General features: G+C 43.6%; 1 protein-coding gene across 1 annotated transcript; it reads left to right on the forward strand.

Annotated features, from left to right (window-relative positions):
* Window positions 1-28274: 28274 nt before the first annotated feature.
* LOC127338041 (putative B3 domain-containing protein Os03g0621600) lies at window positions 28275-30288 on the forward strand. The gene is made up of 4 exons (XM_051364322.2): window positions 28275-28458; window positions 28969-29344; window positions 29426-29616; window positions 29883-30288. Exons 1-4 carry the CDS (start codon window positions 28339-28341, stop codon window positions 30141-30143), a joined length of 948 nt encoding a protein of 315 aa, XP_051220282.1. The 5' UTR covers window positions 28275-28338; the 3' UTR covers window positions 30144-30288.
* Window positions 30289-72089: the final 41801 nt, after the last annotated feature.

Here is a 72089-nt window from a genome sequence, read left to right on the forward strand (position 1 = left end):
TGAAGTTTGAATTTCATGCACATCTTAGCCATTTAGGATTTGATGGAGTATATCCTACATAATGGATCAAAAGAAGGCAAGCATACTACAAGTATAAACAAATTACATATAAGCATGCACCAAAACCTTTAACAATCCAAGAAGGATATACTTTGGACAAAACACCAAAAGAATTAGATAAGGCATAGAGGTGCCACAAAACAAATTTGTTGTCCAAGTTATATCTAAGAAGCAAATCACAAAAGATTTGTTCAACAAAGTTCAACAAGTGAACTAAGAAGAAACCATTGAGCATAGAGGATGAAATAAAGCAAACATGCTCAAAGATTTATCTCATTCAAGCTAATAAAATATGCAAGAAGGAATGAGATAGCAAACTCCCCAAAAGAGCAAGGTTCGAACAAATAAACCAAACCCTCACTTTTCACAATGGCACAATGTACCGTAAGGAAAAGGTATGTATTCCAAAATAAACACTTGATATGAATCAAGAGGATTTATCAAAAGATTTTTCAAAGGGACAAGGAAGACATAAGGGAACAATAAAGATTTCTTGGAAATAAAATAAGGAAGTAAGAAGCAATCCAAGGTGAAGATGATCCATGAATTCAACCACATACAAGGTTATCAATTGTCAAAGACAATGAGTATATTGGAAATAATTTCCGGTGGTGAAATTATAATGATAGTAAGGATCAACTTCACAATAAAAGGCATAGGATAAGTATATCGAATTAAGCACTATGCACGGATTAAGATTCTTGATAGCTTCAACTAGTCAAACAATCACGCACGGCAATGATTAGAATAACTTGAAGCAAACGGTGTCCCAAATAAGATATAGAGATATGTATTTGAGGAAAAACCGTACCAAGAATTTCTTAATCAAACAAGAGTCCATAAGATGAGCCAATAAAAGCTTTTTAATAGAAGTGGAGCTTGTTTGAGCAAACATGCCACCTAGGAACAAGAATAATTAAGAGCATCAACTCTAAGTGGCATAACCTCATATGTTCACATTTTCTAGGCTTGTGATATGTACAAAACATATTACTCCCCCATAATGTGATAAAACATTTCTTCTAAATAAGAGGCAACTAAAATTCAACTAGAGATGATTAATGGATATTTAGAATTTGAATTTCTCATGAGTATGGAACACCACATAGTGACTAGATAATCTTGCAATATCAATACTAAGTGGTGGTACCCATGTACACACATTTTAAAGAAAGAGAGATGCACAAAGCATATCACTCCCCCAAAATGGGATGTTCCATTAATCACTTCAAGAGAGCCAAATAAGATATCATCAAGATGCATTAGGCTCAAGGCAATACACAAGTATATGGTGAGTCAAACAAACATACTTGAATACACAAATAAGCAAGTAAGACACAACACATACATACACATATTTGGTACAAAACCAAACATGCAAAGGGGCAAGTAACTTACAATAAATATGATGAGTTGAAGTATAAGTTACCGCAAAGAGGAACATTGGATATAAGATATAGATGATAATCCATATGACTTGGCTTGGTCAAAATATAATATATGAAGATCCCTTAATTCTTCATGAAGTAGCCAAGTCTCCAATGACCTCCACTTGTACCTATTGATCAAGTTTGAGATTGTTGGTCCCCAACCAAGTTGGGTCCTAAGAGGTTAGTCACAATAGGCTTGGCAACCCAAATGGTTCTTTTCTTGAAACCACTTTGAGTTCCAACAAACTTGGCAAACACATTGCCATCCTTATCCTTCCCTAGAGAATAATCATCATCAACAATTATAGGGTTAGATAAGGTACCACCTAAGCAAGAAGAAGCAAAGTGCCCCTTCTCACGGCATAAGTAGCAAGTGTTCCCCTTTCTCTTCATTATTGATTTCTTCTCTTGGGGAACAATATCTTGATTCTTCTTGGGAAGTGGCCTATCTTCAACTTGAGGTCGAGCATGAGCTTGACCTTTACCTTGTGGCCGTTTCCCTTGTTGTTTCTCACTCAAGTGCTTCTTCTTTTTCTTCAATGGGCATGATCTAACATGATGCCCTTCAACCTTGCACTTGAAGCAAACCAACTTGGCCGGATCCTTGACTTTGTCTTGGCCCTTCTTCTTGTTGCTCTTGCTCTTGGACTTGTTCTTGTTATTGGAGTTGAATCCAAGCCCACTCTTGTCATTGGGGGATTGTTGCACACTTAGCATCTTGTCAAGTGCGGATTTCCCTTCATGACGTTTTTCCAAGTCTTTCTTCAAAGAAAGGACTTGAGCCTCGAGCTCTTTTATTTCCTCTACATGGTTAGTAGAAATACAAGTACTAGAGGAAGTAGAAGCTTTATTGTTAGAGCAACAAGGCAAAGTAAGTAATCCAACACAAGGTGTATCACTAGTTTGACTAGATGGATTACAAGGACTAGCACATGGCAATATAACATTTTGGGTAGAGGTTGTGCTAATGTCCACATGAGGCTCACAAGATGTTACCTTAGTGATACTAGCCTCATGAGCTAACTTTAGCTCATCGTAGGAAGTTAGAAGATCCTCAAAAGAGTGTGAGAGCGTTTTATTGCTTTCTTCCAATTCCCTACAATTGCTAGTTAGCAACTCAAGTTGAGCCCTTAGCTCAACATTCTCCTTCAAGGTAGAAGCTTCACAAGAATTAGAGTTAGTAGCACAAGCATCATCAATAGATTTTTCATTTTCAAGCTCATAGGATTCAATTTTTTGTGTGAGCATAAAATTAGTATGCTTCTCATCTTTTAGCTCTTGCTTGAGGAGATTGAATCTCATTTCCCCATTTTCAACATGGGACTCCAACTCCACTATGGTTTCCCTATATTTACTCAAGGTATCCATAGAGTGTTCGAGATTAGCACGAGCTTCTTTATTACCATGAAGAGAAGCATATATCATTGCCATATTATGCACCAAGGTATTATAATCTTCATCATTATCATCATCATCACTCTCATCATTAGAGGAAGTGTTAGGAGTCAAAGTAGGAGATACCTTTGATCCATTTGCCATAAGGCACATGTGCATACCGGAGAATGAAGATATTCTTGAATCCTCATTTGAAATCATGTCTTGATCCATAGAGTGTTCGGTTTCCTCTACAATGTTAGTCAACAAGCAACTAGAGGAAATAGGAACATTTTGATTATGGGAGCAAGACAAGTCAAGCATATCCTCATGAGATCTATGTAAGCAATTTACACATGATATGCAAGGACTATCAACACAAGCATGTAGATTATTTTCAATGCAAGAAGTGTTTAAGTCCAAAGAGGAAACATTGCAATGAGATAGAGATGAAGAGTCATCACTATTGAGCACAATATCAACATTGCAATTTCCCTCACCACTCACCATATCATTACCTTGTGTCTTGCAACACGTTGGTGAAGTGGAAGAGGATGATACATCATCACGACCGGAGGTGGAAGCAACTTGGAGCTCTTCATGATGTGAAGGGGAAGAGAGCTCCTTGGAGACACCACCGACCAATTGAGAAGTGGATCCACCAAACATTTCCTTAAGCTTGATCCACATCTCATGAGACGATTTTCGCTTTATATATATCAAGAACCTACGAAAATCGGGTCTCAAAGAGAATAAAATCTCATTAGATACTTGAGCTTCAAGATGTAAGTTTTTCTCATCCTCTAAAGATAGATTTTGAGAATCCATCGGAGGAGAAAAACCGACATCTAGAAATTGCTCTATATGTGGACACAAGGTCCGAAGCTTACAAAGCAAGCAATTTCTCCACAAAAGATAATTTGTGCCATTAAAGACAATTGTGTCATTGTGCACTACACTAGCCGACATCTTTACTCTCAAGGCGGTGAAGCCTAAAACAAGGAGAGACCTTGCTCTGATACCAATTGAAAGATCGAGATGTCGCCTAGAGGGGGGGGGGTGAATAGGCAATTACAAACTCTCGCGGATTTGCCTTGTAAGAATGCGGAATTAAACTATTGTTTAGTTTACAAGCACAAACCCTAAATATGCTAAGCTCAACTAAGTGTAACAATAGCAACTAGAGCTAAGCAAGATAGGCACAAGATATATGTAGCACAAGTGATAGCAAGGTATATGTACTTCAAGCACGATGGCTATCACAAGGAAAGAGAGCTCGGGTATAGAAATAACCGAGGCACGCGGAGACGAGGATGTATTCCCGTGTTCCCTTGCTTTGCAACAAGGTACGTCACGTTTGGAGGAGTGGAGGTCCCACGAAGGATTCCCCGCGCCACGAAGGCTCACCCTATTCTCCGAACCACACCCACAAAGGATAATGGCCCTTTCCTTATGGTTAGCTTTTCCTCCGCTCCGGAGATGGCAAGCTCCACAACCACTTCACAAGCTCCACGAAGGAGAAGCCCGGGCCTCTTCACAATCTTCTTGAAGAGATCACCGGAGCACCAATCACCAAGCCAACTAGGAGGTCACCCTCCAAGAGTAACAAGCTCACGGTCTCTCACTCGAACAAATCGTGGTGGAGAGCTCAACACTATGCAATGATGCAAAGCAAGAACACCGGAGGTGTTCAAGTCCTTCACACTCAAATCCCACCAAAGCAACGAATGCTAGGATGAGATTAGAGAGGAAGAACAAGGGGGAAAGTCAACTAAAGACTCCAAGATCTAGATCCCAAGAGATTCCCTCACTTAGAGAAGAAATAGTTTGGTGGAAGTGTAGATCTAGATCTCCTCTCTCAAATCCTCAAATATGAGCAAGAATCATGGGGGGGAACAAGAGAGAGAGCAACTTCTTCAAATGCAACAATGGAGGTGAGAGAAAGGGGAAGAAGTTATTGTCTAAAGGTGGAAGAAGACCTATTTATAGTCCAAGAAGAGAAATAACCGTTGGGGGAAAAACCAAGAGAAAAACGCATTAAAAAGGAAGAAAAACGGGCAGAAACGGAGCCCCACCGGTCAAGGGCGGCAGACCGGATCTGGGCCGGAGAGGCCGGTGGCCTGTCCGGTCGGACCGGCCCACCGACCGGGAGTGGTGCACAGCGCGCTGGGCGGCCGATTTGCCACAGGCGCGCGGGGGGAGCAGCAGGCCGCGTGGGCCAAGGCGCGTGGAGGCGGCCCGGTCCGGATTCCGGTCGGACCGGAGGAGCAGCTGGCTGGGCCGGTCGCGGACCTGGCCCAAGACCGGTCACGGGCTGCGCGGGGGAGAGGCCGGCGCGTGGGCCGGTTGAAGTCCGGTCTGACCGGAGGGGGAGCTGGGCCAGGCTGGCGCGTGGGCCGGTGGCCGCCTGGTCGACCGGGTGGGCCGGCATGCGGTCCGGCAGGCCGGGCGGCAACCGGCCGCCTCCCCCCTTTTCTTCTTTTCTTTTTCTTTTTCTCTTTTACCTCTTCTTTAATAACTATTGCTCCCGAACTCCGATTAACATGAAACCAATTTTGTTGGAAAGATAACGACGAATAGAACCCCAACAAAAACTGGAAATATGGAGACTCCTCTCAGAACATTTTAGATGATTTTAGAGAGGGAGTCTCCCACCGTCAAGAAACGGTGAAGACGTCCAAACTCGAAAACGCAATTGAAGATGCATGCGGATTCCGTTTTCGATGAACTTGGGCTTGTTGTAAAGCTAGCAACAAGCTCAAGAACCTCACATAGAGAAACACCAAGAAGCAATAAGGATATGCAAAGTATGCAAAGGGTTGAGCTCCCTAAGACGATGTGATCAAGTTACTCAACCGAAAGCCCCTCTTAATAGTGCGGCTATCTATCCTATAATCCGGTCTCCCAACATCCACCTTGAGACCGGTAAAAGGAAAACCTAGCAAGGCCATACCTTTGCCTTGCGCATCCCGCTTGATCTTGATGATAACTCTTCAAGCTTCACTCAAGCCGGAATGCCACACTTGACCAATGTTGCTTCGTGAAGACTCACAAATGCTCCCCCATACACTATGATGGGAAAGCCCCATTGATGCACATCTTCACATGTCCATTATCACCAAATGGACAACAAGCTTCAAGCATGTGATCCACTCAAGATACTCATCTTGAACTTGTCCAACTTAACCTTGTATCTTCTCATACGATGTTCTTGATCCAATACACAAGGTATACATTTATCTTCATGGCATCCATACTTGAATCTAACACATGGAGAACAAGTAGTACCTATGGAATATTCCTTCATATAAACTCAATGAAAACATTAGTCCATAGGGGTTGTCATTAATTACCAAAACCACACATAGGGGCAATATACCCTTACAAGTATACTATGCATGAAGCTTGCAACTTGTAAGATATAATTTACATAACTCATATGCTTTATTACTACCGTTGACAAAATTGTTTCATGTTTTCAAAATAAAAGCTCTAGCACAAATATAGCAATCGATGCTTTCCTCTTTGAAGGATCATTCTTTTTACTTTTATGTTGAGTCAGTTCACCTATTTCTCTCCACCTCAAGAAGCAAACACTTGTGTGAACTGTGCATTGATTCCTACATACTTGCATATTGCACTTATTATATTACTCTATGTTGACGATTATCCATGAGATATACATGTTATAAGTTGAAAGCAACCGCTGAAACTTAATCTTCCTTTGTGTTGCTTCAATACCTTTACTTTGATTTATTGCTTTATGAGTTAACTCTTATGCAAGACTTATTGATGCTTGTCTTGAAGTACTATTCATGAAAAGTCTTTGCTTTATGATTCACTTGTTTACTCATGTCATTACCATTGTTTTGATCGCTGCATTCATTACATATGTTTACAAATAGTATGATCAAGGTTATGATGGCATGTCACTCCAGAAATTATCTTTGTTATCGTTTTACCTGCTCGGGACGAGCAGAACTAAGCTTGGGGATGCTGATACGTCTTCGACATATCGATAATTTCTTGTGTTCCATGCCACATTATTGATGATATCTACATGTTTTATGCACACTTTATGTCATATTCGTGCATTTTCTGGAACTAACCTATTAACAAGATGCCGAAGAGCCGATTCTTTGTTTCTGCTGTTTTTGGTTTCAGAAATCCTAGTAAAGAAATATTCTCGGAATTGGACGAAATCAACGCCCAGGGTCCTATTTTGCCACGAAGCTTCCAGAAGACCGAAGAGGAGACGAAGTGGCGCCACGAGGTGGCCACACCCTAGGGCGGCGCGGCCCAGGCCCTGGCCGCGCCGACCTATGGTGTGGGCCCCTCGTGTCGCCTCTTTACCTACCCTTCCGCCTACAAATAGCCTCCATCGCGAAACCCCCAGTACCGAGAGCCACGATACGGAAAACCTTACTGAAGCGCCGCCGCCGCCAATCCCATCTCGGGGGATTCTGGAGATCTCCTCCGGCACCCTGCCGGAGAGGGGATTCATCTCCCGGAGGACTCTACGCCGCCATGGTCGCCTCCGGAGTGATGAGTGAGTAGTTCACCCCTGGACTATGGGTCCATAGCAGTAGCTAGATGGTTGTCTTCTCCTCATTGTGCTTAATTGTCGGGTCTTGTGAGCTGCCGAACATGATCAAGATCATCTATCTGTAATACTATATGTTGTGTTTGTCGGGATCCGATGGATAGAGAATACTATGTTATGTTAATTATCAAGTTATTACCTATGTGTTGTTTATGATCTTGCATGCTCTCCGTTATTAGTAGAGGCTCTGGCCAAGTTTTTGCTCTTAACTCCAAGAGGGAGTATTTATGCTCGATAGTGGGTTCATGTCTCTGTGAATCTGGGGGAGTGAGAGAAACCTCTAAGATTATGGATGTGCTGTTGCCACTAGGGATAAAACATTGGTGCTATGTTCGAGGATGTAGTCACTGATTACATTACGCGCAATACTTAATGCAATTGTCTGTTGTTAGCAACTTAATACTGGAAGGGGTTCGGATGATAACCTGAAGGTGGACTTTTTAGGCATAGATGCATGCTGGATAGCGGTCTATGTACTTTGTCGTAATGCCCAATTAAATCTCACTATATTTATCATGACATGTATGTGCATTGTTATGCTCTCTCTATTTGTCAATTGCCCAACTGTAATTTGTTCACCCAACATGCTTTTATCTTATGGGAGAGACACCTCTAGTGAACTGTGGACCCCGGTCCTATTCTTTACATCGCATACAATCTACTGCAATACTTGTTTTACTGTTTTCTGCAAACAATCATCTTCCACACAATACGGTTAATCCTTTGTTACAGCAAGCCGGTGAGATTGACAACCTCACTGTTTCGTTGGGGCAAAGTACTTTGGTTGTGTTGTGCAGGTTCCACGTTGGCGCCGGAATCTCTGGTGTTGCGCCGCACTACATCCCGCCGCCATCAACCTTCAACGTGCTTCTTGACTCCTACTAGTTCGATTAAACCTTGGTTTCTTACTGAGGGAAACTTGCCGCTGTGCGCATCACACCTTCCTCTTGGGGTTCCCAACGGACGTGTCAACTACACGCATCAAACATCCAGAGCTATTCAACCTATCCCAAAACCACCAAATAATCCCGAACAGTTCCATCAGGAACTGTGCTGTTGAGCAAGCCACAAGGAAGATCATCACAAGCCAGCAGGAGGAGCAGGGCAAGTTTTGATCATCCACCAGAAGCAAATCCTCTACATCAGCAAACTAATCTAGGAGTTGGAGTGAGGTATACACAAATGATCATGAGCAAACACATGTTTTGCTCATACATAAGCATACACATGCATCACAGAAGCAAAGGGGGGTAGAAAACCAAGTTTGTATCATCACTTGGCTGTTAAGCCATTTGGTGCAGGCAAACTAGAGTATAGCCAGAAGGAAATCACCAAGGGAACATTGGTGTGTCAACATAGTGACACCACCAAAGAAATCCATCATGGATTGGTCCTATCTAGCCAACCAATGTCACCAAGCACCTACAGCTAGCTACACCATCAGAAATGTAGACAAATCTTTGTCTATATCTTTCATCATCAAAAGCCACTGGAAATCCAATCATGAATCAACCAGATAGCATGAGAGAGCCACAACAAAGCCATAGAAGGGGGAGCCACCCTTGGACAGCACCAATGAGCTGTCAGCGCTACCTCAAACCCACAGGATCACCCACCAAGCCACTACATCATCACCCAACAGGGTTTAGCATGAGCTAGGGTACCCAACCAGTGGTTGGCATCCCTCTAGCTCCATTAAATCAATCTATATGATCATCACTGCTAAGCAGTTCACATCATTTATCCATTTAATAAATCAGGACTACACAGATAAATGAAACAGTTAAGCAAACCTTGCATCAGGACTTGTATATGATCCAATGGATCACTGCAAGCAATACCAAAGGCTTGAGCAAGCACAAGCATGCACCAGCACAAGCTTGAGCACCACACAGATAAAAGGAGGAGACCAGTGAGGTATCAATCCTAGACTAGTAGCCAATTATCAAGCAACTGGTGATCATATGATCACCAGGGTTTGACAGAGCATGCAAGGGCATGATAGAGCCAAGCCTGAGCATCACATAAATTTTAGAAGAGCAACAGTAATGGATTCACAAGGAACAGCAACCACCAGTACTTGGTGGAGAGCTAAATCCACAAGCAATAGCAGCATATGAATTGAACCCATGCATACACATAAGCCACCAAGAAGCTCTGATGATCACAGGATCATTCAAAGCCACAGTTAACCAACCAATCTATCACAGATAATCAAATTAATACATGATAATTGTATGCAGAAGCACATTAACATAATACAGAGTTGTATACTTAGCAACCATGCTCCAGAGAGCATCACCATGAAGCACAGCTCTATGAGCAACACCCAGGAGCACTGGCACTTGCAAAATGCAAGGATTCATCATAAAAATCAAGCTAGGGGCAAGTAAATGTTTACACAGCAAAGGCATATCATCATTAGCAGCAACAGGAATAGCCTAGCATGGCAGGAGCATCAGCAGTAGCCATGAGCAAGTGCTCATAAGCCACAGCAGCACAGAAGGCAAGCACACATGCATAATTCAGAGGGAGGTGAACAACAGCATGCTATAGGATAGAGCAAGCAGAGCATCAGCAGTAGCCAGCAACCATGGCAGTAGTAGAGAGCCACCAACATACACACAGCAATAGCAATCACAGTAGCAGTGGCCAGCAGAGCCATAGCAGCACGGCTTGATCTCTCCAGGAGGAGGAATAGCCGCAGCTCAAGCTAGTAGACAGAGGAGAAGGGCTGAGAGAGAAAGGTATTGGAGATATGCCCAAGAGGCAACAATAAAGTGGTTATTATAATATATCTTTGTGTTTATGATAAATGTTTGCATACCATGCTATAATTGTATTAACCGAAACATTGATACATGTGTGTTATGTAAACAACAAGGAGTCCCTAGTGAGCCTCTTGTATAACTAGCTTGTTGATTAATAGATGATCAAGGTTTCGTGATCATGAACATTGGATGTTATTAATAACAAGGTTATGTCATTAGGTGAATGATATAATGGACATACACCCAAATAAGCGTAGCATAAGATCAAGTCATTAAGTTCAGTTTGCTATAAGCTTTCGATACATAGTTACCTAGTCCTTCGACCATGAGATCATGTAAATCACTTATACCGGAAGGGTACTTTGATTACATCAAACGCCACTGCGTAAATGGGTGGTTATAAAGGTGGGATTAAGTATTCAGAAAGTATGAGTTGAGGCATATGGATCAAGAGTGGGATTTGTCCATCCCGATGACGGATAGATATACTCTGGGCCCTCTCGGTGGAATGTCGTCTGATTAGCTTGCAAGCATGTGAATAGTTCACAAGAGATGATATGCCACGGTACGAGTAAAGAGTACTTGTCGGTGACGAGGTTGAACAAGGTATCGTGATACCGATGATCGAACCTCGGACAAGTAAAGTATCGCGTGACAAAAGGAATCGGTATCGTATGTTAATGGTTCTTTCGATCACGAAGTCATCGTTGAATATGTGGGAGCTATTATGGATCTCCAAGTCCCGCTATTAGTTATTGATCGGAGAGGAGTCTCGATCATGTCCGCATAGTTCTCGAACCGTAGGGTGACACACTTAAGGTTTGATGTCGTTTTAAGTACATATGGAATATGGAATGGAGCTCGAATGTTGTTCGGAGTCTCGGATGGGATCCGAGACATCACGAGGAGGTTCGGAATGGTCCGGAGAATAAGATTCATATATGGGAAGTCATTTTCCGGGGTTCGGAAAAACTCCGGTGTTTTGACCGGAGCTTCTAGAAGGTTTTGGAAGGACTGGAATAGTCCAGAATATTATGGAAGGTTCCGGAAGTGTCCGGGACGACCCGAGATGTCTAAGGAAGTCTGGAGGGTTCCATAATAGGTGCAACCACGTTGCCTTAAGGGAAAAGGAGTCTTTCCTTAATGCAATTTCGGAATTGGCAAAAGAGTCCGAGTAGGACTAGGTTTTCGGAACCGGAAACCTATCGGAACTCAGTCAAACTTGGGGACAGGTTTTTGGACGACCCAAGGGGCTTGGCCACCTAATTAAAGAGGCCAAGGGGCACCCCAAGGGCACAACAAGTCGCGGCGTCACAGTAAGGTTTTCCGTATCGTGGCTCTCGGTACAGAGGGTTTCGCGACGAAGACTTTAAGTAGGCGGAAGGGCGGAGTCGGAGGAGTCACGGGGGCCCCACACGCTAGGGCCGCGCGGGCCCCCCTCAGGCCGCACCGCCCTAGTGTGGCGGCGCCCCGTGGCCCCACTTCGTTTCTCCTTCGGTCTTCTAGAAGCTTCGTGGAAAAATAAGCCCCTGGGCGTTGATTTCGTCCAATTTCGAGAATATTTCCTTTGTAGGATTTCTGAAACCAAAAACAGCAGAAAACAGCAACTGGCTCTTCGGCATCTCGTCAATAGGTTAGTGCCGGGAAATGCATAATAATGACATATAATGTGTATAAAACATGTGATTATCATCATAAAAGTAGCATGGAACATAATAAATTATAGATACGTTTGAGACGTATCAGAGATCTCCGGCAGGGCTTCGCCGTAGCCGTGCAAGAGGGAGGAGGAGGAACGGGCGGCTAGTGTTTGGGGAGAGGGCACTATTGGTATACTATGCATGAGGCTTGCAACTTATAGGATATCTTATACATAACACATATGATTTATTATTACCGTTGACAAAATTGTTTCTATGTTTTCAAAATGAAAAGCTCTAGCACAAAAATAGTAATCAATGCTTCCCTCTGCGAAGGGCCATTCTTCTACTTTATTGTTGAGTCAGTTTACCTATTCTTTCTATCTTAGAAGCAAACACTTGTGTAAACTGTGTGCATTGATTCTTACATGTTTACCTATTGCACTTGTTATGTTGACAATTATCCATGAGATATGCATGTTGAAGTTGAAAGCAACCGCTGAAACTTATATCTTCCTTTGTGTTGTTTCAAAGCTTTTTACTAAGAATTTATTGCTTTATGAGTTAACTCCTATGCAAGTCTTATCGATGCTTGTCTTGAAAGTACTATTCATGAAAAGTCTTTGCTATATGATTCAGTTGTTTAATCATTGTCTTTACCATTGCTTCGAATCACTTCATTCACTACATATGCTTTACAATAGTATTGATCAAGATTATGATAGCATGTCACTTCAGAAATTATCATTGTTATCGTTTACCTACTCGAGGGCGAGTAGGAACTAAGCTTGGGGATGCTTGATACGTCTCAAACGTATCTATAATTTCTTATGTTCCATGCTACTTTTATGATGATACTCACATGTTTTATACACATTATATGTCATTATTATGCATTTCCCGGCACTAACCTATTGACGAGATGTCGAAGAGCCAGTTGCTGTTTTCTGCTGTTTTTGGTTTCAGAAATCCTACAAAGGAAATATTCTCGGAATTGTACGAAATCAACGCCCAGGGGCTTATTTTCCACGAAGCTTCCAGAAGACCGAAGGAGAAACGAAGTGGGGCCACGGGGCGCCGCCACACTAGGGCGGCGCGGCTTGAGGAGGGCCCGCGCGGCCCTAGCGTGTGGGGCCCCCGTGACTCCTCCGACTCCGCCCTTCCGCCTACTTAAAGTCTTCGTCGCGAAACCCTATGTACCGAGAGCCACGATACGGAAAACCTTACTGTGACGCCGCCGCCAATCCCATCTCGGGGGATTCAGGAGATCGCCTTCGGCACCCTGCCGGAGTGGGGAATCATCTCCCGGAGGGCTCTTCATCGCCATGATCGCCTCCGGATTGATGTGTGAGTAGTTCACCCCTGGACTATGGGTCCATAGCAGTAGCTAGATGGTCGTCTTCTCCTAATTGTGCTATCATGTTAGATCTTGTGAGCTGCCTGATGTCTACTTCCCCCTCCTTTTCCTGTAGACAGTGTTGGGCCTCCAAGAGCAGAGGTTTGTAGAACAGCAGCAAGTTTTCCCTTAAGTGGATCACCCAAGGTTTATCGAACTCAGGGAGGAAGAGGTCAAAGATATCCCTCTTATGCAACCCTGCAACCACAAAGCAAGAAGTCTCTTGTGTCCCCAACACACCTAATAGGTGCACTAGTTCGGCGAAGAGATAGTGAAATACAGGTGGTATGAATATATATGAGCAGTAGCAACGGTGCCAGAAAATAGCTTGCTGGCGTGTAGTTGATGGTGGTAGTATTGCAGCAGTAGTAACGCAAAGAAACAAGAAACAAGCAGTAGTAACTCAACAGTATTTAGGAACAAGGCCTAGGGATTATACTTTCACTAGTGGACACTCTCAACATTGATCACATAACAGAATAGATAAATGCATACTCTACACTCTTGTTGGATGATGAACGCATTGCGTAGGATTACACGAACCCTCAATGCCGGAGTTAACAAGCTCCACAATTTGTTCATATTTAAGTAACCTTATAGTGTAAGATAGATCAACATAACCAGATAGATCACATCAATACCATCATAATGATAATTAACTCCACAATCTACAAGAGATCATGATCATAGCCTACGACAAGAACCACACGGTGCACACACTAGTCACCTTTACACACGTGCAGGAGGAATAGAACTACTTTAATAACATCACTAGAGTAGCACATAGATGAATTGTGATACAAAACTCATATGAATCTCAATCATGTAAAGCAGCTCATGAGATCATTGTATTGAAGTACATGGAGAGAGATTAACCACATAGCTACCGGTACAGCCCCGAGCCTCGATGGAGAACTACTCCCTCCTCATGGGAGTAGCAGCGGTGATGAAGATGGCGGTGGGGATGGCAGCGGTGTCGATAGAGAAGCCTTCCGGGGGCACTTCCCCGCTCCGGCAGGGTGCCGGAACAGAGACTCCTGTCCCCCAGATCTTGGCTTCGCGATGGCGGCGGCTCTGGAAGGTTTTCCGTATCGTGGTTCTTCGCATCAGGGTTTTCGATCCAGGGGCTTTATATAGGCGAAGAGGCGGCGCAGGAGGGTCGAAGAGGCGGTGGCACCATAGGGCGGCGCGGCCAGGGCCTGGGCCGCGCCGGCCTATGGTCTGGGGCCCACAGGGCCCCCCTCTGGCGGCTCTCGGGTGTTCTGGATGCTTCCGGTGAAAATAGGAACCTGGGTCTTGATTTCGTCCGATTCCGAGAATATTTCGTTACTAGGATTTCTGAAACCAAAACAGCAGAAACAGAAGCGGCCTCTCGGCATCTCGTCAATAGGTTAGTTCCGGAAAACGCATAAAAATGATATAAAGTGTGAACAAAACATGTTGGTATTGTCATAAAACAAGCATGGAACATCGGAAATTATAGATACGTTGGAGACGTATCAGCATCCCCAAGCTTAGTTCCTACTCGTCCTCGAGTAGGTAAACGATAAAAGATAATTTCTGAGGTGACATGCTACCAACATAATCTTAATCATACCATTGTAAAGCATATGAGATGAATGCAGCGATTCGAAACAATGTAAATGCAATGAGTAAACAAGTGAATCATATAGCAAAGACTTTTCATGAATAGTACTTTCGAGACAAGCATCAATAAGTCTTGCATAAGAGTTACTCATAAAGCAATAAATTCATAGTAGAGACATTGAAGCAACACAATGGAAGATTAAGTTTCAGCGGTTGCTTTCAACTTGTAACATGTATATCTCATGGATAGTTGTCAATGCAAAGCAATATAACAAATGCAATAAGCAAGTATATAAGAATCAATGCACAGTTCACACAAATGTTTGCTTCTTGAGGTGGAGAAAGATAGGTGAACTGACTCAACAATAAAAGTAAAAGAATGGTCCTTCAAAGAGGAAAGCATCGATTGCTATATTTGTGCTAGAGCTTTTATTTTGAAAACATGAAACAATTTTGTCAACGGTAGTAATAAAGCATATGTATCATGTAAATTATATCTTACAAGTTGCAAGCCTCATGCATAGTATACTAATAGTGCCCGCACCTTGTCCTAATTAGCTTGGACTACCGGATCATCACAATGCACATGTTTTAACCAAGTGTCACAAAGGGGTACCTCTATGCCGCTTTGTACAAAGGTCTAAGGAGAAAGCTCGCATTGGATTTCTCGCTATTGATTATTCTCAACTTAGACATCCATACCGGGACAACATAGACAACAGATAATGGACTCCTCTTTTATGCATAAGCATGTAACAACAATTAATAATTTTCTCATATGAGATTGAGGATATATGTCCAAGACTGAAACTTCCACCATGGATCATGGCTTTAGTTAGCGGCCCAATGTTCTTCTCTAACAATATGCATGCTTAACCATAGGGTGGTAGATCTCTCTTACTTCAGACAAGACGGACATGCATAGCAACTCACATGAAATTCAACAATGAATAGTTGATGGCGTCCCCAGTGAACATGGTTATCGCACAACAAGCAACTTAATAAGAGATAAAGTGCATAATTACATATTCAATACCACAATAGTTTTTAAGCTATTTGTCCCATGAGCTATATATTGCAAGGGTGAATGATGGAATTTTAAAGGTAGCACTCAAGCAATTTACTTTGGAATGGCGGAAAATACCATGTAGTAGGTAGGTATGGTGGACACAAATGGCATAGTGGTTGGCTCAAGTATTTTGGATGCATGAGAAGTATTCCCTCTCGATACAAGGTTTAGGCTAGCAAGGCTTATTTGAAACAAACACAAGGATGAACCGGTGCAGCAAAACTCACATAAAAGACATATTGAAAACATTATAAGACTCTACACCGTCTTCCTTGTTGTTCAAACTCAATACTAGAAATTATCTAGACCTTAGAGAAACCAAATATGCAAACCAAATTTTAGCATGCTCTATGTATTTCTTCATTAATGGGTGCAAAGCATATGATGCAAGAGCTTAAACATGAGCACAACAATTGCCAAGTATCACATTACCCAAGACATTATAGCAATTACTACATGTATCATTTTCCAATTCCAACCATATAACAAATTAACGAAGAGAAAACTTCGCCATGAATATTATGAGCTAAGAACACATGTGTTCATACGAACCAGCGGAGCATGTCTCTCTCCCACACAAGCATTTATTCAAACAAAAACAAAAACAAGAACACACAGACGCTCCAAGTAAAGTACATAAGATGTGACCGAATAAAAATATAGTTTCAAGAGAAGGAACCTGATAATTTGTCGATGAAGAAGGGGATGCCTTGGGCATCCCCAAGCTTAGACGCTTGAGTCTTCTTGATATTTGCAGGGGTGAACCACCGGGGCATCCCCAAGCTTAGAGCTTTCACTCTTCTTGATCATAGTATATCATCCTCCTCTCTTGACCCTTGAAAACTTCCTCCACACCAAACTCGAAACAAACTCATTAGAGGGTTAGTGCATAATCAAAAATCCACATGTTCAGAGGTGACACAATCATTCTTAACACTTCTGGACATTGCTCAAAGCTACTGGAAGGTAATGGAACAAAGAAATCCACCCAACACAGCGAAAGAAGCAATGCGAAATAAAAGGCAGAATCTGTCAAAACAGAACAGTCCGTAAAGACGAATTTTAAAAGGGCACCAGACTTGCTCAGATGAAAATGCTCAAATTGAATGAAAGTTGCGTACATATCTGAGGATCACTCACGTAAATTGGCATAATTTTCTGAGTTACCTACAGAGAATTAGGCCCAGATTTGTGACAGCAAGAAAACAGTTTCTGCGCAGTAATCCAAATCTAGTATTGACTTTACTATCAAAGACTTTACTTGGCACAACAAAACACAAAACTAAGATAAGGAGAGGTTGCTACAGTAGTAAACAACTTCCAAGACACAAATATAAAACAAAGTACTGTAGCAAAATAACACATGGGTTATCTCCCAAGAAGTTGCTTTCTTTATAGCCATTAAGATGGGCTCAGCAGTTTTAATGATGCACTCGCAAGAAATAGTATGTGAAGCAAAAGAGAGCATCAAGAGGCAAATTCAAAACACATTTAAGTCTAACATGCTTCCTATGCATAGGAATATTGTAAATAAACAAGTTCATGAAAAGCAAAGTAACAAGCATAGGAAGATAAAACAAGTATAGTTTCAAAAATTTCAGCACATAGAGAGGTGTTTTAGTAACATGAAAATTTCTACAACCATATTTTCCTCTCTCATAATAACTTTCAGTAACAACATGAGCAAACTCAACAATATAACTATCACATAAAGCATTCTTATCATGAGTCTCATGCATAAAATTATTACTACTCCCAACATAAGCATAGTTATTCTTATTAATTGTAGTAGGAGCAAATTCAACAAAGTAGCTATCATTATTATTCTCATCAAGTGTAGGAGGCATAGTATTATCATCATAAAAATTACTCTCCATAGTAGGCGGCACTAAAAGACCAATATCATTATAATCATCATAAATAGGAGGCAAAGTATCATCAAAGAAAATTTTCTCCTCAATGCTTGGGGGACTAAAAAGATCATGAAAACCAGCTTCCCCAAGCTTAGAACTTTCTATATTATTATCAACAATGGTGTTCAAAGCGTTCATACTAATATTACTACCAGCATGCAAATAAGATTTCATAGGTTTTTTAATTTTCGCATCAAACAATTCTAAATCAGGAAAAAGATTAAAAAGCTCACTAATTTTTTTGTTGTTTTCCATTATGCCTAACTAGTGTAAACAAGAAACAAAAAGATGCAATTGCAGGATCTAAAGGAAATAGCTTCGAGCACAAACACAATGGCGCCAGAAAAGTACTTTACCTGGAACCGGAGTATGAGTGCCTTTTACCTTTCCTCCCCGGCAACGGCGCCAGAAAAGTGCTTGACGCGTAGTTGACGAGGGAGGAAAAGTGCTTAGTTGCCGGGCTTGCCAATGTGTGAGTGCCGTTTACCTTCCCTCCCCGGCAACGGCGCCAGAAAAGTGCTTGATGTCTACTTCCCCCTCCTTTTCCTGTAGACAGTGTTGGGCCTCCAAGAGCAGAGGTTTGTAGAACAGCAGCAAGTTTTCCCTTAAGTGGATCACCCAAGGTTTATCGAACTCAGGGAGGAAGAGGTCAAAGATATCCCTCTTATGCAACCCTGCAACCACAAAGCAAGAAGTCTCTTGTGTCCCCAACACACCTAATAGGTGCACTAGTTCGGCGAAGAGATAGTGAAATACAGGTGGTATGAATATATATGAGCAAGAGGCAACGGTGCCGAGAAAATAGCTTGCTGGCGTGTAGTTGATGGTGGTAGTATTGCAGCAGAGTAACGCAAAGAAAAACAAGAAACAAGCAGTAGTAACTCAACAGTATTTAGGAACAAGGCCTAGGGATTATACTTTCACTAGTGGACACTCTCAACATTGATCACATAACAGAATAGATAAATGCATACTCTACACTCTTGTTGGATGATGAACGCATTGCGTAGGATTACACGAACCCTCAATGCCGGAGTTAACAAGCTCCACAATTTGTTCATATTTAAGTAACCTTATAGTGTAAGATAGATCAACATAACCAGATAGATCACATCAATACCATCATAATGATAATTAACTCCACAATCTACAAGAGATCATGATCATAGCCTACGACAAGAACCACACGGTGCACACACTAGTCACCTTTACACACGTGCAGGAGGAATAGAACTACTTTAATAACATCACTAGAGTAGCACATAGATGAATTGTGATACAAAACTCATATGAATCTCAATCATGTAAAGCAGCTCATGAGATCATTGTATTGAAGTACATGGAGAGAGATTAACCACATAGCTACCGGTACAGCCCCGAGCCTCGATGGAGAACTACTCCCTCCTCATGGGAGTAGCAGCGGTGATGAAGATGGCGGTGGGGATGGCAGCGGTGTCGATGGAGAAGCCTTCCGGGGGCACTTCCCCGCTCCGGCAGGGTGCCGGAACAGAGACTCCTGTCCCCCAGATCTTGGCTTCGCGATGGCGGCGGCTCTGGAAGGTTTTCCGTATCGTGGTTCTTCGCATCAGGGTTTTCGATCCAGGGGCTTTATATAGGCGAAGAGGCGGCGCAGGAGGGTCGAAGAGGCGGTGGCACCATAGGGCGGCGCGGCCAAGGCCTGGGCCGCGCCGGCCTATGGTCTGGGGCCCACAGGGCCCCCCTCTGGCGGCTCTCGGGTGTTCTGGATGCTTCCGGTGAAAATAGGAACCTGGGTCTTGATTTCGTCCGATTCCGAGAATATTTCGTTACTAGGATTTCTGAAACCAAAAACAGCAGAAAACAGGAACTGGCCTCTCGGCATCTCGTCAATAGGTTAGTTCCGGAAAACGCATAAAAATGATATAAAGTGTGAACAAAACATGTTGGTATTGTCATAAAACAAGCATGGAACATCGGAAATTATAGATACGTTGGAGACGTATCACTGCCTATCATGATCAAGATCGTCTATTTGTAATCCTACATGTTGTGTTTGTTGGGATCCGATGGATATTGAATACTATGTCAAGTTGATTATCAATCTATCATATGAGTTCTTTATGTTCTTTCATGCTCTCCGTTGCTAGTAGAGGCTCTGGCCAAGTTGATACTTGTAACTCCAAGAGGGAGTATTTATGCTCGATAGTGGGTTCATGCCTCCATTAAATCTGGGACAGTGACAAAAAGTTCTAAGGTTGTGGATGTGCTGTTGCCACTAGGGATAAAACATCGATGCTTTGTCTAAGGATATTTGTGTTGATTATATTACGCACCATACTTAATGCAATTGTCTGTTGCTTGCAACTTAATACCGGAAGGGGTTCGGATGATAACCTGAAAGTGGACTTTTTAGGCATAGATGCATGCTGGATAGCGGTCTATGTACTTTGTCGTAATGCCCTGATTAAATCTCATAGTACTCATCATGATATATGTATGTGCATTGTTATGCCTTCTTTATTTGTCAATTGCCCAACTGTAATTCGTTCACCCAACATGCTATTTATCTTATGGGAGAGACACCACTAGTGAACTATGGACCCCGGTCCATTCTTTACATCTGAAATACAATCTACTGCAATTGTTCTTTACTGTTCTTTGCAAACAAATATCATCTTCCACTCGATACGTTTAACTCTTTGTTTTCAGCAAGCCGGTGAGATTGACAACCTCACTGTTACGTTGGGACAAAGTATCTTGATTGTGTTGTGCAGGTTCCACGTTGGCGCCGGTTTCACTGGTGTTGCGCCGCACTACATTCCTCCACCAACAACCTTCACGTGCTTCTTGGTTCCTACTGGTTCGATAACCTTGGTTTCTTTCTGAGGAAAAACTTGCTGCTGTACGCATCACACCTTCCTCTTGGGATTCCCAACGGACGTGTGCTTCACGCGTTATCAATCTCCACCACCACTGTCACCACGCCGTCGTGCTGGCGGGATTCCGAGGAGGATCTACTACATCCGCTGCCCGCTGGAACGGGGAGAAGGACGTCTTCATTAACACCGTACGTGTGACCGAGTACAGAGGTGCTGCCTGATTGTGGCACCGTCAAGATCTTCTACGCGCTTTTGCAACCGGCAAGTGATCGACTACATCCACCACGAGATCTAATCTCGTTAGGCTTTGGAAATCTTCGAGGGTTAGTCTCATGATCTTCTCGTTGCTACCATCTCCTAGATTGCATCTTGGCTTGTTATTCGTTCTTGCGGTAAGAATTTTTTTGTTTTCTATGCTACGAATCCCATCAAAAGGACGAGTAGGTGGAGCACTTACAGGTGAAGCGGGCCGACGAACACGGCCATGGCGGCCACGGCGGCACACACCGTGAGCACGACGGCGCCAGGCCAGGCACTGCATCGCCGCAGCACCAGCACCACCGTGGCAAGGCTCACGGCAGCGCCACAACCTCGGAGCGCCGGCGAACACCAGATCACCGCGGATCCGTGCCAGTGTGCGAACGAGAAGGGGGCGAGCAGAGGAGGTGACGAGGACCGAATTGACGCGGACCAAAGGGTGCCCCTTCGAGTGGCGGTTCGCCAGTGACCAACCACGTCGCCGGGGATGGCCGGAGACGGCCGGAGTAATTCGGCGACGGCGACGGCGTTCAATGTGTGGCACCGATGGGAGCGGTGCCACACATCCTGCCACGTCAGATTCGAGCAGACATCAGCGTCGACTGCCCACGTCGGATGGGTGAGTGGTGCTGCCCGCATGGGCGCCACACAGTGAGGTGTGGCGCTGACGTGAGGGGCGCCACACAAAAGGGTTAGATGGGTGAAATAGTTTGCCCGGAGGGTCAGTCTGTGCTATAGTTTCAGAAAAGGATTATTTTTGTGTAAATCGCCCATGCTTGGATGTACAAATGTATTTCCGGAAGTTCTGGTGTGCTCTTCCATGGCCGTTTCTCGTTTCATACTTTTCTTACTAGTGCTCCTATGAGGAATTTTAGGTGAACCCCACCACATATATGTATGTACAAGAGTAAATACGTGAGTATACTGGCCGGTATTTGTATTTAAATGGATAAAATGGGGTCTATGAAAGGTATAGAGAATTTGAGTGGCATTTTACAAAAGATGAAAGTTGTGGTGGCTTTCTCAAATAGCTTGAAATTATAGTGGCATCTATCTAATTAACTCTATTATTATTTATCCAAGCACTTGGTTCGGAGTACATCTGGGCATGGGCAGCCCAACCCGGACGGCCCGGCCCGAAAATCCCAGGTCGGGCTTGCACTTCGGGCCAGGCTTGGGCCTGAAATCTGAGCCCGAACGTCGGGCCAAGCCGGGCTCGGACCTTCATTTTCGTGCATTTTAGCCTGGTTAGGCCGGGCTTCTCGGGCCGGGCCGGGTTTTTTTGCTCGTTCGGGCTGGGTTTAGGCTTAAATTATAGGCCCAATGGTCGGGCCGGGCCGGGCTCGGTCCTGACTTTTTACCCGCGGGCTTTTTTAAGCCCGGCCCGAACTTTGCCCAGGTGTAGTTCGGAGGAAAGCATACAAAAAAAATTATCGATAAAATATCCTGATTCTAATCTACATCATGTGATGGGAGGTAATAAAGTCAACTGGCATTTTGGCAAGCAGTTGGGCCTGTTAGACTATTACTGGGAAATTGCAAGGTGGCGTTAACGTAAATTTGTGGCGATCAACGTAAAGAAAGTAGTAATATTTTTCATAAATAAAAGAAAGGATAAATGATGGAGTAGTTTTATCTGAAGTTGTTGTAGAAAAATGAATAGTATGTTTCCCAAATGAAAAGGTCGACAAACAACGCGGTAGTTTACCTGTAGATGGTGATTTTTTGCATGATAAAAGATTATTTTAAGATTTTAAGTAGAATCGTCGAACGATCCAACTATTTTTTTGAGAGAAAACAATAGTATTTTTCGAATAAAGAGGCGACATATCGTGCAACATTTTTTGAAAGTAGCAATTAATACTTTTGTCAGACAAAAGAGGTAATGAACAATCCAACATTTTTCCTGAAGCTTTTTTTTTCTAGAAATATGAAGTAGTACCTTTACCGGATAAAAGAGGTGACAAACGATGTAACAATGTGATATGTTTCCTGAATGAAAGGACTGACGAATTGTTGATCATTTTTTGAAAGTAGGCAGCAGTATTTTTTGCTAGAGTAGCAAGTAATATTTTTTTGTTAGATAAAAGGGTGACATGCGATTTTGCATATTTTTTTTCAAATTACCACTAACGCTTTGTACCGAAAATAACGACTGAAAACTTTAAAAGTATGAAGCATCACTTTTATCGGATAAAAGAGGCGATGAACGATCCAACAATTCGATATGTTTCTCGAATAAAAGGGTGAAAAAATTGTTGAGCAATTTTTCAAAGTAGGCAACATTATATTTGTGGAAGTAGCTGGTAATATTTTTGCTGGATAAAAAATGAACGACATACTATCTAGCGTTTTTTCCCCAAATTACCCTCTAAAGGTAAGGTTAACCAACAAATTTGTATCGAAAATAACCTAACGGCTGAAAACACAGTTCATTGGCACTGTTCATCACTGATATAGTATTTCACCCGCAAAAAAAAAAAGGACTACCCGCAAAAAAACTGATATAGTATTTCAATGGACAGAAAGGGATAGTATGAACGAAGAACACCAGATGATTATAGGAGGATGGAAAGAAGAGGGTAGTATGACAGTAGCAGTTAACAGTAGCTGCAGTGCCCGAAGCTATGATAACACGCATCAGCTAAAAGATGTGACGTAGAACAAAGCAAGTTTCTTTTCGGAGATACAGGAAAGAAGAAGTAGCATTTTCGTTGGCTAAAAGAGACGTGAGATGGACAAAAATATAGGTACTTATCGCCTCTCGCTGAATGGTTAACGCGACAAACTAATAGGAAAGTTAAATATTGCTACAATAAATTATTACGAAAAATCAATGTCAAAAACTCTAAAATATTACCATTATTTAGAAAATACAAATAAAAGAAAGCAATAAAAGAATTGATCAAAGCACTGTTCATGGCCCCATGAACAGTGCCCCTATCAATCTGGTGAAAGCAAACCCCGTTGTATTTTATATATAGTATTATTATTACTTGTAAACCAAGTTAGAGTTAGGGTTAGCCGGCCGGTCGGGTCTCTATATATATGCCTTGTAACTCTATCAAATTATCAATGAATTGTGAGATTATTCAAGTTTACATGGTATCCCATTAGATTCTAGGGCATGGTTGCGCCTCCTACTGCCTTCTCCACCAGATTACTTCACCAAAAAGGCGGCGGCCGCCGCTACGGCTGCCGCCTCCATCAACACCTCTACCTCTCTAGTTCCCTCGTCCACCACCGTCGTCATGGTTGCTCCTCTCACCTTTACCGATACTATAGCCGATGTTACTCCCTTTATTCCAATCACCCTCGACCTAGCTACCCACAACTACTACCATTGACGCCACCTTTTCAAAGTTCACCTCGGCCGTTGCAACCTTTGAGATCACATCGCCGCCGACTCCTTCCCTCGCCCCTCCGATCCTCAATGGGTCAAGGACGACCTCGTCATCGTCCAATGGATCTACACGCGTGTCTCCATCGAGATCTTCAATCTCGTCTTCCGCGATGCTGCCACCGCCGCCACACTTTGGGAGGACCTTCGACAACTCTTCCAGGACAACGTCGATGCCCACGTCAACAACCTCAACAACAAGCTCCGCAATACGGTGCATGGCTACTCTTCGGTTGGAGTCTACTGCCAGTGCCTCAAGTCCATAGCCGATGAGTTCCCCGACTAGAATTGGCTGCAAATTGCACACATATTGCAACTTGTATTTTTTTGGTTGTGCACTCGCTGCGGTTGCTATTTTGTCAGTTGCGTACTAGTTGCAACTCAACTAATGATTGTAACTTGTATTTTCTCAGATACACATATATTGCAAATGATATTTTTTAGTTATGCATGCAAATTAAATAGCTAAGAAATTAACTTAGACTTAATAAAGATTAGACGCCTAATATTTAGACACTCTCTTTAATAAATAGGCGGTGCTTCTGTCGTTCTTCTCGATAAACAATTACAATGTACAAAGTTTTCTAAAAGAAATAGAGTAAAAAAAGCGCCACCTCGTACAATCTAGAGTTTTCTATTGGTAGATACTACGCTAATGAATCATATTTTAAGAACCAATATTGGGATATTTGCGGAACCTTGAAGGCGAACCTTCTAGCCATATTTACATGTGTGTTAACATATGCACATATAACACAATTTGATACATCTAAGGGATGGAAATTATTCCATAGATGAGTGAAATTCTGTCGTTTGTATACCTTCATTCAGTTAGATGGACTTATGTTCAACAAGACAACTCGAACTGAAATTTGTACAAAATAAAAAAGAATTTGAGATCAATTTTTATCATTGTTCTTGGTAATGACCGATACACGGGTCATATAGTAATAAAACTTTGTTTTTTTTTTAACTTACTTGAACGATAATATTGTTCGATTCAACGTAAATAAATAAAGGTCAAAATTCTATGGCAAATATTGTATTGATTAAAACAAGGGTTACTACCTCCGTTTCAATTAATAAGGCTTATATTACTTTTGGAAAGTCAACCATGTAAAATTTAATCAAGTTTTTAGAAAAATCCGTGTAAAATACAATATAAATATTATTAGATACAACATAAAATATATTTTCCCGTGTAATCTATCTATACCTAATAATAAAAGCAAAAGGTCTTCTTGTTCGTCCGTCAAAATTACCCCTGATGTTGGCCTAAATTATGTCACCCTGCCACCGCCAAGTGATCGAAAACGATTCGTCTGTAATATTCAGTCGCGCTTCACGTCACGTCGAGTCGGTCAAGCCGCCTGGCCCATCGACTGGTGGCCCGGCCCACTGTGTGCCACAAACAGTTCCACTTCTTCTCCGCTGACGCAGAAGAAAGCTCCGCCATGAGACTCCTCACGCGAATACTGGTCCGGCACGGATTGTTCTCGACAAATTTGAGAGAGACAGGTGTTAGAAGCGATAAGAAGTGATCTTAGTGTCTCAGCTTTTATTGGATTTTGTCATAGACCCTAGATCCAATTTTTCTTCATGCTCATAGTTGATGGATGCCTATCACGAGTATATGTTGGTACAAATATATACTATGTTATCAATGCGGACATCACCGGTGTGCAACACCACTGCAGACGACATGCTTAGAGAAAATTCTCCCATGCCACATATTGGTTATCCGACTTTCATTTTGCTGTTTATTTGAATATTAACATGGTAAAGAACTCTTGTTTGGACTCACGATATCGCAGAGGTTATGGGTTATCACATTGGTGTTACATAATTGGTGGTTTAGATGGGCATTTTAAACTAAATGTTTAGCACATCGTTTCCTCCAAAAGCGAGTTCGAATGATGTGGATATGTCTATATCTCTATATTTTAGTGCAATATCAACAATAAATAATGTTCATAGCCAGGTATCATTCTCTTTAGCGGCAACAAGATAACTTTTCCGCTCCTTAGGATTTATTATGTTCATCATGAATAGGAGAAAATGTGGCCATCACCGACGACGGTAACAAAGAAGATAAGTGTCAATATATATAGTTTGCTAGAGCGTTTGAATATCAGTTTCTTCCGGTGCAACGCACGGGCATTTTTCTTAGTAAAATATCATATTTGTTGATAGATTTTTCTAAAAATTTGGTCAAACTTCACTTGGCTTGACTTAAACAAATATATAAAAACCTTATTCATTGAAAGAGAGAGTAATATTTAGTAACAATTAAGTAAGTAAAAATGTTTAGTATAAATACATGTGATGGATCGGGCAACCTCTTCAGAACTTTGATTATACATACACAAAAGAAAGAAAACAAACAAGCGGCACATTACTTGTTACTAGAAGTCTAGTAGTTTAACAAAGACCAATGAGATCAACACAGAGAACGGTTTTAGCTGGGCCACCAAGATGGATAATATATAGCCCTACTCATGATTGTATATATGAATTAGATTGGAGGAACATACATATCTCCCGATGTTACCTGCTCATCTTTCTGAATATACACACCAAGAAACTTCCTTGTTTTTTAGGGTCAACAACAACAAGCCTCCTTCCACCTCATCTTCGCATTAAAGTCCTTTTGTAGGATGGTGAGATGACAGACGCTTGCGGTTGACTAAGAAACTGAACTTGCTGGACATGAAGGATGGTGAGAGGGCCAAGCTACATGCTCCATGCCGCCGCCAATTAGAGCATTGTCAAGATGGGGGAAGAGCATACACATCTTACTCTAAATTTGTGCCCTCCGTGATGCGGCGCCTCTGAAAAATCTAATCCAACCCCTAACTACTTGCCAAGGTTGAAGTGTCGAGGTCCTCACCTCCTGCTGTCGTTGGAAATAGTAGAAGGAGGAGGGAGGGACTCACAAACTCTTTGACAACGAGAGCGAGCAATGTTGTTTGCCGCTCTAATCGGTTCCTATAGGAAGGACGAGAAAAGACGTGACGTTTAGCACTTATCCCAAGAGAAAAGTATTAAGAACGAGTCGTCGTAAAGTACACTCGTTATCATTAGGAAAAGGGAAAAGTTCAAAACAAAATCTTGTAGGTAAAATCTAAATCAACCCCAAGCTCCAAATAACCGAAAGTTGCACTCTAAACTTGTCAATTCCGGTCTATTTCGAAACTTATCAGCTCAGGGTTTAAAACAGACCGGATCAACAAGTTTCAGAGTACCAATTTTGAGATTAAGAGTTTGATGTTCGGTTTAGCTTTTGACTTACTCCTTTGATCCATATTAATTGACGCAACTTTATTTACATATAGATGTATCTAGTCAATAAACATCTATATCTAGATAAAGTGAAGTCAATTAATTTGAATCGGAGGAAGTACAATTTTAGGGTTTGTTTTGCAAAAAAAATCTGCGAGGAAAATGGTTTTGGACTTTGGTCCGCGCAATCGTCCTCGCCACACCGTGTTCGTGTCTTCATGACTCCGTTTGCGCGCTGGGAATTGAATGAAGGGTCAACGCGTCGATTCGGCTCGTCCACCGTTTATTGTCGCGGGGTACCGAGGCGGCGAGGCCGTCCCGAGACGAAGGTCCGGCCTCCTTCACTTACCTGCCGCTTACCTAATCTGTTCGTTCGACTTCCATACCCCGCTTTGTTTCTGCTCCGGCAATCCTTTTGTTTGTAGTCAGTCCGGCCTGGCCTCTCTCCAGCACTCCTCCCTGTTTGCTCTGCTCTGCTGCTCCTTTCAGTTCAGGTAGCCAGGCGTATGCCTTGTGGTTTGATTTGCTAATTTTGGGGCATGCAGCCGGGAGCACCTGAAAACAACTTTTAGCAATTTTTCTCTAGCTAGTTGTACTTCGCATGTGCTAATATCATTTGTTTTCAGTAAAAAATACAGATGTTTGCTTTTCTCTGTTGATCTTTCTACACCGTAGGTCTAATCTGAGCTTTAAAAGGATGGACAAGTCCTGCGGTTGTGAAACATGCAAGAAATGGGCTGAGCACTACTACTGGGACCTTTCAGACGATGAAGGCAAATGTTTTTTCAAGGTTATAATGGATGATCTCCATGAGATGGTAAGTTTATCCCCCAATCCTGTACTGTAGCTACTGTAGTTCCTTATTAGAATATGCAGATATTACGTGCTATCTTTAAGTGAACAAGTGGTAGCAGAGATCAATATAATGCTATACTCGTTATATTTATTTAGGTGGTAGATTAAAATGTCTAGTTAGTGGAAATTTTATGAGTTTTTGTACTATAATCATTTCTCAGTATAATCTTGAATTGCAAATGCCCTAGGCCTGTAAACTTCAGTTATTCTGGAAGCTAATATGAATTTAGGGTTTCAGTCTAATGCAATGGCAGCTGCAATTTTTTTCTCCCCGAGAACATGGCAGGTCTAATTTCTTCTAATAATAATTATAACCAATGCTTTTATTTATGGAGCTGGCCTGCCAATATGATTTAGTTGCAAACTTGCAATCATGAAAGTCACTTTAGTTTGACTAAGTTGCATAGATATGTTTCCCAAGGTAGCATTCAGCTGTGCAGTAATGTTGTTACAATCCTACTACTCCCTGCAGACAATACCAGAGAAGTTTGCACAACGTTTCAAAGGAAAGATATCTGGAACGATCAAACTGGAAGTGCGGAGCGGCAGCATTTGCAACGTTTCAGTTGAGACATGTGCTGATAAAATGATCCTTCAATCTGGATGGGATGAGTTTGTCAGTAAGCATGACATAGGAAAGGGTGATTTTCTGGTATTCAGATACAATGGAGACTCCCAGTTTAAAGTTGGAATATTTGATCCAAGCGGCTGCGAGAAAGCATTGTCTTGTGTAAGCATCAACAACCCTCCTCCTGCAGAGACTGTAGAGAGTTCTTATGAGCATCATTCTAGGCGATCTCTTGACAACACCATGGAGAAGAGTTCTTCATCCACTCCCTCAGAGCCAGGTGACGTATCACAACACTGTTTGATTGTTATATGTTACAGCTATGTTCAGTAGCTGATTTCTCTTCATTTTCTTGAAACAGGTGATGCTTGTGCGTCACAAGATGATTTAATTGCAAACAATATTCCTCCATACATGATTGCCCATAATGTTCATCTAACACCAGTGCAAAAGGATAAAGTGGAGGAGGTTGTCCAAGATATCAATTCTGACATCCCTGTGCTCGTCACCATGATGTGTAAATCCAATGTTAACAGAGAGCAATGCAAATTTGTGAGTACCATGTTCCATATTTGCAAATATCACATCTTTGGTTAGATTAATGCTGCCGAACTCCAAAATCCTTTCTACCAGAAGCACTTACTTAGTATATGAGAACAAACCTGAAAGCCTGCACTACTGTGTCATCCGATCAATCACTTGGAATACTTTTCCTTTTTTTAATTGCACAACTGTATTTCTAAAAAAATGAAACAATACTGTTGAATTGTGTTTGACCTTTCTGAAGACGCTTTTATTTTGTTTCCGATCTGTGACAGGCATTCTGGAAAATATATTGTGATATGTACCTACCACAAGAGAAGCAACGAGTCGTTCTTCAGCGGAATGGCAAGAGGTGGACAATGTGGCTTAATGGTGCTACCAGCCCCGCCAGGAGTCTTATACATGGATGGAGACGGTTTGTCCTCGACAATGACTTGCAGGTTGGTGATATCTGCCTCTTTGATCTGCTCAACAACAAGAAGATGTGCACGATGAACGTCCATATTATCTGCGCTATGAAGCGTGGCAGACGGTGATCAATGAAAAAGCATATGCTGGTTGCGATGAGCTTAATATTGCATTTAATTTGTGTCTGGGTACCGTAGTTACCTCAATTGCTCAATGATGAAAATGGATATTGCATCGTCGGTCGGATGCATTATATGTATGGATGCAGAGTGAAGTGGCATGGAAAAGTCCTTTTAGAACATGAGCACCAGTGCTCCTGCCATGTGGATATGTCCTACACCGTTGGTTTTTTCAATCGGTTCATCCATGTGTCCGTATAGTTCCAGTATAGGGATAGTTTGATTCTGGTATATGGGGCTGTAGAGCAGCAGAACTCTGTAATTCGCTGGGCTGTTCTTTTAATGAGGGGACACATGCGAGGCAACTGTGCTGAGGGCATCTCCAGCGGCGCGCGTCCGTTTGCGTCGGCCCTTTTGGTCGAAAACGACCGCGCGTCCGTTTGCGTCGGGGGATGGCTCCAGCGGCACGACGCATTTTTTTAGGACGAATCATTTTTTTGAACTGAAACATAATTTACAAAAACTGAAACATAACTTACATACTTGAAAACATAAAAAAAAACCTAAAACGCCTACTGCTGCGTCGCTGTCGAGCAAGATGATCTCCGGTACGTCCCACGGCCAGTAGCCATCCGGGGGAGCGTACGCCGGGCGCGATGGCGGTGCTCGAGGTTGAGGAGGCTGCGGCTGAGGCGGCGGTGGAGGCGCCCAGGGCTGCGGCTGTGGCGGCGGATGAGGAGCCCAGCCATAAGGCTGTGGCGGCGGTGGGGGAGGCGCCTAGACATAAGGCTGTGGCGGCGGTGGGGGAGGCGCCCAAGGCTGTGGCGGCGGTGGAGGAGGCGCCGCCGAGTCCAGAAGCGCCTGTCGAAGGGCTTCATCGGCGGACAGGCCAGGCGGCATGACAGCGGTGGCGTAGCGGGGCAACGGCGGCTGCACCGGCGCGTCGTACTCGGAGACGAGGAGGCCGAGCTTGGCCATCTCGTCGTCCGTCATGTTGTCCGGGAACTCGAAGTTCCGGCCCTCCGCCATGGCCTGCTGCCATTCGTGGAAGACGAGGCCGACGTAGTCGTCGCTGTCGTCCTTCACCTCCTCGCTATGGTACGCGAGCGCCTCGATGTAGTCGTCGTCGTCGTCGTAGACGGCGTAGGCTTCGTCATCGTCGTCCTCGTCCTCGCGGTCGTTGTGCTGCGGCTGTTCACGTCGCGTCGGCGCCTGCTGACGACGCGTCGGCGCCTGCTGACGACGAGCCGGCGGTGCAGGGCCGAAGGGATAATCCCTGTCGCCCATGAAGCCAGCCCGTCGTCTGCTGTCCGTCTCCGTGGACAGGTACGTACGCCAACTCTCCGAGTCGATGGCGTACGCTGGATCGGCGCGGAGGTCCTCCGGCAGATATCGCCTCCTGCGCCGGATCTCCTTGGTCCGCTCAGCCTCGCGCGCAGGTACTGGAGGGATGGGCACCCGGCGGCAGCTGAGCCGCCAGCCGCCAGGCAGCTGCACGCCGGACCAGGCGTCGCACGGCACCCATCTGCCGTGCATGAGCCTCCCCACCGTGACGGGGAGCGGCACCTTCTTGCTGCCGCTGCCGGAGGCCTCGAAGTCGTTCTTCTTCCCCATGGCGCAGCGGCGGTTGTGGTGCGAGTAGAGCTGTGGGCGAAGGAGCAACGCGGCCGCTGGACTTTTAAGGGCGGCCGCGCACGGGATACGATGCCATTGAAGGCGGCGCAGAAGCCCAGCCGCCGCCCGACAGTGCACGCGCAGAACAGGAAGCTGCGGCATTCATGGCGGCGCAGACGCGGAAGCGCTGACCGCGGAAGCGATGGCCGCGGAAACGATGCCCTCCATGCAAGCTCGCTGCCAGGCGGGCCCGGTGGAGACCGCAGCGGACACTTTGCGCGTCCTTGCAGCGTCCGCCGAGACGCAAACCTGCCGCATATTTGGGCCAGGTTTGCGTCTCCGCGGACGGCCCGGTCACTTTACGTCATGCCGCTGGAGAGGGTGCCAGACGTATTTACGATCAAAGCGGACGCAAACGGTCGACGTGCGTCGCGCCGCTGGAGATGCCCTGACACGGTGCTCCTGTTTCGTGCTGTGTGTTGTCTGCTGTACTTCTGTGGTGGGCAGGTTTATTAAATTCCAAATCAGCAGGTCAGTTGTATGCCTTGCTCTGGCTCAGCTTCAGTGTGGTTACAATAACCGGCTTCTAGTGTGAACACGGCAACTCCTAGTGTTTTACAAAAGAAAATGAAACGTTGATGTTCAATCATTGCTGCACCGCAAACTGTGGCATATTTTCAGTTTTCTCATTTTTCTTGTTTGTTATTACTAAAATTAAATCACTATTTCAGTATAACCAACTTTTCTAAATAAACCGTCGTGTCAACTAAAATTTAGAGTATATCCACTCGTTGGTGTCCCCGGTCTAAAATTCGGTGCAAAATAGCGTCGGATTTGAGGCAATTTTAGCTCGGGGAGTGCCGAACTTCGAGTCGCCCCCAAACTAGGCCAGCTGGAGGCTTGAATTACTGCCCAATTTCTATCAAAACAAAGCAAAATTCGGCTAAAAGTTAGGCTAACTACGGGGATTCCATTATCCGGTGCAAAATAGCGTCGGATTAGAGGCAATTTTGGCCTGGGGATCAGAACTCCCAGTGGCCCCCCATCTAGGCCGGCTGGAGGTTTGAAGCACAACCCAATTTCTGTCAAAACAAAGCAAGATTCGGCTAAAATTTAGGCTAACTGCGAGGATTTCATTAATGATAGGGGAGTTCGATAGATTTTCGTCGAATTCATACATGTATTCGAATTCGACGTAGTTTAGGCTACATAAAAAATTAAATACACACACACACACATATATATATATATATATAGGTGTTCTACATGCCGAGCTGCCTGTAGAACGCCGTGTGGTCGCCGCCGTTGCCGTCGTCCGACACGCGGCTACATTCCTCCCTACCATTGTTGTCGTCGTCGAGGACGATGACACCGCTGCATGAAAGGGTTTGTGGCGCCGAGCGCGGAGGCGTGGCCGGCTTGGGCTTCATCGGCGCCAGGGACGGTGATCCCTTACTATTGTCGATGTTATTCACACGCAATTGCTTCACAATATCTTTGGTATAGTTATCCATATGACGATGGGACCGCGAGTGCAATTTTTCACAACAAGAGAGTGATGTTTTGGCACATGGGAGCATATGATCCCCATATTTTGAAATGCATGTTAAACACATTTTGATTTTTTTTTAAAAAAATTGAAACGAAAAATTTGCATCTACATCTTTAGGTGCTACGTGTTCACAAAGTCGTTTTACAAAAAATTGACTTGTTGTGTGGCGTGTGTAAAAAAAAATCAATGCTAAAAATAAGGCTTTTCAGCAGATAAATTTTCTCTTTTTACATAGACCACAAAAAATATTGGTTCCTCGTAAAACTTAACGAACGCATATATATTATGAAGATGTACATGTAGAGTTTTTTTTCAAATTTTTTCAACATTTTAAAATATAACTTCTTGATAGAGGAAGCATATATACACGAAACCAAATTGAATTTCCGCCTGATCAACTCTATCCTAAGCAACATTCCAGCCATTGTCTAGACTGCACGGAATATATGGCTCCAAACTCTGTTCGAATCAGCTGATGACCCACGCCCACCCAAATTAATGAACTGCTCCTACTCATCGACGAGAAATGTGCCCCCAAAGCTGGCACACCGAATCTGTTGGTCCTAGCATGGCAGCATCCCACCTACCTACTGTCTCCAGCCCATGTATCCCATATCGTATTTCCATATTCCAGCTGCTTGTATTCAATAGAAATGCATTCTGGCACAGATTTCGAGGCCTAAGGCAGCGAACCACGCACAGCCACCTGGTGAGAGCACTGGTGCTCAGGAGCATGAAATCCCCTTCCCATTGAACTTCAGTTCAGTCTTGTAACTCTCTTGGATTACGATGATTTCTTTCTGGGCAGGCATTTACAGACGAGTTATGCTAACGAGTTAAGTTTGTTCACTAGTGTTTCTACTTACTGCACTGCCACTTATTTCCTGCAGTAATTCTTGTTGTCTGTTTTTTTTGTTTGAAGGAAACTGAACATGTGAAAACGTGTTAATACACCTCACTGAACACGCAGACACGCCTATCTGAGCGCACAATATGAAGCGCCACGTTGTGTTGTTTCAGTATTCACAACATAGTTTACTGTTGGGTGTGTGTTTTAAAATCAGTTGGAGATTGGTGACATCTGTTAGGGGAGGTTATTGAGGTGTTACCTGAGTGTTTGAGGGTGATACCCGAACGTGTCCGTGTGTGTGACGTAACACCTGAGTGTAAGGAGGATGGTGCCTGAATGTGTAAAGTAGGTACCTGAAAGGATGACAGGCTGACAATGTAAGTGTAGTACTCAATTAGTGTGTTGTTTGCGGTAGTACCCAATTTATTCCTTCTAGAGATCAGGTTGTGGATGGTTTCTTCAAACCCTTATCGGGATTGTTTAGGAATTAATGATTGAGAGAATCAAGTGATTTTTCATTGATGGTCATTGAGGGTATATATATCCACCGAACAGACGCAAATAAGGCGGTTACAAAGGCACCTCTTGAGTATTACAACGTTTTGACAAAACTAACTATCTACTTAGCTTAGGACCTAAGCTAATCTTAATAACTGCCTAGTTAGCTTAGTATCGAAGCAATCATATTTCTAACACTCTCCCTTGGACAACGCTGTTTCTTGAAAATCGCTTCCGTAATCTTCAAGATCTTCTCGTATAGTCTTGAAAAATATTCTTGCTTATACATGAGGATGTCCTTATACACAATGGTACTCTTTGTGAATATTTTATCATCTTGAAAGTCATCATCTTTAAAATCTCTCCCCCAAAAACCCTGTAGGGAAAATATGAGGAGAGTTGTATTTGATATTGATAAGGGGTTGTCCAATCTTCTCAGTAAGCACGATGGTGGTGATGAACACACGATGAACACAACGGAGATAACACGATGAGGAGGTGGAGATAACTTGTATGACGTCGACGAAGTCTCTCGATTGATTCCTATCGTCAATGCAACAGTTCTCAACCCTGCAAGATATTCGCAACTCCACACACTTGCGCACGTAGCCGCCGACCACGAAGAGGTAATTTGCAACCGTTTAATTCCCAATGGAACAATAGATCACACAAACTTTCGGTAACAAAACACCAGATCGATGCGAATTGGTGTATAGATTCAATAGAGTTGCAAACCAATCGACTATGAACTAGGGTTTATCTTAAACGTGGTCTAAACCTAATTTGGGGGCGTCCTGGGCACTTATATAGGGGTCCAGGACGACCAGAAGTCGGTAATAATGATACCAAACCGACCTAGATCGAGATTGGGTCGAGACTGACTCGGACACGGCCGGCCTGGGGGCCGATCGGTCGGGTCAGGGAGCGGACGGCCCGGTCAGAACCGGACCAGGCGCCGGGCTGGAACCTGGAATGGGTGCCAGGGTTCCAGGACAGAGCCCGGTTGGCACCGGTGCAGGAGCCGGTGGGCGCCGGGCTCATCCGGCGTGGGAGGCGGTGCTGGGCATGGCCCCGGGCCGGCCGGCGTGGCGGCCGGTCGCGCCGGCCGCCGGGTGTGGCGCCAGCCTGGACTTCTTCTTCTCCCTCCTTCGCTCATGCCTCCCTCTCCTCCCTCGCGCGTCTATGGGATGTCTTCATGTCCAGCTCCATGTCCAGCTGCTCCTCTCCTCCTCGTGCGATGCTTGCTCCATCTTCGTACCTGATTATACATAAGTAAAAGGACTTAGGCAGTATAAAGTTCTCATCGATCAAAGTACCATTTAGGAGTGAATTCACCTGCTCCTTAAGTAGCTTCGCACGATCCCTTGTAATAGGCCCAATCCTGACTTCACTGGACTTGAGCTTCACAGCAGCATCCTCTTCATCATGTAATGACAGAGGTAGTAGTTTGGTAGGGATGTCCTCATCATCTCCCTCCCTGATACGTCCAAAACGTATCTACTTTCCCGAACACTTTTGCTATTGTTTTGCCTCTAATTTGTGTATTTTGGATGCAACTAACACGGACTAACGCTGTTTTCAGCAGAACTGTTTTGGTGTCTCGTTTTTGTGCAGAAATCCAACTTTCAGGGAAATCCTCGGAATTTATGCGAAATGTCCTATTTTCCCAGAATACTGACGGAGCCAGAAGGGCAAGCCAGGTGGGGGCACGAGGGCCCCACACACTAGGCCGGCGCGGCCCAGGAGGGGCCCGCGCGGCCCTAGTGTGTGGCGGCCTTGGCTGGCCCCCGACGCCCTCTTTCGGACTACTTATTGCCTTCGACCTAAAAACGCACGGGGAGAAGTCGAAGTCGCCAGAAACCCTCCAGAACGCCGCCACATCGCGAAACTCCGTCTCGGGAGCCAGAAGTCTCCGTTCTGGCACTCCGCCGGGACGGGGAATTGGAGGAGATCATCGCCACCATCACCACCGACGCCTCTCCATCGACCAGCCATGTTTCCCCCATCCATGTGTGAGTAATTCCCCCGCTGTAGGCTGAAGGGGATGGTAGGGATTGGATGAGATTGGTCATGTAATAGTATAAGATTGTTAGGGCATAGTGCCTAGTGTCCGTAATTGGTACTTTGATGATATTGTTGCAACTTGTTATGCTTAATGCTTGTCACTAGGGCCCGAGTTCCATGATCTCAGATCTGAACATGTTATTACTTCATCATGATATTCATTGTTTATGGTCTTACCTGCAAGTTGTATACACATGTCGCTGTCCGGAACCAATGGCCCCGAAGTGACAGAAATCGGGACAACCGGAGGGGATGGTAGTGATGTGAGGATTACATGTGTTCACGGAGTGTTAATGTTTTGCTCCGGTACTCTATTAAAAGGAGTACCTTAATATCCAGTAGATTCCCTTGAGGCCCGGCTGCCACCGGTTGGTAGGACAAAAGATGTTGTGCAAGTTTCTCATTGCGAGCACGTACGACTATAATTGGAACACATGCCTATTGATTGCTTTGTACTTAGACACCGTTTTATTATTATCTGCAAATGCCCTGCTTGATTGTTACATGAGTTTCTCTCATCCATGCAACGCCCGTTATCCGTCCCCGTGCCTACAGTATTTTAATCCTGCTGTTTACTATAATCACTACTACCGTCTCTGTTACTCTGCTGATGTTATTTCACTATCACATCGCTATAAAACTCACATTACCGATAAACTCTTGCGAGCAAGTCTGTTTCCAGGTGCAGCTGAATTGACAACTCCGTTGTTAAGGCTTTCAAGTATTCTTTGTCTCCCCTTGTGTCGAATCAATAAATTGGGTTTTACTACCCGCGAAGACTGCTGCGATCCCCTATACTTGTGGGTTATCAAGACTGTTTTCTGGCGCCGTTGCCGGGGAGCATAGCTTTATTTGGAAGTTCACTTGGATTGATATTGTTCGCTGCAAATTCTCCATCATGGGTAAACCTCGCGATCCTAAAGTCGCCATATTACCATCCACTACAAGAAAAGGTACAACTCTGAGTACCTCTGCTGCTCTTGATTCACCATCTGTGATTGATAAACTTGTTTCACCGCCACATGCTTCACATGCTGGTACTTCTGCTGAATCTGAAAATTCTTATAATATTAATGATGCTTCTGCTGTGCTTGATGATAGTGGCTCATTGGGATCTTTTCTAGATGATACAATTGCTAGGTCTAGACAAATTGAAAATACTGAAACTCCTAATGCTACTACACCTGTTAATTCACCTGAACTTGATTATTCTAGTGATGATCTTGATGAAGATTATGTGGAGCTTAATGATGATTTTATTAATAGATGCAATGCTACTGCTGATGCAAGCAAAATTAAAAAGTTTCTCTCACAATATACTGTTAGACATAAGTTATCTCCTGATCCTAAATTTGCCACATCTCCTATATGCATTAAGGATAAAGATTATGATTTTTCTCTTGATCTATCTCATATAGCTATTGTAGAGAAAGCACCCTTTTGTGGTACTGAAAAAGAAAGTGCTGTAGAACACATGATTGAACTTTCTTCTATGAGTAGCTTGTTTTCTGATGATGTCAAGATATGTACTTATTTTGTCGCTAAATTTTTTCCTTTCTCATTAAAGGATGATGCTAAAACTTGGTATAATAATTTTCCTCCTGGTTCTATTAAAAGTCCAACTGATTTGCGTGATGTTTTCTTTCGAAAATACTTTCCTGCTAGTGCTCAACATGTTGCTTTACAGAAAATTTATAGATTTGACCAGGGAAATGAAGAGAAATTGCCTGAGGCTTGGGCAAGATTTTGTTCTCTTATCAGAGCTCGACCTGGACATGATTTAGAAAAGAATGATCTACTTGATATATTTTATAGTGGACTAACCATTGAGTCTAGGGCATATTTGGATAGTTGTGCTGGTTGTGTTTTCAGGAAAAGAACTCCAGACGAAGCTGAAGAATTATTGGCTAAAATAGGCCAGAATCATGATGATTGGACTACGCCTGAACCAATTCCAACGCCAATATTGAAGAAGAGGGGTTTAATTAAATTGAATGATGAAGATATGAGGGAAGCCAAGAAGTCTCTCAAGGAGAAAGGTATTAAATCTGAAGATGTGAAGAATCTACCTCCCATAGAAGATATATGTGAGATAATTCCCCCTTCATCCATGATTGAGGTAAACTCCCTTCAGCGCTTTACTAGGGAAGATATTCCGTATTCAAAACCTCCTGCGAATGCTTAGATGAGTTTGATAATTATATTGTTAAGCAAGAAAATTTTAATATGAGAGTAGAGAATCACCTAATGGAAAATTCTCGAGCTATTGGTGAATTGCATGGTATTGTAGAGAGAACCTCCAATGATGTTAAGATGTTTGTTAAACATTTTCAAATGGTTCAAACTCAAATTGATCAACTTACTAAAGTGCAAAATGACTTATTAAAAAATAATTCTAAAGAGAAACATGCTTATGAAGTAACAACTAGAGGTGGTGTCTCTACCCAGGATCCTCTATATCCTGAAGGGCATCCCAAAAGAATTGAACAAGATTCTCAACGAACTGAAACTAGTGCTCCATCTAAGAAAAAGAAAAAGAAACATAAAACTGTTGTAGAATCCTCTGAGCCTGTTAATGATCCTAACAGTATTTCTATTTCTGATGCTGAAACTGAAAGTGGTAATGAACATGATAATAATAATGGTAATGATAAGAATGATGCTTCTGATAAAGAAGAGGTTGAAGAAGAACCTGAAAAGCATGCTAAAAATAAAAAGTATACTAAAGAAGATTTTATCGCTAAGAAACATGGTAATGAAAGGGAACCTTGGGTGCAAAAGCAAATGCATTTTCCTGCTAAGAAATTAAAATCAAAGGAAGAAGAACACTATAACAAATTCTGTGATTGGATGAAACCTTTATTCCTGCAAATACCTTTGACTGATGCTATTAAATTGCCTCCTTATTCAAAGTATATGAAAGATATTGTGTCTACCAAAAGGAAAATTCCTAATGAGGAGATTTCCACTATGCTTGCTAATTACTCTTTTAATGGTAAGGTTCCAAAGAAGCTTGGCGACCCAGGTATACCGACTATTCCTTGTTCTATTAAGAATAATTATGTTAGAACTGCTCTATGTGATTTGGGAGCCGGTGTTAGTGTTATGCCTTTCTCTCTTTATAAGAGACTTTATTTAGATAAGTTGATACCGACTCATATATCTTTGCAAATGGCTGATAAATCTACTGCTATTCCTGTTGGTATATGTGAGGATGTTCCTGTTCAAGTTACTAATAACTGCTTGATATTAGTAGATTTTGTTGTGTTGGAAATGCCTGAAGATGATAATATGTCTATTATTCTTGGGAGACCTTTTCTTAACACCGCAGGGGCTGTTATTGATTGCAATAAGGGAAAAGTTACTTTCAATATTGATGACAAGGAGCATACCGTTTATTTTCCCAAGAGGATTGAGAAAGCATGTGGAGTTAATACAATTTCTAATGTGAGAACTATCAAAGTGGGAACCATTGATTGTCCTATATATGAGCCTAAAGAAGAATATCAAACTCTTGTGATTGGATCCATATCAATACAATTCAAGGTAACATGATTGATTTGAGGTTTATTTCTTCTTATGCTATGTAAAATTTATTTGGTGGCAAGACTTGATCAACCTTGTTAACAAATACTTTTTATATGCATAGAGGAGGTAAACAACATCTCTTTCTTCCTCCACTTGTTCTACTTGCTGTAGCACTTTTGTTTTGTAAAGTTCCTTAGTTAGTTAGAGATTTCAAAAAAATTCCTGGCCAGTAATAATAAACTTAATACCCAGAAATGTGCATTTTTCAAAGTTTTCAAAAATCCACAAAAATTATACCATTGGTCCTATTTTTTGACGAGGCACCTGGGAGCACCTGGGGATGACCAGTGGGGCACCCCAGGGTGGCACCCCACAGGCCGGCGCGGCCTGCAAGGGGGGCGCGCCACCCTGGCGTGTGGGTCCCCCTTTGCCCCACTTCATCATCTCTTCCTCCCACTCTCTTCTCTCTCCCGAAAAAAAATCGCACCAGGTTCCTCTCACTCGCGTTTTTGCTCAAGAGCTCCAGATTTCTCGATCTCTTTGCTCAGCCCAGATTTCTGTCTGAAATTTGGCACGTTTGCTCTTTGGTATGTGACTCCTCCAACCATCCAAGTAGAATTTTGTTTGGTTGAGTATATCTTGAATATTTTGCTGCTGTAGGTAACATGTTTACTGAGCTTGCATGCTTGTTCTAAGAGGTAGAAACTAGTTTTGATGCATGATTAGTACTCTAGCAAGTTCCTATGGTAGTTTCCCTCAATTATATGTCACCAAATCAGATTTTATATTGTTTGTTGAAAAATTTCAGAAAAGGGGGATGGACAACTTTAACTTTGGAGAAGTGTTCCAAGGGGAGACAACAAGCACGGGGAGGCCCTCGAGGTCATCCACCCGATTCAGGCAATCCTACAATGAGGATCTCATCGCACCAAGCTTCACACCCGAGGAGGACAATGGAGTCCCTAATGCTTCATCCTTCCCATGTTATGACTTTTTGAGAAATGCAGGTTTGTTGGATGATTTCTTGACCCTTGTCGGTAAGGCAGGCTTAACCACCTATGTGGGAGATGAGAGTGAGCAATACTACACGCTCACTAAAATCTTTGTGGAGAGCTTCAAGTTCAACAATAAGCACTTTCATCCGACAGTTTCGTTCAAGATCTATGGTAAACCTATTACTATGAAGTTGGAAAATTTTTGTGCTGCATTGGGTATTGCCCCTGTAGGTACAGCAAGGAAGATCGAGGATAACCCCAAGGAATTGCTGGAGCTCTATCGAGGGATCACCAATGATGATTCTCGCACCATTCAGCGTGGCAAGATAAGAAACATCCAACTCCCCGCCATTAAGTATTTTGCTTATTACATTGGAACTAGCATTCTTGGTAGGGAAAACACTAGTAACATATCTAGCTATCACCTTGGTTTCTTAATTGCTGCACTCACTGGGGACACACCTTATCATCTTGGTGCTCTTGTTGCTCGCCGCTTGTCTAACAAGGGGCCTATATTTGGAGGAATTATTGCTTCGCGCGTTTTAGCATATTTAGAGCTTCCTCTTGACCCTACTGATGTAAAAATAACCCCTATGAGGCTCGATATTGCTGCTATGAAGAGTCACCAATTTGTTACGGCCGACTCTAGTTTAGATAACATTGTCTATAGAATATTGTTTGCTGACGGGGAAGAGAGGGAAATCCTTTTGCCGCAGCCAGATTTGTTCAGTATTGACAGGAAACCATGGTCGCGCTCTAAGGAGGAGGTGGATGAGCAATTGAAGATACAAGGCTTCCACCAGCAGCATGACTCCGAGGACGCCGAGCCCTCTTATGACTACACCGTCACGTATCCGGGTGCTTCTTCCAGCACATACCCGGAATATGATCCATCTTCGTCATACTACGAAGGTGCTACTTCATGGGCACCATGGGATTGATCTCCACTTAGGCCAAAAGACTAAGCTTGGGGGGAGGTATACCGGCATCACTCATTGTTTGCATATTATGGTTGCTGGATACTTGTATATACTTGTTGAGTTTCTTTGAGTGGTTTTCTAATGAGAGGAAGATGATATTTGGGGAGGTGCTGCCTGAAAACAGATTCTGGACTGTCACTAGAAAAATTCGTGCGCACAGCCAGAACGTTATTTTGAGCTGCCAATTTTTGTGCATGTTCCCCAGGTTGTTATCTAACTTTCATTAGTTGAACACTTTTCGAGCTGAGCAACGGAAGATTTTTGTAAAAATCGATTTATGTACTGCTGTCAAGTTTTGGCAGATTTCTGCCATCTTACTTTTCTGTGTTTCTTTTAGTTTTCATTTTCTTATTCTTACTTTGTTTCTTTCCTAAAACACAAAAAGACCAAAAATATTTCTGTTGTTTCTCTTCACCACTTGTTTATTTTAGTTTCTTGATTTTATCTTGCTTTATTTGCTATTGCTAGTTTGCTATAAGAAAACCCAATTTTTTTTTGCTTTGTTTGCTTGCTTCCTTTTGTTCTTGTTTCCAAATTCGAAAACACCAAAAATATTTGCTGTTCTTCTTTGGTTTTGTAAAGTTCTTTATGAGTTCAATGGTCTTCGGTGGCTGGAGCGTGGTTTTCGTTCCATATTATTCAAGCTACACAAGTGAAAAGGCAATAATGACGATCTACGACAATCTGATTGTGGTGAGAGGCTGGTATGAACTCTATTTGTTTTCATTTTTGTACATACACTCATCCATGTGAGCATGCTTAGTTGGTTCATGTGAGGTATATGTCATTTAAGAAAGTCTAGTAGTTCATGATCTCTCATGTTTAGCTCCAATTTATTAATATGAGTAGCATGTCATGGATGTTTGCTTGCATTGTTTTATTCATAAATAGGTATGATATTGTGGTATCCTCCTCCGAATAATTCGTTTGAATTAACTTGGCACATGCTCACGCATGCATATGACTGAACAAGAGTCAATTAAGCCTCAATGATTTACATTGCCTCAGAGTTCTTGTATCACTTTTATGCCTCAGCTAATCTATTTTGCCGCAAGCATGATTATGACAGTTACTGCTCTCTTGATTGCCGCTTCCTAGTCTATTGCTAGCCTTCGCTTGTACTGAGCGGGAAAGCTGCTCGTGCCTCCAAACACATGAAAACCAAGTTATTCCAGAGTGTCCACCAATAAATACCTATGCATGGCATTTCAAACCATTCCAAGTAAATTCCCATGCGCTACCTTTAAACCTTCAAAATGCTTCTCAATTTGTGTTAATGTTTCATAGCTCATGAGGAAGTATGTGGTGTTTATCTTTCAACCTTGTCATTTACTCTTGATGGACTTTCATATGGACTAGTGGCACATCCGCTTATCCAATAATTTTGCAAAAGGAGCTGGCAACGGGGTTCCCAGCCCCAAATTAATTAACCTTCATAAATTTATAAATAGACACTCCTCCATGGTATGTGATTGTTGGTTGGCACCCGAGGATTCGGTTAGCCATGGCTTGAGAAAGCAAAGGTGGGGAGGAGTGTCATCTAAATAAAACTAAAATAAAAAGGCACTCCTTCATGGTATGAGATTGTTGGCAGGCACCCGAAGATTCAGTTAGCCATGGTTTGTGAAAGCAAGGTTGGAAGGAGTGCCACCCAAAAATAAAGTTTCATGGGAGCCGCTTTTGAAAGTCTGGTTGACGAGGTAGTTAGTGTACCCATTACCATTCGTTGACAACAACAAACACCTCTCAAAATAATCTTACTCCTGTTTTAAAAATGAAAAGCTCTAGCGCATGTTAATCCCTGCTTCCCTCTGCGAAGGGTCAATCTTTTACTTTTACATTGAGTCTCCATCCTTTCTTTGAGTACTTTCTTGAGAGCACAACTGTCATTCTTAGTGTAATATGCTTGTCTCAAAATATGATTGACTGTGGTATAACTTTGATGCTTTTATCTTTGACAATCACTATTTCTAGTCTTTCTATGAACTTCAGAGGTGCCTGAGCATTTATGTTTTGCTGATCAAATATGGGCAAGCGAGATACCACTCTATCATACTCTTTTATGAACATTGCAATCCTGCTTATATACGTGATTCATGATGCTTATTATTAATTGTTGGTACTTTTCCATGATTGACATAGCTATTGGATGATCTTATTTGCATGTATCTTATTATGAACTGCCTAAGTGTTAGCCATAGCATGAGAATATTTACATCATATGAACAAATGTGTTCGTGAAAGTTCTTTTATCGCTCAGTTGTTAACTGAATTGCTTGAGGACAAGCAATAAGCTAAGCTTGGGGGGAGTTGATACGTCCAAAACGTATCTACTTTCCCGAACACTTTTGCTATTGTTTTGCCTCTAATTTGTGTATTTTGGATGCAACTAACACGGACTAACGCTGTTTTCAGCAGAACTGTTCTGGTGTCTCGTTTTTGTGCAGAAATCCAACTTTCAGGGAAATCCTCGGAATTTATGCGAAAGGTCCTATTTTCCCAGAATACTGACGGAGCCAGAAGGGCAAGCCAGGTGGGGGCACGGGCCGCGCCGGCCTAGTGTGTGGCGGCCTCGGCTGGCCCCCGACGCCCTCTTTCGGACTACTTATTGCCTTCGACCTAAAAATGCACGGGGAGAAGTCGAAATCGCCAGAAACCCTCCAGAACGCCGCCACATCGCGAAACTCCGTCTCGGGAGCCAGAAGTCTCCGTTCTGGCACTCCGCCGGGACGGGGAATTGGAGGAGATCATCGCCACCATCACCACCGACGCCTCTCCATCGACCAGCCATGTTTCCCCCATCCATGTGTGAGTAATTCCCCCGCTGTAGGCTGAAGGGGATGGTAGGGATTGGATGAGATTGGTCATGTAATAGTATAAGATTGTTAGGGCATAGTGCCCAGTGTCCGTAATTGGTACTTTGATGATATTGTTGCAACTTGTTATGCTTAATGCTTGTCACTAGGGCCCGAGTGACATGATCTCAGATCTGAACATGTTATTACTTCATCATGATATTCATTGTTTATGGTCTTACCTGCAAGTTGTATACACATGTCGCTGTCCGGAACCAATGGCCCCGAAGTGACAGAAATCGGGACAACCGGAGGCGATGGTAGTGATGTGAGGATTACATGTGTTCACGGAGTGTTAATGCTTTGATCCGGTACTCTATTAAAAGGAGTACCTTAATATCCAGTAGATTCCCTTGAGGCCCGGCTGCCACCGGCTGGTAAAACAAAAGATGTTGTGCAAGTTTCTCATTGCGAGCACGTACGACTATAATTGGAACACATGCCTATTGATTGCTTTGTACTTAGACACCGTTTTATTATTATCTGCAAATGCCCTGCTTGATTGTTACATGAGTTTCTCTCATCCATGCAACGCCCGTTATCCGTCCCCGTGCCTACAGTATTTTAATCCTGCTGTTTACTATAATCACTACTGCTGTCTCTATTACTCGTCGTTATTTCACTACCGCATCTGCTATAAACTGTTATTACCGATAAACTCTTGCGAGCAAGTCTGTTTCCAGGTGCAGCTGAATTGACAACTCCGTTGTTAAGGCTTTCAAGTATTCTTTGTCTCCCCTTGTGTCGAATCAATAAATTGGGTTTTACTACCCGCGAAGACTGCTGCGATCCCCTATACTTGTGGGTTATCACTCCCCCCTTCAAAAGGCGTCGACCTCGACGCTCCAAGGTCTTCTCTGTCATATAGTGTCAAATCAGCCACATTGAAAGAATTGCTGACACTAAACTCATCAGTTGGAAGATCTATAGCATATGCATTGTCATTATGATCTTCGCAATCACTTTGTAAGGACCATGACCACGAGGAAGCAACTTGGATTTCTGTAGCTTCGGGAACCTATCCTTACGCAAATGAACCCATACCATATCACCAGGCTTGAACAACATCTCTTTGCGCTTATTGTTCATCCATGTAGCATTGTTCTTGCCTTTCTTCTCTATCAGCTCTTTAGTCTTCTCATGTATCTTCTGTACAAAATCTGCCCTCTTTGATGCCTCCATATTGACTCTCTCATGTATGGGTAGAGGCAACAAGACAAGTGGAGTAATGGGTTTGAAACCATACACCGCCTCAAACGGACACAACTTTGTGGTAGAATGTACCGCCATGTTGTAAGCAAACTCCACATGCGGCAAACAATCTTCCCACTCCTTCAAGTTCTTCTTGATCATGGATCTCAACAGTTGTGACAATGTTCGGTTCACCACCTCAGTTTGACCATCAGTTTGGGGATGACAAGTAGTGCTGAAAAGTAGCTTCGTCCCTAGCTTTCCCCAAAGTGTCTTCCAGAAGTAGCTCATGAACTTGACGTCGCGATCAGAAACAATAGTCTTCGGGACTCCATGTAGACGTACAACACTACAAGAAAAGTTTTGATAGACAACGTCCCAAAATCGTCCGCTAAGGGGTATTTTTCGTCGCCTATGGGCCTAACCCGACGATATGGGTTCTGTTGTTGAAACTGCGTCAGGCAAAGTCCTACGACGATTTTTTCGGTCCGTCGCGCTTGGGCGCCCTTCCGCCACGGAAAATCGGACCGTTGCAGAAGTGTTTCCGGGAGCCCGTTGACTGCTGACGTCATGCAAACTGACACGTGGCAGAGGCCGTTAACTGGCAGTTAACAGCGTTAACCGGCTGAAACCCCGTGGTAGATGGTAGGCCCACACGAGGCCTGCCACATCTTAAGCGGGCCGGCCCATTAAGTTTGCAGGCCGGGCCAGCTGACTTAGTTTGACCGGTCAACTATATAGCTGGGCTGGTCCATTAGTTACGTGGGCCGGGTGACAAGGTATTAACTTGTCAATGCCTACGGATTGTAGACTAGGGTTTAGTTAGATGTAGAGGGCAAGTAAATCTCGAAGGTTTCAGCCGAAAAGTACTCGACGAATATAAAACTAGGGTTGTGTTGACAGTAGATTCGATGCTTTCTTTGTCCCTCGACTCCCCCTTATATAGGAGGTGGAGCCGAGGGATTCGTATTGTACAAGTTACAGAGTCCGGGAAGGTTTCTAACTCATCCCGCAAGATTACAAACATCCTCTCCTAATACAACTCTAGATTTCCTTAATAACAACTTGGACTTCCGATTCTTCTTATTTTTCGAGTCATGGGCCTTCAGTAAACCCCGGGTACTATCTTCGGCAGGCCCATTGGGGATGCCTATGTCAGTAGCCCCCGAGATTTTGCTTGAATCGCAGAATCAAGGAAAATCTCCACTGTTTAGTTTTACTCTATAGCTTTAAACTTCTCTATATTTCTTCATACGAATTTCTATATTTACAGGGATAATGGTGATTGGGGCTAGTTCATCTGACGGATCAGGTACTAGTTAACTGCTCTAGTGGCAATCCGCAAAAACCTACTTCAAGATCACGTCCCTGGACATGATCTCGGGATACTGGTGTAAACTTGGACAGGTGCCGCTTAAGGTCTTACCATTCTGTCGAGTCCCAGTCATATTTTATCGGGTACCTAACGCGTCCGTTAGGATTTTTCTTCGTATCTGTTGATACGGATAGAAGTAGCAAACCGACGTCAGAGACGGCGCCACGCCACTCAGAACGGATCTGGTTCTTACCTTCGCAAAGTTTTGCGGCATTCAGAAATTGTTCGCAACTTTAGCGTTCTGAGAATATATTGTCGAGTGCTTATTCGGCTGTTGGAATGGCACATTTTATTGAGTCAACTGATGACTTATATTGCTTTCCCGATGGGAGTATATGTAGAGTTACTTTAACTCGAAATATACTCTCTTATTCTTCTATCTTTTTTTTTTATAATTTCATCGGGCACGCGAACAGCGTTCCCGATGGGAGTAACCCCCGAGGCTACAGCCAAGGACTTGTGCTTGGGTGTAGGCTCCACATTTTATGCCGCTATATTTTCTTTCTCTTCCGAAATTTTCAAATCTCTCGGGTGCGCGAACAGCGCTCCCGATGGGAGTAGCCCCCGAGGCTATGAGCAAATAATTTGTATTTGATCATAGGCTCACACCATATCTATGTTGTCTTTCTCAAACTTTTCATTTGTTTCAAAGTAGCCCCCGAGCATTTGGGCAAAAACTTGTATTTGATCAAAGGCTCCCGAAATAATCAATAATCTTTTGCTGTCGAAATTTTTTGTCATGCGTCTTTGTCGAAAATTTCTCTTGTCAAGGTGACATCATTGCTTATGATAGCCACGATTACTGTATCGGGAATATGCGAGAACCTCTTCTCTCTCTGCCTTGTGGGTCCAATTTTCCTATCCAATCGACACGTCGTGCAAGTGGGGGACACACGTCCTCCGCTTTTTCTGGCACTCATACTGTATCGCCTGTCCGTTCACTTCTCAGTAAAAATCCATTTTTACCCCTTGTCCACGTGTTTGCCATCTGCATCATAATTTTTCCATCCAACGGTTGCGTCGACTCGCCGCACCACTACATAAAGCCATCATCTTCCTCCTTAAGCACTTTCGCTCGCGCCACATCTGTACTCCTCCTCTGCAAATCCTCCATTGCTTCCCTTGCTTCAAGCGCTCAACCACTCTCACACCCTTCGCCGCCAAGTCCATTGATGCCGCCACGCATTCGTTTGACTAGGCATAGCACGCTGGAGTCGAAGATGACGACAACAGATCTGGGAAGCGCCAAGTGGGAGAGATCCAAGATTTCTGCCCAAGACATCAACTTGCTGAGGAATATGGGATTCAACAAGAAGGAGGACTCGCTCCAATTCCCCAAGGAAGAGAGCTACCCGAAACCTCCAATCGACTATCGGGTTAGTTTCGTTGACCACCTCATCCGAGGTCTTTCTCCTCCAATCCACGAGTTTCTCCGTGGTCTCCTTTTTGTCTATGGGCTTCAGTTACATCATCTGACGCCCAATTCCATCCTTCACATCTCGATTTTTATCACACTATGTGAGTGCTTCCTCGGGGTCCAACCCAATTGGGCTCTGTGGAAGCGCATCTTCTGCATCCGCCGTAATGGCTCTCACAACGTCGCCTATAACATTGGCGGCGTTGTTATCTGTGTTTGTTCTGATGTCGAATATTTCGACGTCAAATTTCCCGACTCCGTCCAAGGTTGGCGGAAGAAGTGGCTGTACATCCATGAGGAAAGCTCTAATCCAGTGGAGGAAAACATCGCCCCTTTTGACGGAGAAGCCAAAATCCTTTGCCGCCATTCTTGGGATGCTGAAGCTACTGATGCTGAGAAGTTGGCGACAGAGGCGTTGATGACTCGCATCCACGAGCTACAAAACACCCGCGGCAAGGAACTTTCGGGTATTGAGATTACCGCTTATTTCCTTAGGACTAGGGTACAGCCTCTTCAAGCTCGCAAAAACCCCTTCTGGAAGTACACTGGTGAAAAAGATGTCGATAGGCTCTCAAACGATCTTCCTTTGAAGGATTTTGAAAAGCTTATCCGCAAAATCTCATCGCTCAACAAGAAGGATTCAGTTCCAAGTTCTTGCCGTATTGCGCCATATAGTAGCGCCAATCCCCTTCCCGAGGTAATTTTCCTCTTTTAATTGCTATATTGCCTCCTCGAGTTTATTATTTGTCGACTACTATCTTGTTAACACCTTTTTGTCGACGTTCTTTTTTTTTTCTTTTCTCAGGACCACCCTGTCCTTGTTTCTCTTCCTCCTCTTCCTGAAGGTGGAGAAGTTGAGGACCGTACCGTTGTCGACGATGACAACCAAGGCACCTCGCGCCCTGCCACTGAAGTCGCGGGTTCCCACAAATCCGCGGCTTCCGCTGAGTCAGAAGCCACTGCCTCGACACACTCTCTTCCTCACGCTTCTCCAAGGATGAAGAGGAAAAGGGATGAAGTCAAAGATTCCGGCACCTCCAAAGCCGAAGAAGCTGAGCCTTCAGATGGGAAGGCAGCTTTCAATCCATATACTGATGTCCTCGTCAGCTCGTAAGTTACTTCTTACTCTTTATTTTTTTGTTTTGACGTTTCTTGTCTATCTTGCTTCTTATACTGCCGCCATTTTTATTGTAGTGATGACGAGGAAGAGGAACAACCTACTGACGCGGCTGCTCGAACGAGCACGTCGCGTACTTTAGTTGTGTCCAAAACTCAGCGTGATGGGGAGGAAACTTCGCCTCCTCAACAAAACGTCGAGCATTCGACTCCACCTGCGAGCCCCCGTGCCTCTTCGCCAAAGAGGGCAAGGGTCGAGCCATCCAAGGAAACCATCATATTCCCTGGTGACTCTTCGACACCTTCATTAGATGATGTAAGTGTTTCAATCTTCTCTTTTTTTACTCACGTGCCGAGCCTTTCAGTGTTTTTATCTCTGCTTTGTTTCTTACGATATGCTGTCGACTCCAGACTAGCTATATTGACTTATTTTTCTTTTGATCCTCCTTTCAGCCTTTAATGAAGGAATTTATCCGTCTTGGTACCCAATTCGTCGGGTATCGTGATCATAGCACGAAACTGGAAGGTACTATCTTTATCCATCTCCTTTGTTGCGTTCACTCCACTATTTTTGTCATAACATTTAATTGTCGCGTATTTTGTCAGGACAACTTGCGAAAGCCAATAAGCGTGCTAACGCTCTTGCTGCTAAGTTAGAGCAGAGCGAAAAAGCTCGCAAAAAGGCTGAAGCAGATGCTGCCGCCGTCGAAGATCTTCATAAGAGACTTCATGACGCGGAAACTTCTTTGAGTGAAAATATATCCGAGCAATCTTCTCGAGAGACAGAGATCCTCAGTCGCCTGGAATCGCAGTGTCGCCGTTTTGTTAGTAAGTATTTTGATCCCTTCTGTTTCTCTCGAGTTACTTCACATTTTCCAAGCATTTTATTTACGAGCTATCCTTTGTTTTGTCTTCAGGGAGAACTCATCAAGACTATGTCGTGGATGGTCCTGTAGGCGACGAGCTGCTCGACGCGCTGACTCTTCTTGAAATTCATGGGGATGAAGCACGCGAAGGCCTTGCTGACGCTGAAGCAGGTCTGTCGAAGCTTTTCCCCTATTTCTTTCCGAAGAAAGACGAGCCCAATACCTTCGTCGCTCTTGCCAAGTCGTTCAATGTGCCACAAGATCTTGGGCTGAAACTTCGCCAAGAGGGCCTAAAGATTGGCGTTGAGGGCACCATTGCGCTTATTGCGGATAGCCAACAAAACGTCGACTGGACCAAAGTTGGCGACATAAGGGAGATGGAGATGAAAAAGTGGCAATCTCTGATTAAAGCTGCCAAGCCTCCCTCCAAACCAATTCTTTCCTTCCTTGGTGTGAAACCAACACCTGCTCCAAGTGCATCCAAGCCGGAGGTCAAGTAGACCATCATGTCCTCTTGTTTTTTAGTTCTATCTTTTGATGTTGTCGCCTTAGTAATTTCGGCGACAACTGCTTCAGTAGTCCAGTAGTGACCTTTCTTTTGTAATAGCAATGTACATACTTTGAGATTTAATGGAAATCTATGCTTGCTGGATGATTGATGTTGAAAAATCTTTATTTTCAGTTGATTTTTGACAACTATTCTGCAACTCCTCGTCCTTCCGATGTTTTCCCTGCCTCTTCTTACTCGAAGAAAATGCGTGTTGATACTGAACTTGGTGAAGATTCCTCGAGTAAAAATTTAGCTCAAGAATTGGAAGAACTTCATCGACAACTTCAATATGCGAAGAAGCAAACACTTGTGATGATGGAGCAAGCTCGCAAGGCATCCGAAAAAGAGGAATTTGCACTCTAGCAAACTCGAGAAGCGATAGCTGCTAAAGAAGCCGCCGTTTCTGAGGCTGAAAAGGCAGCCGCTCGAGAAAATTTAATGCTAGATTTGATGAATGAAGCCAGTACAGATATGTCAGGTATGCTTTCCCAAATCAACAATTCCTCTGTTTTCTTGTTTGTTCTTTTCTCTGAAATTCCTATACCATCGCCAAATAGGTTCTTTCCTTGATACTGCTGCTGAAGACGAGAGGGTGAACACAAGGACCAATCTCCTCGTTAATCTTTCTCTTGACCATGGGTCTCTTTTCTGGGCCACTCCAGAACGTACCCGACAGATTGTTAGGTTTCAGGACCGCGCCTGTCAAGTTCGCGAATTCCTTGATTTCTGCACTAGGACCTTGTCCCTGGTGTACAAGACAATGTTTCCTCGGAACGAGGCACCCGATACTCTTCTTGGTCTCATAGAAAAATTTCGGGATGCTCCTCGTATTCATAACTTTATGCGAGCTCAACTGTCTGCTGGAGCAAGATTCACCATGATTATGATACAAATCTGCTACCGAAAATTAGACCTAACGACAATTGTCTCCAAGTGCCTGGCTAAGCAATCGAAGAGAAAGAGGAACATTGACAAGATCAACGATATTGTAACTCCTGTAGCCGAGGAAATGATGGACGAGCTTCTTCGGATGGACTCTGAATTCTTTGTCAAAGGAAGTTATGCCGAACATACGACGACTGCTGCAAATAACAAAGGGTTGTCCATAGATAGTATATTGGGTAGGGATTGATATTTTTCCTTGTAACTTGTCGAACTTTCTCAGGAATTGCATCTTGTGCGTTGTAAACATATTCTATATTGTAAAGCCAAAGAATATATTTATTTTCCTTCATCCAGCCCCCGAGTATTTCAGAGGTGTATTTTTATCGTGTATGCGAGGTTTTTAAACCAAGGCAACCGAACTATATTTGCGGGTACTAGACTTCGAGTATTTTGCTCTGTTTTGACTGCTATTTTGTATCTTTGCTTTATCTGGCGAGGTATTTGGTGCCAAGGCGAAATAACTTTGTCAGCGAAACTCATCTATGTTGTATATATTGTAACTTCAAAGCGTAAATCCTTGAGCATGTCGAGGGAAAAAATATATGTCTCCACTATCTTTATTATATTGCAGCACCGCGAGCCCGCCTCATTAAAAACCTTTCTCGGCCCCACTCGGTGCCCCGAAAAAGGAAAAGAGTGCGTTGATGACCCACAAGTATAGGGGATCGCAACAGTCTTCGATGGAAGTAAAACCCAATTTATTGATTCGACACAAGGGGAGGCAAAGAATACTTGAAAGCCTTAACAGCGGAGTTGTCAATTCAGCTACACCTGGAAACAGACTAGCTCGCAAGAGTTTATCAGTAGTAACAGTTTTATAGCAGTAGCAGTAGTGAAATAACAGCAGCAGAGTAACAAAGACAGCAGTAGTGATTTTAGTAAACAGTAGGATTAAAATACTGTAGGCACGGGGACGGATGAACGGGCGTTGCATGGATGAGAGAAACTCATGTAACAGTCAAGCAGGGGCATTTGCAGATAATAATAAAACGGTATCCAAGTACTAATCAATCAATAGGCATGTGTTCCATATATAGTCGTACGTGCTCGCAATGAGAAACTTGCACAACATATTTTGTCCTACCAGCCGGTGGCAGCCGGGCCTCAAGGGAATCTACTGGATATTAAGGTACTCCTTTTAATAGAGTACCGGAGCAAAGCATTAACACTCCATGAACACATGTGATCCTCACATCACTACCATCCCCTCCGGTTGTCCCGATTTCTGTCACTTCGGGGCCATTGGTTCCGGACAGCGACATGTGTATACAACTTGCAGGTAAGATCATAAACAACGAATATCTTCATGAATCAATAACATGTTCAGATCTGAGATCATGGCACTCGGGCCCTAGTGACAAGCATTAAGCATAACAAGTTGCAACAATATCATAAAAGTAACATCTACGGATACTAGGCACTATGCCCTAACAATCTTATGACTATTACATGACCAATCTCATCCAATCCCTACCATCCCCTTCAGCCTACAGCGGGGGAATTACTCACACATGGATGGGGGAAGCATGGCTGGTTGATGGAGAGGCGTTGGCGGTGATGATGGCGATGATCTCCTCCAATTCCCCGTCCCGGTGGAGTGCCAGAACGGAGACTTCTGGCTCCCGCGACGGAGTTTCGCGATGTGGCGGCGTTCTGGAGGCTTTCTGGCGACTTCGACTTCTCTCTGTGCGTTTTTAGGTCGAGGCCAATAAGTAGTCCGAAGGAGGGCGTCGGAGGCCGGCCGAGGGGGCCACACCATAGGGCCGCGCGGCCCCCCCTAGGTCGCGCCGCCTTATGGTGTGGGGCCCTCGGGCCTCCACCTTACTTGTCCTTCTGGCTCCGTTAGTATTCTGGGAAAATAGGGCCTTCTGCATAAATTCTGAGGATTTTCCCGAAAGTTGGATTTCTGCACAAAAACGAGACACCAGAACAGTACTGCTGAAAACAGCGTTAGTCCGTGTTAGTTGTATCCAAAATACACAAATTAGAGGCAAAACAATAGCAAAAGTGTTCGGGAAAGTAGATACGTTTTGGACGTATCAACTCCCCCCAAGCTTAGCTTATTGCTTGTCCTCAAGCAATTCAGTTAACAACTGAGCGATAAAAGAACTTTCACGAACACATTTGCTCATATGATGTATATATATTCTCATGATATGGCTAATACTTAAGCAGTTCATAATAAGACACATGCAAATAAGATCATCTAACAGCTATGTCAATCATGAAGAGGTACCAACAATTAATAATAAGCATCAAGAATCATGTATATAAGTAGGATTGCAATGTTCATAAGAAAGTATGATAAAGTGGTATCTCGCTTGCCCGTATCTGATCGGCAAAACATAAATGCCCAGGCACCTCTGGAGTTCATAGAAAGACTAGAAGTAGTGATTGTCAAAGATAAAAGCATCAAAGTTATACCGCAATCAATCATATTTTGGGACAAGCATATTATACTAAGAATGACAGTTGTGCTCTCAAGATAGTGCTCAAAGAAAGAATGGAGACACAACACAAAAGTAAAAGATTGACCCTTCGCAGAGGGAAGCAGGGATTAACATGCGCTCGAGCTTTTCATTTTTGAAATCAGGAGTAAAATTATTTTGAGAGGTGTTTGTTGTTGTCAACGAATGGTAATGGGTACACTAACTACCTCGCCAACCGGACTCCCAAGAGCGGCTCCCATGAATTATTTGCATGTTTATGTGGCACTCCTTCCAACCTTTCTTACACAAACCATGGCTAACCGAATCCTCGGGTGCCTGCCAACAATCTCATACCATGAAGGAGTGCCTTTTTATTTTAGTTTTATTATGATGATGACACTCCCCCCAACCTTTGCTTACACAAGCCATGGCTAACCGAATCCTTCGGGGGCCGTCCAACAATCACAAACCATGGAGGAGTGTCTATTTAAGTTAATTAATTTGGGACTGGGAATCCCATTGCCAGCTCTTTTTGCAGAGTTATTGGATAAGCGGATGTGCCACTAGTCCATATGAGAGTCCGTCAAAAGTAAATGACAAGGTTGAAAGCTAAACACCACATACTTCCTCATGAGCTATGAAACATAAACACAAATTGAGAAGCATTTTGAAGGTTTTTAAAGGTAGCGCATGAGAATTTACTTGGAATGGTTTGAAATGCCATGCATAGGTATTTATGGTGGACACTCTGGAATAACTTGGTTTTCATGTGTTTGGAGGCACGAGCAGCGTTCCCGCTCAGTACAAGTGAAGGCTAGCAAAAGACTAGGGAGCGACAAATCAAGAGAGCAATAACTGTCATAATCATGCTTGCGGCAAAATAAATTAACTGAGGCATAAAAGTGATACAAGAACTCTGAAGCAATGTAAATCATTGAGGCTTAATTGACTCTTGTTCAGTCATATGCATGTGTGAGCATGTGCCAAGTTAATTCAAACGAATTATTCAGAGGAGGATACCACAATATCATACCTATCTATGAATAAAACAATGCAAGCAAACATCCATGACATGCTACTCATATTAATAAATTGGAGCTAAACATGAGAGATCATGAACTACTAGACTTTCTTAAATGACATATACCTCACATGAACCAACTAAGTATGCTCACATGGATGAGTATATGTACAAAAATGAAAACAAATAGAGTTCATACCAGCCTCTCACCACAATCAGATTGTCGTAGATCGTCATTATTGCCTTTTCACTTGTATAACTTGGATAATATGAAATGAAACCACGCTCCAGCCATCGAAGACCATTGAACTCATAATGAACCAAAGAAGAACGGCAAATATTTTTGGTGTTTTCGAATTTGAGAACAAGAACAAAAGGAAACAAGCAAACAAAGCAAAATCTTTTTGGGTTTTCTTATAGCAAAGTGGCAATAGCAAATAAAGCGAAACAAATGCAAGAAACCAAAGCAAACAAATGGTGAAGAGAAATAACAGAAATATTTTTGGTCTTTTTGTGTTTTGGGAAGGAAACAAAGCAAGAACAAGAAAATGAAAACTAAAAGAAACACAGAAAAGCGAGATGGCAGAAATCTACCAAAACCTGACAGCAGTACAGAAATCGATTTTTACAAAAATCTTACGTTTCTCAGCTCGAAAAGTGTTCATCTAATGAAAGTTAGATAACAACCTGGGAACCTGCACAAAAATTTGCAGCTCAAAATAACGTTCTGGCTGTGCGCACGAATTTTTCTAGTAACAGTCCAGAATCTGTTTTCAGGCAGCACTTCCCCAAATATCATCTCCCTCTCATTAGAAAACCACTCAAAGAGACTAAACAAGTATGTACAAGTATCCAGCAATCATAATATGCAAAGAATGAGTGATGCCGGTATACCTCCCCCCAAGCTTAGGCTTTTGGCCTAAGTGGAGTTCAATCCCATCGAGACCATGAGGTAGTATCTCCGTAGTATGACGAAGATGGATCATATTCCGGGTATGTGCTAGAAGAAGCACCCGGATACGTGACGGTGTAGTCGTAGGAGGGCTCGGCGTCCTCGGAGTCATGCTGCTGGTGGAAGTCTTGTATCTTCATATGTTCATCCACCTCCTCCTTAGTGCGCGACCATGATTGCCTGTCAATACTGAACAAACCTGGTTGGGGAAGAGGGATATCCTTCTCATCCCCGTCAGCAAACAACATTCTATAGACCATATTATCTAAAGTAGAATCAGCGGTAACAAAATAATGACTCTTCATAGCAGCAATATCGAGTCTCCTAGGGGTCAATGGCACATCATTAGGATCAAGAGGAAGTCTCAAATATGTTAAAACGCGCAGTGCAATAGTTCCTCCAAAAATAGGCCCCCTATTAGACAGGCGGCGAGCAATAAGAGAACCAAGGTGATAAGATGTCCGACCAGTAAGTGCAATATTCAAGAAAGCAAGATGGTAACTAGAAATATTGCTAGTGTTCTCCCTACCAAGAATGCTAGTAGCAATGTAATATGCAAAATACTTAATGGCGGGGAGTTGAATGTTCCTTATCTTGCCACGCTGAATGGTGCGACAATCATCATCGGTGATCCCTCGATAGAGCTCCAACAAGTCCCGGGGGTTGTCATCAATCCTCCTTGCTGTACCTACAGGGGCAATATCCAATGCACGACAAAAATCTTCCAATTCCATAGTAACAGGATTACCATAGATCTTGAATGCGACTGTCGGCTCGTATTGCATGTTGTTGAACCTGAAGCTCTCGACGAAAATTTTGGTGAGCATATAGTATTGCTCCCTTTCGTCTTCCACATAGGTGGTTAAGCCCGCCCTATTGACAAGGGTGAAGAAATCATCCAATATCCCTGCATTTCTCAGAAAATCATAGCATGGAAAAGATGAAGCATTAGGAGCCCCGTTGTCTTCTTCGGGCGCGAAGCTAGGCGCGATGATATCCTCATTGTACGATCGCCTAAGCCGGGTGGCGGCCCTAGAAGGTCTCCCGGTGCTGGTTGTTCCTTTCTTGAACAACTCTCCAAAGTTGAACTTCTTCATCTCTTTTCTGAAATTTTCAACAAACAATATAAAAATTTGATTTGGTGACATATAATCAAGGGGAACTACTATAGGAACTTGCTAGAGTACTAATCATGCATCAAAACTAGTTTATACAACTTAGAACAAGCATGCAAGCTCACTAAACATGTTACCTACAGCAGCAAAATATTCAAGATGTACTCAACCAAACAAAATTCTACTTGGATAGGCGGAGGAGTCACATACCGGAGAGCAAATGTGCCAAATTTCAGATAGAAATCTGGGCTGAGCAAAGAGATCGAAAAATCCTGAGCTCTTGAGCAAAAACGCGAGTGAGAAAAAGCTGGTTCGAGTTTTTTCGGGGGAGAGAAGATGCTGGGAGAAAGAGATGAGATAGTGGGGCAAGGAGGGGCCCACACCACAGGGTGGCGCACCCCCCTCCTTGGCCGCGCCGGCCTGTGGTGTGGCACCCTGGGGTGCCCCACAGGTCATCCTCTGGTGCTCCCAGGTGCCTCGTCGAAAAATAGGACCAACGGTATAATTTTTGTGAATTTTTGAAAACTTTGAAAAATGCACATTTATGGGTATTAAGTTTATTATTACTGGCCAGGAAATTTTTTGAAATCTCCAATTAACTAAGGAACTTTGCAAATTAAAAGTGCTACAGCAACTAGAGCAAATGGAGGAAGAAAGAGATGTTGTTTACCGCCTCTATGCATATAAAAAGTATTTGTTAACAAGGTTGATCAAGTCTTGCCACCAAATAAATTTTACATAGCATAAGAAGAAATAAACCTCAAATCAATCATGTTACCTTGAATTGTATTGATATGGATCCAATCACGAGAGTTTGATATTCTTCTTTAGGCTCATATATAGGACAATCAATAGTTCCCACTTTGATAGTTCTCACATTAGAAATAGTATTAACTCCACACGCTTTCTCAATCCTCTTGGGAAAATAAACGGTATGCTCCCTATCATCAACATTGAAAGTAACCTTTCCTTTATTGCAATCAATAACAGCCCCTGCGGTGTTAAGAAAAGGTCTCCCAAGAATAATAGACATATTATCATCTTCAGGCATTTCCAACACATCAAAATCAGTTAATATCAAGCAGCTATTAGTAACTTGAACAGGAACATCCTCACATATACCAACAGGAATAGCAGTAGATTTATCAGCCATTTGCAAAGATATATCAGTAGGTATCAACTTATCTAAGTAAAGTCTCTTATAAAGAGAAAAATGCATAACACTAACACCGGCTCCCAAATCACATAGAGCAGTTTTGACATAATTATTCTTGATAGAACAAGGAATAGTAGGTATACCTGGGTCGCCCAACTTCTTTGGAACTTTGCCATTGAAAGAGTAATTAGCAAGCATAGTGGAAATTTCCTCATTGGGGATTTTCCTCTTGTTAGTAACAATATCTTTCATATACTTTGAATAAGGAGGCAATTTAATAGCATCAGTCAAAGGGATTTGCAAGAATAAAGGTTTCATCCAATCGCAAAATTTATTATAGTGTTCTTCTTCCTTTGATTTTAATTTCTTAGCAGGAAAAGGCATTTGCTTTTGGACCCAAGGTTCTCTTTCATTACCATGTTTCTCAGCAATAAAATCTTCTTTAGTGTACTTTTTATTTTTAGCATGCTTTTCAGGTTCTTCTTCAACATCTTCTTTATCAGAAGCATCATTCTTATCATTATCTTTATCATGTTCATTACCACTTTCAGTTTCAGCATCAGAAATAGAAATGCTATTAGGATCATTAACAGGTTCAGAGGATTCTACAACATTCTTATGTTTCTTTTTCTTTTTCTTAGATGGAGCACTAGTTTTAGTTCGTTGAGAATCTTGTTCAACTCTTTTGGGATGTCCCTCAGGATATAAAGGATCCTGAGTAGAAACACCACCTCTAGTTGTTACTTCATAAGCATGTTTTTCTTTAGAATTATTTCCCAACAAGTCATTTTGCACTTTAGTGAGTTGATCAATTTGAGTTTGAACCATATGAAAATGTTTAACAAGCATCTTAACATCATTGGAGGTTCTCTCTACAATATCATGCAATTCACTAATAGCTCGAGAATTTTCCATTAAATGATTCTCTACTCTCATATTAAAATTTTCTTGCTTAACAATATAATTATCAAACTCATCTAAGCATTGTGCAGGAGGTTTCGAATACGGAATATCTTCCCTAGTAAAGCGTTGAAGGGAGTTTACCTCAATCATGGATTAAGGGGGAATTATCTCACATATATCTTCTATGGGAGGAAGATTCTTCACATCTTCAGATTTAATACCTTTCTCCTTGAGAGACTTCTTGGCTTCCCTCATATCTTCATCATTTAATTTAATCATACCCCTCTTCCTCAATATTGGCGTTGGAGTTGGTTCAGGCGTAGTCCAATCATCATGATTCCGGCCTATTTTAGCCAATAATTCTTCAGCGTCGTCTGGAGTTCTTTTCCTGAAAACACAACCAGCACAACTATCCAGGTATGCCCTAGACTCAATGGTTAGTCCACTATAAAATATATCAAGTAAATCATGCTTTTCCAAATCATGATCAGGCCGAGCTCTAATAAGAGAGCAAAATCTCGCCCAAGCCTCAGGCAATTTCTCTCCATCTCCCTGGTCAAAATTATAGATTCTCTGCAAAGCAATATGTTGCGCACTAGCAGGAAAGTATTTACGGAAGAAAACATCAAGCAATTCTTTTGGACTTTTAATAGAATTAGGTGGCAAACTATTATACCAAGTTTTAGCGTCATCCTTTAATGAGAATGGAAAGATTTTAGCAACAAAGTAAGTACGCTTCTTAACATCATCAGAAAACAAGCTACTCAGAGTAGATAGCTCAATCATGTGTTCAACAAAGACTTTCTTTTTCAGTACCACAAAAGGGTGTTTTCTCAACAATAGCTATATGAGATAAATCAAGAGAAAAATCATAATCTTTATCCTTAATGTTTATAGGAGATGTGGCAAACTTAGGACCAGGAGACAGTTTATATCTAACAGCATGTTCTGCAAGCAACTTTTTAATTTTTCTTGCATCAGTAGTAGCATTGCATTTTTCAATAAAATCATCATTAAGCTCCACATAATCTTCATCAGGATCATCACTAGAATAATCAAGTTCAGGTGAATTAACAGGTGTAGTAGCATTAGGAGTTTCAGTATTTTCAGTTTGTCTAGACCTAGCAATCGTAGCATCTAGAAAGGATCCCAATGAACCACTATCATCAAGCACAGCAGAAATATTATCAATATTATGAGAGTTTTCAGATTCAGCAGAAGTACCCGCATGTGAAGCATGTGGCGGTGAAACAAGTTTATCAATCACAGATGGTGAATCAAGAGCAGCAGAGGTACTCAGAGTTGTACCTTTTCTTGTAGTGGATGGTAATATGGCGACCTTAGTATCGCGAGGTTTACCCATGATGGAGAATTTGCAGCGAACAATATCAATCCAAGTGAACTTCCAAATAAAGCTATGCTCCCCGGCAACGGCGCCAAAAAATAGTCTTGATGACCCACAAGTATAGGGGATCGCAACAGTCTTCGAGGGAAGTAAAACCTAATTTATTGATTCGACACAAGGGGAGACAAAGAATACTTGAAAGCCTTAACAGCGGAGTTGTCAATTCAGCTGCACCTGGAAACAGACTAGCTCGCAAGAGTTTATCAGTAGTAACAGTTTTATAGCAGTAGCAGTAGTGAAATAACAAGAGTGAGTAACAAAGACAGCAGTAGTGATTTTAGTAAACAGCAGGATTAAAATACTGTAGGCACGGGGACGGATGAACGGGCGTTGCATGGATGAGAGAAACTCATGTAACAGTCAAGCAGGGGCATTTGCAGATAATAATAAAACGGTATCCAAGTACTAATCAATCAATAGGCATGTGTTCCATATATAGTCGTACGTGCTCGCAATGAGAAACTTGCACAACATCTTTTGTCCTACCAGCCGGTGGCAGCCGGGCCTCAAGGGAATCTACTGGATATTAAGGTACTCCTTTTAATAGAGTACCGGAGCAAAGCATTAACACTCCGTGAACACATGTGATCCTCACATCACTACCACCCCCTCTGGTTGTCCCGATTTCTGTCACTTCGGGGCCATTGGTTCCGGACAGCGACATGTGTATACAACTTGCAGGTAAGATCATAAACAACGAATATCTTCATGAATCAATAACATGTTCATATCTGAGATCATGGCACTCGGGCCCTAGTGACAAGCATTAAGCATAACAAGTTGCAACAATATCATAAAAGTAACATCTACGGATACTAGGCACTATGCCCTAACAATCTTATGACTATTACATGACCAATCTCATCCAATCCCTACCATCCCCTTCAGCCTACAGCGGGGGAATTACTCACACATGGATGGGGGAAGCATGGCTGGTTGATGGAGAGGCGTTGGCGGTGATGATGGCGATGATCTCCTCCAATTCCCCGTCCCGGCGGAGTGCCAGAACGGAGACTTCTGGCTCCCGCGACGGAGTTTCGCGATGTGGCGGCGTTCTGGAGGCTTTCTGGCGACTTCGACTTCTCTCTGTGCGTTTTTAGGTCGAGGCCAATAAGTAGTCCGAAGGAGGGCGTCGGAGGCCGGCCGAGGGGGCCACACCATAGGGCCGCGCGGGCCCCCCCTAGGCCGCGCCGCCTTATGGTGTGGGGCCCTCGGGCCTCCACCTTACTTGTCCTTCTGGCTCCGTCAGTATTCTGGGAAAATAGGGCCTTCTGCATAAATTCCGAGGATTTTCCTGAAAGTTGGATTTCTGCACAAAAACGAGACACCAGAACAGTTCTGCTGAAAATAGCGTTAGTCCGTGTTAGTTGTATCCAAAATACACAAATTAGAGGCAAAACAATAGCAAAAGTGTTCGGGAAAGTAGATACGTTTTGGACGTATCATGCGTCTGAAAACTCGCGGGCATTTCAGTATATTGTATTTTTACAAGGAGGACTATATTTTGACACTAAGCGTAAAAACGCCTTAGCTGTGCCACGTTCCAGGGGTTTTTCTCGGGAGTCCCTGTCTTCTTGTCCTTAATCCTGTATGCTCCTCCTTCGATGACTTCTGTAACGACATAAGGGCCAAGCCATGGCGACTCGAGTTTTTCTATGCGATCTTGATTGAGTCGCAGAACTAGGTCTCCAACCTGAAAGGACCTTGGTCGCAAACGTCGACTGTGGTAATTTTTGAGGTCTTGCTGATATTTAGTAACCCTTGACAGTACTTCGTCTCGAGCTTCGTCGAGTGCGTCAACGTCGTCTTCCAATGCTCTTCTGGAAGTTTCTTCATTATATTTCGTGACTCTCGGAGAGTCGTGCTCTATTTCTATCGGTAGCACTGCCTCTGCCCCATGGACCAGAAAAAACGGAGTCTCCTGTGTCGCTGTATTTGGCGTTGTTCGGATGCTCCATAACACGCTCGGCAGCTCTTCTGGCCAAGTGTGTCGAGCTTTTTCCAGTGGCCCTAACAAACACTTCTTGATGCCATTGCAGATGATGCTGTTGGCTTTCTCGACTTGACCATTGGTTTGAGGATGTGCAACTGACGCGAAGTGCAATTTGATGCCTACCTCTGCACAGTACGCTTTGAATTCCTTGGATGTGAAGTTACTGCCGTTGTCCGTGACGATGCTATGAGGTACTCCAAACCGAAAAACGATGCTCTTCACGAATTTTATTGCTGACGCTGCATCCGGTGAATTTATCGGCTTTGCTTCTATCCACTTGGTAAATTTGTCGACCGCGACGAGCATATACTCGTATCCTCCTGGCGAGGCTTTGTGTAACTTTCCCACCATGTCGAGACCCCACTGAGCAAAGGGCCAAGATAAGGGTATGGGCATCAATTCCGCCACCGGAGAGTGGGGTTTTGCGGCAAATCTTTGGCACGCGTCGCAAGTTCGCACTATTTCCTTCGCATCTTCAATTGCTGTCAACCAGTAAAATCCAGCTCCAAAAACCTTGGCCGCGATAGCTCGACTACTTGCGTGATGGCCACACACTCCTTCGTGTACGTCCTTTAGGATTAGCCTTCCTTCTTCGGGTGTGACGCACCTTTATAACACACCCGAAATACTTCGTTTGTACAACTCCCCTTTAACCACTGTGAAAGCTTTTGATCGTCTGATAACTCGCCTTGCTTCAACTGGATCGTCGGGTATTGTTTTTCTTAGGATATATGATATGTACGCCAGCATCCATGGGATTTGCACCATCAGTACTAGATCATGTTCCTCTTCTTCTTCTTCTTCCAATGCTTCTTTCGCAGCCCCCGAGGGTTTCTCGTTCTTCTCCTTTTTTTGTTGATTTCTTCGGCTTTGTGGATCTCTCTGTTATCTCCTCCCAGAATACGCCTGGCGGGATTGCGAGGCACTGTGACCCGATGTTTGCAAGAACGTCGGCTTCATCATTGCTCAACCTACTGATGTGGTTTACTTCGCATCCATCAAACAGCTTCTCCAGCTCATTATACATCTCTTTGTACGCCACCATGCTATCATTGACTGCGTCGCATTGGTTCATGACTTGTTGAGCCAACAATTGTGAGTCGCCAAATATTTTTAATCGAGTTGCGCCGCAGGCTTTCGCCATCTTCATCCCATGTATAAGGGCTTCATATTCTGCCTCATTATTAGATGCGTTTGGGAACGTCATCCGCAAGACATATTTCAATTTGTCGCCTTCAGGTGATATGAGTATCACCCCTGCTCCAGCTCCTTCTAACCTTTTGGACTCGTCGAAGTTCATAGTCCAGGTTCTTGATAAATCCGGAGGTCCTGTGTTTTGCAACTCCATCCACTCTGCGATGAAGTCTGGTAAAATTTGCGACTTTATTGCCTTTCTTTTTTCATACGTGATGTCCCGAGGAGAAAGTTCTATTCCCCAAAGGGAGACACGGCCTGTAGCTTCTGGATTGTTGAGTATATTGGATAAAGGTGCCTCATTGACCACTATTATCGGATGCGCCGAGAAATAGTGCCGCAATTTTCTTGCGGTTCTGAATACTCCATATGCTAACTTTTGGTACTGCAGGTACCTCTGTTTTGAAGGCGATAATACTTCACTAATGAAATATACTGGCCTCTGCACTCCATGGAGTTTTCCTTCTTCTTCTCTTTCGACAACTAGCGCCGTGCTGACCACCTGAGGTGTAGCCGCAATATATAACAGGAGTGGTTCCTTCTCTTTTGGCGCCACTAAGATTGGTGGTGTCGAAATTTTCCGTTTGAGGTCTTCGAAGGCCCTATCTGCCTCTTCGTTCCACTGGAACCTCTCTCCTTGTTTGATTAAGGCGTAGAACGGTAGCGCCTTTTCTCCCAGCCTGGCGACGAATCTGCTTAAAGCTGTGACTCGCCAAGTTAACTGTTGTATTTCCTTCAACTTTGTTGGCTTCCTCATTGTTACGATAGCTTGGATTTTTTCGGGATTTGCTTCAATCCCTCTTGCTGAAACTAGGAACCCGAGAAGTTCTCCTGCAGGGACGCCGAAAGAACATTTCGTCGGATTCAACTTAAGACAAAATTTGTCGAGGTTGTCGAAAGTTTCCTTCAAGTCCTCGATTAATGTTGCCCCCTTTTTTGATGTGATGACGACGTCGTCGATGTACACTTGTACATTTTTCCCAATCTGTGTTGCTAAGCACTTCTGCATCATCCGTTGATATGTTGCTCCCGCGTTTTTCAACCCGAAAGGCATTGTTCTGTAACAAAATACGCCATACGGTGTGATGAACGCTGTTTTGGCTTCGTCATCTTCTTTTAATCTGATCTGGTTGTAACCAGAATATGCGTCCAAGAAGGAAAGACGTTCACATCCTGCCGTGGAGTCGATGATTTGGTCGATCCTTGGGAGGGAAAAGTGATCCTTTGGACAATGTTTATTGAGGTACGTAAAGTCGACACACATGCGAAGGACTTTCGTGTTTTTCTTCGGCACCATCACTGGGTTAGCTACCCAAGTGGCCTCTGTAGATATTTCTTTGATGAAACCAGCTTCTCTGAGTCGATCAATTTCTGACAGCATGGCTTTGCGGTTTGGTTCCGAAAAACGCCGCAAAGGTTGTTTGATTGGTCGCGCTATTGGATCCAAGTTTAGGTGGTGCTCGGCAAGTTCCCTGGGTACTCCTGGCATGTCAGCTGGACACCATGCGAAGATTTTCCAGTGCTCACGGAGGAACTCGACGAGCGCGCTTTCCTATGCGAGGTCCATGTTTGTTGCGATGGACGTCGTTTTCTTTGGATCTGTCGGGTGGATCTGCACTTCCTTAGAATCTTTTGCGGTATTGAAAGTTGACTCCTTGTTGGGTCTCCCTACATCTGGCAGCACATCATAATCAGTCATGAGCCTTGACGCTGCATACTCCGCTTGCATCCCGAAAGTTTCTGATATTCGATGAAAATCCTTGTCACATTTATCGGCTAACGCGAAGCTTCCTTTGACTGTGATTGGCCCCTTGGGCCCAGGCAACCTCCAAAGCAGGTATGTGTAGTGTGGCACCGCCATAAACCTGGCATACGCTGGGCGTCCCAACAAAGTGTGATACTGCGACGGGAAATCGACAACTTCGAATTCCAACCTTTCTATCCTGTAATTTTCTCGGGTGCCAAACTGAACGTCGAGATTGATCCTCCCCAATGGGTAACTTGGCTTCTCTGGTGTGATGCCGTGGAAACGTGTGTCGGTTGGTTTCAAATTTGCTAAGGAGATGTTCATCTTCCTTAGCGTATATGCGTACATGAGGTTTAGGCTGCTGCCTCCATCTATAAATACTCGAGATACGTCGAATCCTGCAATTACTGCTGGTAAGATAAGTGCTGATTGCCCTGGTCGAGGAACTTGCTGCGGGTGATCCGCTATTGTGAAGCCAATGTCTTGCCCTGACCAATTTAGGTACTCAACCGTTGGTGGATGCATCTTTTCTGCCATAAACACTTGCCGCGAGATTACCTTCTGAGCCCTATTAGATGGCCTAGCTTTTTGAATCATCGAGACCGCACCATTATTGTTCGGATCAACATATGGAGGTGGTTGTGGTGCTGCCGCTATTCTGAGCCGATGTCGATTTTCGTCCGTGATCGCGGGAGGGGTGGCAAGTGGATCTCGCTCCTGGGCCCTTGGGGGTTTCTATTTGCTGCGTGAGCATTAGCCATCCCTGCGACCCGCAGCATTGCTTGGAAATTGCGGCAGTCTTTCTGCAGATGTCCTGATTGCCTTTTCCCATTGCTGTCGAGATAAAAATGCATCTGGCATGGCCCGTTCATCATATCTTCGGGAGTTACGAAAGATCTCTGGAACCTTGATCCGCTATTTTGCCTGTTATCTCTATTATCGCCTTGCTGAGCATTACTTCTTTGGTAATCATCTCTATTGTTTCCTCCATTGTTTCCTCGAAAACCAGCCGATATTTGGCCGGGTGCGTCGTAATTTGAGAATTGTCGAGGAAATCGGCGTCTATTTTGAAAATTTCGACTGCGGTCCTCCTCTGGGGACCTATGTCGTTTGTTATGTACTGCATCTTCACCATCTGCCCATCTATTTGCTATTTCCATTAATGTTGATACTGTTCTTGGGTTTGTCCTTCCCAAGTCTTCCACGAAATCTCCTCGTCGAACTCCTGCTACAAACGCATCTATTGCTCTCTCGTCGGATATATTTTCTGCCGAGTTTTTGACGATGTTCCACCTTTGGATGTATTTTCTCATTGATTCATCATGCTTTTGTCGACATGACCTCAGCTCCTCTAGTGTCGCCGGTTTCTTGCAGGTTGACCGGAAATTCTTGATGAACACATCCTCAAAACTTTCCCAGCTGTCGATGGAGCCTGGGGGAAGCTTCTTTATCCACGATCTGGCGGCTCCGCTCAGATGTATTTGAATGCTCTGCATGGCTGTTGCTCTTGTTCCGCCTATTAATTTCACTGTCTCAAGGTAATCGACTAGCCAATCCTCAGGATCTTGTAGGCCATCGAATTTCTTGAAACTATCGGGTAGCTTGAATCCTGATGGAACTCTAGTTTTTCGGACCCGTCGTGTGAAACACGGGAGTCCACACATATCTTCTTCAGCAAGTTCTGGTGAATGCTGACGTTCTCTTCTTTCTTGTCGTGCTCTATCCACTCTGGCCTGAGTCGTTGTATCTCTGGTTCCACTTGCTCTTGGTGGATCTTGTACTGCTGCGGTAGGTCTCGGACTATTTTGCCTTGCAGTTCCTTCGGGAGGTGTAGCTGCAAACGCTGCTCCCATGGCGCCACATCCTGCCATGGCCATGTTATACAACGCTTCTCTTGGATCTCCGGGAGGTGGTCTGGACGCCAGGATGTAAGCTTGTGTCGCCATGTACCCTGCTTCTGGTGTTTTTGGGATAATATTCCCCCTCGTGTCGATTGACATAAAGGACATGTCGAGGTTTTGGATTAAAGTTTCTCTTTCAGCCTCCGATATATTTTGCAGCCGAGATCTTGCTCTCCTCCGAGCTTCTCTGTGACTATCTCCCGAAGTTCCTGACTGTCGACTTAACTCTGCTCTTCGCCTGCTTGACGCGGAAGCTGCTTCATTTCTTCTATTAAGAGCAGCTGTCTGTTTTTCCAATTCCCTTCTTTCTCTGGCGAGCCTATATTGATATGCTTGCAGTTCTTCTACCGTGGCAGTTGTTTCCATTGGTTCAGAGCCATCCAAAGCTTTCGCAGCTCTATCCCATGTTGCTTGTGGAAGTTGAACTCTGACACGTGGTGTGGGCCCGACATATTTAGTGCCGAAACCTCTCCTTAGATCTGAGGGATCGACGTAGGGATTTCCCAAATCGTCGAAAGCCTCCGATGTTTCCTCTTGATCGCGACTTGCTTCTCCAATGGCATAAACTTGATGATATTTTGGAGTTTTCACTTTGCTTGGTTTGGTGACACCATCATAGAGATTGGTGAAGACCTTCCCAATAGAGATGGATTTGTCGATGAAGTCGAAGCTGTCGGTGTCACTCGAATCATCGCTTATATAGGAGTCCACAGATGACTCGAAGGACATGTCGCTGAAGATCTTGGCGAGTTTTTCGCTTGCCCTGCTGCCGATGAAGCGTGGCGACGAAATCTCCTCGTCGCTTGACTCGATGGATGATACTGAGTTTGAGAAGTCAGGATCAACCGCCGATAATCCCGACGAGATCAGAATTTCGAGACGATACGCTCCTTCTTTCTTGACGTGGAAGTGGAACTTTCCAAACGTCATCTTCATGGGCTCCTCCAGATACGCATATGCATCCAAACGGGAGGGCGGGTGAGGTATAAAATCAACTAGACCAGTTTCGATCTGTTTACCTCTATCCATGATGTTGCTTGCCACCGATGAAGTCGACGATCTTAAACGTGCCATCGAGATCAGCTCCTTGTCGCCTCTAGATCCCACAGACGGCGCCAATTGACAAGGTATTAACTTGTCAATGCCTACGGATTGTAGACTAGGGTTTAGTTAGATGTAGAGGGAAAGTAGATCTCGAAGGTTTCAGCCGAAAAGTACTCGACGAATATAAAACTAGGGTTGTGTTGACAGTAGATTCGATGCTTTCTTTGTCCCTCGACTCCCCCTTATATAGGAGGTGGAGCCGAGGGATTCGTATTGTACAAGTTACAGAGTCCGGGAAGGTTTCTAACTCATCCCGCAAGATTACAAACATCCTCTCCTAATACAACTCTAGCTTTCCTTAATAACAACTTGGACTTCCGATTCTTCTTATTCTTCGAGTCATGGGCCTTCAGTAAACCCCGGGTACTATCTTCGGCAGGCCCATTGGGGATGCCTATGTCACCGGGTCTAACCTCTAAGGTTGACTGGTCAAAACATTAATGGGCCGGCCCACTAAGCATGTGGGCCGGGCTGAATGCACTCGTTTGACCGGTCAACAGGCAAAAGGGCCGGCCCACAAGACATGTGGGACCCACTTTCCTGTTATCGAGTCGGCCCATTTACCAAGTGGGGTCCACCTTAAAGCAAGTGGGCCGGCCCAAGAAGTTATTGGGCCGGCCCAATTAGCATGTGGGTCCCACTTTCCTGCTATCGGGCCGGCCCATTTAGTACGTGGGGTCCACATTAGATCAAATGGGCCGGCCCAACATGCCAGTGGGCCGGGCCAAAAGCACAGGTGGGTCCTACTTTCCTGTTAAAGGGCCAGCCCATTTAGTATGTGGGGTCCACCATATAGCAAGTGGGCCGGCCCAACAAGATAGTGGGCCGGGCCAAAAACACAGGTGGGTCCCACTTTCCAGTTAAAGGGCCGGCCCATTTAGTATGTGGGGTCCACCATATAGCAAGTGGGCCGGCCCAACAAGATAGTGGGCCGGGCCAAAAGCACATGTGGGTCCCACTTTCCTGTTAAAGGGCCGGCCCATTTAGTATGTGGGGTCCACCATATAGCAAGTGGGCCGACCCAACACGCTAGTGGGCCGGGCCAAAAAGACAGGTGGGTCCCACTTTCCTCTTAAAGGGCCGGCCCATTTAGTATGTGGGGTCCACCATGTAGCAAGTGGGCCGGCCCAACAAGATAGTGGGCCGGGCCAAAAGCACAGGTGGGTCCCACTTTCCTGTTAAAGGGCCGGCCCATTTAGTATGTAGGGTCCACCATATAGCAAGTGGGCCAGCCCAACAAGATAGTGGGCCGGGCCAAAAACACAGGTGGGTCCCACTTTCCTCTTAAAGGGCCGGCCCATTTAGTATGTGGGGTCCACCACAAAAGCAATTGGGCATGCCCAAATAGTTAGTGGGCCGGCCCAGTAGTGGGTGGGATCCACCTTAAAGCAAGTGGGCCGGCCCAATTAGAGTGTGGGGTCCACCGTAAATAAAGTGGGCTGGCCCAATAAGTAAGTGGGCCAGCCGTTTAGTTGCTGTTTATATGCCGGCATAATGGGCGCTTTAGGATTTTGCCGGCCGGCACATATGTGATTTCGCTTAATTGGGCCGTTTAAGGGATGGGAATTCGTGATTTAGATACTGAGAATATTTACGCAGCATTGATTTCTGTCGGATAGCCTCACTTACCACAAGTACCAAAGAAAAAATGCGCGAAAGAACTATAAAAACTAACTAAATATTACATCAGCTGCAAGGCTTTGAAAAAATATTACAGAACCCAGAGAAATTGAATGGTAATTAAACCTAGCAATACAATGAAGCGATCCGGCAATCTCTTAAGTTGTCCATGCAGCACCTATATCTGAAACAAAGACATTACAAGTTAAGACAGCAACAATGGAAAGGCAAAGACACTACAATATTGTTTGCCAAAGAATTTGGAACTCATCATTTCGTCGTTATAACAAGATCATTGTAATGCGCACAATAAGCAAACAAAGAGTGCATGCCGCATACCAACAGCCAATATAACAGAGCATGTTAGAATGAAACAGTAGACTTACTACTGTCGAGTCCCATGCAAACCAACATGTTCAGAGGCTGAAAGAAAAATCCAAGAAAATAAACTTTTATAGCACATAGAGGATGACATGCGGGTCCCATGAGCCAGCAGCGTTTCAAACGTGGCATGAGATCGAAAGAAAAAGGCAAGTGACCAAATATCAGGATCCAAAAATAATTCAAGAAAAGAAACTTGATTGTACATAGAGGCTGACATGTGGGACCTATGAGCCAGCAGAGTCCTCAACGTTTCAAAGGCGGCAGGGGATCAAAAGAAAAAGGAAATAGCCAAAAATCATAGGGTAAAAAAAAAACCAAGAAAATGAACTTTTATAGTATATAGAGGATGACATGCGGGTCCCATGAGCCAGCAGGTTCCTCAACGTTTCAAACATGGCATGAGATCGAAAGAAAAAGGCAAGTGACCAAATATGAGGAGCCAAAAATAATTCAAGAAAAGAAAGTTTTATAGTACATAGAGGATGACATGCGGGTCCCATTTAGCAGCAGCGGTCTTAACGTTTCCAAGGCGGCACAGGAAAGAAAAATGAAGTAGCCAGAAATCAGGGGGTGAAAAAAATCCAAGAAAAAGAAGATTTCAATTGGGCTGCATCTGGACATCTGGGCCTTCAAAC

Source organism: Lolium perenne, chromosome 3, assembly GCF_019359855.2.
Source record: "Lolium perenne isolate Kyuss_39 chromosome 3, Kyuss_2.0, whole genome shotgun sequence".
Taxonomy (NCBI): domain Eukaryota; kingdom Viridiplantae; phylum Streptophyta; class Magnoliopsida; order Poales; family Poaceae; genus Lolium; species Lolium perenne.

Bases quoted from the DNA above. Each gene is read 5' to 3' on its own strand.
- LOC127338041 (XM_051364322.2), top strand. From the start codon at position 28,339: ATGGACAAGTCCTGCGGTTGTGAAACATGCAAGAAATGGGCTGAGCAC. The intron at 29,345-29,425 runs GTGACGTATCAC...TTCTTGAAACAG, and splicing joins ATCCACTCCCTCAGAGCCAG to GTGATGCTTGTGCGTCACAA. The intron at 29,617-29,882 runs GTGAGTACCATG...GATCTGTGACAG, and splicing joins ACAGAGAGCAATGCAAATTT to GCATTCTGGAAAATATATTG.